General features: G+C 60.1%; 1 protein-coding gene across 4 annotated transcripts; it reads right to left on the bottom strand.

The window, feature by feature from the left end:
* Positions 1 to 32101: 32101 nt before the first annotated feature.
* Positions 32102 to 55837, bottom strand: CPZ (carboxypeptidase Z). Of its 4 annotated transcripts, none has more exons than XM_012744797.3 (11): positions 55741 to 55837; positions 50230 to 50262; positions 48382 to 48756; positions 45945 to 46154; positions 43150 to 43346; positions 42609 to 42770; positions 42076 to 42234; positions 38828 to 38963; positions 36580 to 36719; positions 33215 to 33314; positions 32102 to 32590 (listed from the first exon to the last, which is right to left on the bottom strand). In XM_012744797.3, exons 1-11 carry the CDS (start codon positions 55823 to 55825, stop codon positions 32223 to 32225), a joined length of 1965 nt encoding a protein of 654 aa, XP_012600251.2. In that variant the 5' UTR covers positions 55826 to 55837; the 3' UTR covers positions 32102 to 32222. The 4 variants fall into 4 exon arrangements, with proteins under 4 accessions (XP_012600251.2, XP_075849478.1, XP_020137506.2 ...); XM_075993363.1 differs by lacking the exon at positions 55741 to 55837 and adding an exon at positions 50605 to 50673 and having other exon boundaries at positions 45945 to 46157; positions 50134 to 50262; XM_020281917.2 differs by lacking the exon at positions 55741 to 55837 and adding an exon at positions 50605 to 50673 and having other exon boundaries at positions 45945 to 46157.
* Between the last annotated feature and the right edge of the window lie 13593 nt (positions 55838 to 69430).

Below are 69430 nucleotides of genomic sequence, written 5' to 3'. Positions count from 1 at the left end.
GCCTAATTATTTCAATGACTTTCTCTTCCCCATTCCCTCTATTTTTTCCTTTAGCAGGTCCAATCTGATGCCAGCAGAGCCTCTTACACTTTTCTCGATGTTTGTTGACTTCTCTTCTCTATTTTCTCTCTTTTGGTCAGCCTGGGTGATTTCTTTGTGTCTTTTTCACCTTTCACTAATTCTCTCTTTAGCTGCATCAACTCTGCTGGTTAATTTTTACATTTTTTACTTCTAGAATTTCATTTTGTTTTTTTTAAATCACATTAATCAATTTTGATAGTTCCTTCTCTTTGGCCAAACTTTCAACCTCATCTTTTAATTTTTTAAATATATAAAACGTATTTATTCTTTATCTGTTGCAGTCTTCATGGGTCTAATCGCACAGATCTTAAATTTTGTGGCTTCTCAACTATTAATTCTCAATCATAATTTTGTCTTGATTACAAGTAACTATGCAGAAATTATTTAAGGCCTGGGTTAAACGTGTTCTCTTGGACAGATGTCATTTCACTTCTGCCTGACACCCGGAATAACCAGCATCCTAGAACCACTCCAAGCCTAGCTTTCACCTGTACTCATTTTTGGATTGGGGGAACAGGCACATAAGTAGTGTGGCTCCTCCGGGCCTTCGTGTGGTTACCCATGTGGGGAGGAATTCTCAGTGGAGTTTTTTCTATTCTACTCAGAGCTCCCTCCCTCCTTCTGTCTTTCCCGTTGTCCCATTTCAGAAGTCTTTGCTGACATAGGGGTCTCTGTCCCACCCTATGAGCTGCCTGGGCCCTGATTTGTTTCCTGTCCCCCAGCTATATGGGCCCCTTGAAGCTTGGTTCTAGGACCTGCAGACAAGGACAAGTGACAAGTGTCCTCACAAACCCTGCCTTCTGCACTCCCCGGATTCAGTCTTTCTCACCACTTCTGAACATCAAGGATTTCTCTTTCTTTTCTGCCAACTCAGATATGCATCTTAAAGGATTTTACACAAAATACATAAAGTAAGTGTAGAATTCATATTTATTTCATCCAACATTTTAAGTTGTTCTGAGATGGATGTTTTCTCCAGACATCTACATTGCTATGTTGCCAGAACTGGGTCCTTGAATTTCAAAGAAAGGAAAATCCTTTTATTCATTCACCAGAAAGCATTCAGTGAGCACCTGCTGTATCTCGGGCACTGTGCCAGGTGTCATGCCACCCCCCAGCCCCCCCAGGCCAGTGGGGGGACGGGCAGAGCTACAACAGACCTGCGAGGGTAGCTGTGTGCTATTGGGGCTGGAGCTCTGGTTTCAATCCAAGGCCATGGAGGCAGGAGAAGGGAGTCGTGGGTTCGCCCACTCCAGGGATATACAGCAAGCTGGTCACAGTCGAGCCTTCATGGAATGGCACACAGAACTGCATGCGGAACTGCCAGCCCCACCTCAGCCCATGCAAAGGAGACTGTGGGTGGGGACTGTATTGGCTGCTCTGTCGGAGAGGATCTGTCTGCTGTCACAGGGAGGTCGCAGAAGGAAAGCACTGATATGCTGCGGGGGCAGGTGGGGGCAGGCGTGGTGGCGCAGGCACGGAACCTGAGTCACTTTCCAGTTCCAATCTTGGCACACTTACGGAGATTTACAGACCCTCGTTAAGTGCGGCAATAATTGGATGGGCCTGAAGTCATTACCAACAATTAAGAAGCTGCCATCGATCCCACGGCAAGTGGGCAGTTTAGGGCACTTGAGACAGGTCCTCATGGGAGGCTACTCCTCCTTCTCTGGGGACAGTTGGATGCCACACCTGCCACGGACACACCGTGCTGATGGGGGGCCTGGTGGGTCCTCGCCAGCCCTGGCCTGGGCGTGGCGGCACAGCGGGTGGCAGAGCACAGGCTCCGGATCAGAGGGGTTTGGGCGCAAACCCAGAGGTGACCTTGGGCAACAGCTCAGAGCCCCCACCTCCTCTCCTTCCGCGCAGGGTGCACCCCCGTCCCGGCCTGGCTGGGGAGGCCACAGAGGTAATGTCCGCCGGGAACACGGCGGCCACGCGGTGTGGCGCGGCTCCTGTTGAACTGAAACCCGTGCTGGCCCTGCAGCCCGGTGGTGCGCTACATCATGCCGCGTTATCAGTAAGAACGTGACCTGGAGCCTGGGCGGGCGGAAATGAGCCCGGGCAGAAGGGCTCCCTGTCCTCAGCCCAGGCAGCCCGTGCGGCAGCCTGACAGGGAAGATAAAGCTCCCGCCTCCTGCGCGGCCACCAGGGGCTCGGCTCCAGGCTTAGTTAAACTGTTTTTATCTTCCATAAATCCTCCTAAGTTACTTTAAGGCTCATCAGACCCTCTCAATTGCCATTTAAGTGTTTTTTCTGTACTAACTGCTTCTTGTTAAATAGTTTGACATTTATGCGTCTAGACTTCTGTTGTTCTGATATTGATTCGGCCCAGAAGGATAATGGAGGGGGCAGCTCTTGTTTGGCTGTCACTGGCAGCAGCCATATATCTCTGTGAGGCGGCCTGCCCTTTTGTGTCCCGGGCTGGAGCCCAAGCGAGGCCCATGCGCAATCCAGAAGGGTCGACCCTCCCAAATGATCCCTCTTTGAGACGAGGGAGGCGGTTGAGCAGAGGAGCTGTGGGTGCAGCCCCGAGGGAGGTTTCCTGGTCGCTGCTGAGCTGCTGCTCCCCGGAGCCACAGATGCCAGAGTCGCTGGTGGGGGGTAGTGAGCCCTCCGAGGGGAATTCAGCCAACTAGGCGGATTTGCAAACCTCTGGCCTTGCCAGGCCCTTTCATGCCTCTATACCTCGTCTGTGCTATTTTCCCAGACTAGATTTCCCTTCCTTCCTCCATCGTGCAAACTCCTACTCGTCCCTCAAGACCTCAAGACTCTCCCTTCCCAGGGGTCCTCCCCAGCTGCCCAGTGATGCATGTGGTGATGAAGACACTTGGAGCCTCAGAACTGTCCGTAGAGGCAGCCAGACCCCGCTTGCCAGTAGGCGGGCGGGAAGGGGTGTGCCACCTGCCCACGGCACCCAGCAAGTCTGAGGGGCAGCTAGGAGAGGGCCCCCGCGCTCCCAGCCCAGCCCCTTTTCCCCTGCGCTCTCTGCACACCCTGCCTGGCTTCCCGGCCGAGGCGGCGCTCCTGCTCCGAGCCCCTGCTGCAGACAGCGCCCGCCGGGGAGCTTGTGGGCAGAGAGTGAAATCTCCGATCAATACCCAGGAACCACGGAGCCACCTGGTGGGTCGTGGCTCCAGGAGGGCGAGGGAAGCCCAGGCGCCTGCCGCTGCCCACCCCCCCACACCGCCTTCCCACCTGCTGTTTAAAAACACAAAAGTGTACAGAGGAAAATTCCACCCTGGTTCCCAACTCCCAGCCTCAGCAAATGTTCACAGTGTATCGTTTTTATTTTGCATGTTTTGAAATGAAGGAAACTTCAGTCACAGACCAGGTTAGCGAGGCTGCTGCCCTGCTCGCTGTGCGGGGGCACGGCTTCTCCCGCGGCTTGCTTCGTGCCCACGCGTGCGGCACTTGCGAATAGTCTGCAGCACGGCCTCGTGTGTGTGCCAATGTGCACCGCATTTCGTCATACAGCACCTCTGTTCCGCCGCGCGTGATGGGCACGCAGGCTGCCCTGGCTCTGTGCTGCGACCAGCAGAGCCAGCACAGGCCCCGGCTGGAGTCTGGGTCTCGGTGTGGCCCCTCCGAGGACGTGCCGGGACTATGCACGGGGCCACGGCACCGGACAGGGCCACTCCCTCCCCAGGCCGCCTGGACACCTTTCTGTGCGTTTGTATGTTCCTTGGCTGTCTGGGGTTCCTTTCCTCTTTGTCCCCTTGTCCACTTTCTCCCGGGCGGTGGCCTTTCTCCGCACGGCAGCAACAATGTATACACTGCCTTCGGGACGTTAGCCTCCGTCCGCTCTATGTGCTACAGCCGCCGTCTCCTGTCTGTGGCTTGATTTTTATCTTGATTTGTGTGTCTTGTGTCCTGCAGACAATTTAACTTTTGATGTTATCAAATCTGTCACTCTTTCTTTATGAGCTATTCCATTTGTGTACTGAGAATCCCCGCCCCGAAGCTCCGCATTCACTTTCCTCTACAGTTTTGTTTCCACATTAAGAGTTTTGATCCCTCTAGAAGTTTCTTGTGAGACACGGATCTAATTTCTGCTGCGACAACTTCACATTGCCAGGGGAAATCTTGCTTTTCCATGATGCATTTTTCTTGTAATCTGCTGGATTTAATGTGCTAATTCTTCATGTAAGATGTGTGCACGCGTGTGCGCTCTGGCCCCGCTGTCTGCTCTGCACACACGGCGGGTGTGGTGGCGGGGCCGCCTGCCCCTCCGGCAGCAGCAGCTTTCTCTGCTCTCCGAGGCCTGAGCGAGGCAGAGACCTCTGCTCCTTGAAGATGCACTCAGCTCACCTTTAAAAATACCTAGGGCTATTTGTTCGTGGTTGTAGATTTTCTATTTCCCCTTAAAAAAAATTTTTATAACATATATTTTTTCCTGAAAAAGAATTCACTTCTTCTAATTCCCCATACATGTGCGTTTGTATGTTCCCTGGCTGTCTGGGGTTTCTGTCCTCTTTGTCCCAGGCCGTCTTCCGTGGTCTCCAGCAGCGCCATGGTCCCTGTTGCACCTGCACACACGCCCTCTCCCGCGCAAGCGTTGTTTCCTGGGCCCCTTTCTTTTGCACTTAAGAAGTCTTGATCAGAGTTTGTTTCTTTAATTAGTATTTTGAAAGAACCAGATTGAGAGTTTTGTTGCCATTTCTGCTACCTTTGTTTTCACTGTCTCGTTACTTCAGTCAGAGACAGGGCAGTGCAGTGGTTAACTACGTGGCCATGCCACCCTCCCCTGGGTGACTCGGGCCACCACGGCACCTGTCTAGCCCCTTCCACAAAGTGAGCACTGAAATGCATAAAGAATTGTAATACTCCCTCAATATTTAAAAAAAATTACTTAGCAAACTAAAGCTATAAGAGAATTTACTTAACTAATATCGAATATTTACCAAATCTATGCAAACAGTGTGCTTAAAGGTAAACTATCAGAAACATTCTTCTTAAACTCAGGAACAAGACAAGAATGTCTGCCCCAGGTCGACAGGACTATGAGGTCCCAGCCAGCTCGGTGAGGCAAGAACAAGAAATGAAGGCAACAACAATTGGGAAAAGAATCCAGTTGTTGTTTACATATGACATGATTGTTCTCTGTAGAAAACCTAAAATAATCTAGAGATAAATTGTTGGGATTAATAAGAAATGAATAAGGTTTCTAAACATTAGATCAATATATTTTTAAAAATAGATTATACTTTAAGCCAGGAGCAGTTAGAAAATCAATTTTTACAATATCAACAAGAAATATAAAACACCTAGCAATAAACCTTCAAAAAAGATAAGAAAGAGCTCTGCGGAGAAAGTTGTTAAAAGTTATTGACAGAAATTTTAGGAGACCTAGATAAATGGAGACCTATACCGTACTCATGGAGACAAAGACTCATGAGCTTAAAGATGTCATTCCTCCCACATCAGTCTACAGACTCGGTGCAATTCCAACTTCAGTGCGTGTGTGTTCAGGCAACTTAATGAGCTGACTCTCAGATGTTTATGGAGAAACAGAGACCCAGGAATGTCCGGACGCTCCTGGAGAACACCAGGGTGGGCACCTGCCCTGCCAGACACCAGAACACCTTGCAAAGTCGTAGCAAACCAAACCCCGACTCCTATGTTCATAGCCTGGAGGACTGTACATTCGTGCCCATAAACACCTGTGCACAAACGTTCGCTGCAGCTCTGGGTACAAGAGCCAAGGGATGGACACAGCCCAGACGCCCATCAACTGACGGGCAGATACACACGATGTGGTCCGTCCATACAGCAGAATACTCTTTGGCTGCAAAAGGGAATGAAGCACCAACATATGCTGCAACGTAGTGGATCTTGAGTCACTGTGCTCAGTGCGTGAAGCCAGACACAAAAGACCACGTTATAGGATTCCATGCATTGCAAGACGCAGAATGGGCAAAGCCATAGAGACAGAAAGTAGATTAGGGTTGCCAGGGGCTTGGGGAGAGTGACTGCTCATGGGTATGGGGTTTGTTTTGGGGGCGATTAGAATGTTCTGAAATGGACTATGGTGACAGCCGGGTTACCTGTGAGCTTACCAAGGCCGCTGAACTGCACACTTTACATGGGAGAATGCAGTACGTGTGAGTTATAGCTGCGTGTTTTGGAAAAAGGCCCTATTAGCGTAGAATTAGGCCAACAGACCAGAGCCGGGTCCGGAGGGCAGGTCCGTGGAGGACTTGCTCGCCAGGTCCAGGTGGAGCACTGAGCCCTGCGGGCAGTGCCTGCAGGAGTGAGCAAAGCAGGGGGTGGTGTCTGCCCTGCCGTCCAGCCAGAGGGCTGAGTCCTGGTGGTCATGCTCTCAAGCCGGCCCTGCCAGAATCAACCAGAAGTCGGCATGGGGAGTGGGGTCTGGAGGAGGAGGGGAAGGGTAGGAAGGATGTCCGGGCACCTGCACCATCTCAGCCAGCCCAGGGGTGGGAGAGTGAGGCCCATCAGGGAGGATGGCGGGGCCTGGAGCTGGTGCTTGGGGAGAGGCCCAGGGAGGGCGGCTGGAGAGAGGGCACGGTCATTGTGGCCCCACAGCACCCCCGGAGGGGGCTAGGCTTCAGGCTGGGGAGAGGGGAACACTGGAGACCAGAAGGTGGATGCCAACCCCAGGGCTCATCTGGGGGACCCTTGAGAATGTGTGCTGAGACCGCATTTCCTGAGACAGAATCCGGGAAGGAGAAGGCCCCTCCCCAGTGCGCCTGGGTCCTCTCCCTTCACCGCAGGGGTGGCAGGTCTGGGGGTCCTGGGCTTTCCTGAGCCTCGCCTTCTCGCAGCCCCCCGGAGCCCCCAGGCGGCGCTGGAGCACCTGCCTTCGGGGCTCACCAGCAATTAATCAGGAAACCACGCTGTGCGAAGACGCTCACCCCCACGGGGCGGCGGGAGGAGCCCAGGCGCTCTTCCTCTGCCTCCTCACCCTCCCTGCGGGCCCGGGGGCCAGGTCTCCTTGTTTAGAGCACCCCACGTGAAGATCCATCGCGCCTCCGGTTTCCTCTGCGGTGGTGGGAGGCACAGTGGGCTCAGGTAGGCGGCGGGAGGGGTGCGCCCCCCCAAGCTGTCTGCTAACTGCTATTTCTGGCAGGTCAGGAGCCCAGGGCACCTCGGGGCCAGACGGACTGACACTGCCTCCTACCATCTGGGGACCTCGGGCGGGCCTCGAGAGGTCTCTGTGCCTCAGTTTCCTCATCTCAGGTTCACCTGGGCCTTCCCCTGCCCCTCCGGGTGACCAGGCCTCCTCTGGAACCCGAGCGTGGCGCGGCGGGGCCTCCCTCCAGGGAGCATTCCCAGGCCCTCGCCCGGCCAACCCAGCCCCGAGACCCCTCTGCGGCTCCTCTGTGCACGCCGGGGGCCGGGTGCGGGGCTGCGGCGGCTCTGAATCTGGAACTCGCGACTTGCAGCCTGGACACGGAGGCATCACGTGAGTGCTAACGCCTGCAGAGCCCAGCCTCCCCCACGCGTGATGTCTCCATGAAAGGAGACATCCCCGGCTCCTGTGGAAGAGACTTGTCCTCACATTAAAGTCACAGCCTCCCAGGGACCCCCGACCCTCCAGACCGACCTCCTGCGGAGGGAGAGGCAGCCTGTGGGCGCGTCTGTGAGCGCTGCCCCGGCTGGGATGCCAAGAGCGCTGGGCCCGACCTGGACCAGCCTGTGCCAGGCGCCTCCTCCCACCGCCCTGCGCACCGCAGACCGCCACGCTGGCTCATGTCCCCCGCCCGCCCCGCATGCCCTGCCCAGCTCCAGGCAGCTGCACCATTTCCCAGCTGTGCTTACTTGGCAGACTCAGGTCCACGCTGAGCACTGGGGGTTGATGAGTCTGTCCCAAGCCCCCATAAGTCCTCCTCTGCACTCGCTGAGACAGGAGCAGCGCACTTCAGGACTCTCTGCTTGGAGGGACACATCCCCTCGATCAGGGCATCACTGCGGCCAGGTTTCATTTAGCACTTAGCAAGCAGCCGACCTGGCCCAAGGAGGTGAGCACAGGTGACATGAGCTCTCTGCCTTCTAGTCCTGTGTGCGAATGGACAGGCTGCTGCAAACTGGCCACAGCCCCATGAATCACGCTGTCTGAGGGGTGCCCAGTGAGGAAATAGCCATCAATTCCACACAGGAAGCTGGTGGAGCCTGGCCAGAGGTGGTGATGCTTGGGTGGGGCTTTGAAGGATGTGTAGGAGTTTATTAGAATACTGACCTAGGAATGAAACATGAGCAAAGGCAGGAAAACAAATCACTCCTTTGAGAAGCTTCCTGTGACTGCTGTCAACAAGTGACCAGGAACGTGTTCTCTGACAGTTCTGGAGGTCAGAGTTGTGACGTGACCCTCCCAGGGCTAAGGTGCAGGTGTCAGAAGGGCTGGTTCCTTCTGCAGGCTCCAGGGGGAGCCTTTCTGTGCCCCTGGGCTCAGCCCTCTGTACTTCCTAGTCTGCAGCCAAGTCTCTTCCTTCTCTACGAGGGCACTTGAGATTACATTTAGGGCGTCCTGGGTAACCCTGGGCGCCTCCCATCTCGTGATCCTTACTTACATCTGCAAAGCCCCTTTTTCCATAAAAGGCAATATTCCCACGTTTCAAGCGTTGGGACTGAATACTTAGATGACCTTATTCGAGAGCGGGTTAGGAGACCAGGCGGAGGGTGGCAGGAGTGGGTACCACGCCGCAGGGTTTGGAAACCACGGTTTGCGGCAAAGCGGTGATGTCAGAGAGTATTTGGAAAGTGGCTCCGCATGCACCGTGGACCTCGACCTAGACAGAGCCCGGCTGGAAGTGGAAGTCCCCGTGAAGCCTGAAGCAGCAGTCCCAGGTCAGGGTGACAGTGCCAGTCCTAAGGGGGACAGTGGCTCTCCCTGCAGATTGCTGCCCTGTGTCAAGGACACCTCTCTACCCTGCCCCCACTGGCTGAGCACTAACCACCCCCTGGCTGGGGCGGGCACGGGCCCTGTGACGCAGCCCTGGCCAGTCCAGCTCGCATCCCTCTCCGGGGTGGGGCCTGCGGCGTCTGACCCGTCCGCAGCCTCCGCACCAGAGCCCGCGGTTGGCACTTGAGACCGCAGCAGCGTCAGAAGGAGGAGCCCAGAGTCAGTCCCCCACGGCCCTCAGAGAGGCCGGCAGTGGGAAGCCCTTACCGCCCTGCAGCTCTGCCTGTCCTGGGCGATCCCTCACCCTCCAGGTGCTCCTCACCCTCCAGATGCTCCTCACCCTCCAGATGCTCCCTCACCCTCCAGATGCTCCTCACCCTCCAGGTGCTCCCTCACCCTCCAGATGCTCCACCCACCCTCCAGATGCTCCTCACCCTCCAGGTGCTCCTCACCCTCCAGGTGCTCCTCACCCTCCAGATGCTCCACCCACCCTCCAGATGCTCCTCACCCTCCAGGTGCTCCTCACCCTCCAGGTGCTCCCTCACCCTCCAGATGCTCCTCACCCTCCAGATGCTCCACCACCCTCCAGGTGCTCCTCACCCTCCAGGTGCTCCCTCACCCTCCAGGTGCTCCTCACCCTCCAGATGCTCCTCACCCTCCAGATGCTCCACCCACCCTCCAGGTGCTCCTCACCCTCCAGATGCTCCTCACCCTCCAGGTGCTCCTCACCCTCCAGATGCTCCTCACCCTCCAGGTGCTCCCTCACCCTCCAGATGCTCCACCCACCCTCCAGATGCTCCTCACCCTCCAGGTGCTCCTCACCCTCCAGGTGCTCCTCACCCTCCAGATGCTCCACCCACCCTCCAGATGCTCCTCACCCTCCAGGTGCTCCTCACCCTCCAGGTGCTCCCTCACCCTCCAGATGCTCCTCACCCTCCAGATGCTCCACCACCCTCCAGGTGCTCCTCACCCTCCAGGTGCTCCCTCACCCTCCAGGTGCTCCTCACCCTCCAGATGCTCCTCACCCTCCAGATGCTCCACCCACCCTCCAGGTGCTCCTCACCCTCTAGATGCTCCTCACCCTCCAGGTGCTCCCTCACCCTCCAGATGCTCCTCACCCTCCAGGTGCTCCTCACCCTCCAGATGCTCCTCACCCTCCAGGTGCTCCCTCACCCTCCAGGTGCTCCTCACCCTCCAGATGCTCCTCACCCTCCAGATGCTCCTCACCCTCCAGGTGCTCCCTCACCCTCCAGATGCTCCTCACCCTCCAGGTGCTCCTCACCCTCCAGATGCTCCTCACCCTCCAGGTGCTCCCTCACCCTCCAGGTGCTCCTCACCCTCCAGATGCTCCTCACCCTCCAGATGCTCCTCACCCTCCAGATGCTCCACCCACCCTCCAGGTGCTCCTCACCCTCCAGATGCTCCTCACCCTCCAGGTGCTCCTCACCCTCCAGATGCTCCTCACCCTCCAGATGCTCCACCCACCCTCCAGGTGCTCCTCACCCTCCAGATGCTCCTCACCCTCCAGGTGCTCCCTCACCCTCCAGATGCTCCTCACCCTCCAGATGCTCCTCACCCTCCAGGTGCTCCCTCACCCTCCAGATGCTCCTCACCCTCCAGGTGCTCCTCACCCTCCAGGTGCTCCCTCACCCTCCAGGTGCTCCTCACCCTCCAGATGCTCCTCACCCTCCAGATGCTCCTCACCCTCCAGGTGCTCCCTCACCCTCCAGATGCTCCTCACCCTCCAGGTGCTCCTCACCCTCCAGGTGCTCCTCACCCTCCAGGTGCTCCCTCACCCTCCAGGTGCTCCTCACCCTCCAGATGCTCCTCACCCTCCAGATGCTCCTCACCCTCCAGATGCTCCACCCACCCTCCAGGTGCTCCTCACCCTCCAGATGCTCCTCACCCTCCAGGTGCTCCCTCACCCTCCAGATGCTCCTCACCCTCCAGATGCTCCTCACCCTCCAGGTGCTCCCTCACCCTCCAGGTGCTCCTCACCCTCCAGATGCTCCTCACCCTCCAGATGCTCCCTCACCCTCCAGGTGCTCCTCACCCTCCAGATGCTCCACCACCCTCCAGGTGGCCACCCACCCTCCAGATGCTCCTCACCCTCCAGGTGCTCCACCCACCCTCCAGATGCTCCACCACCCTCCAGGTGCTCCACCCACCCTCCAGATGCTCCTCACCCTCCAGGTGCTCCACCCACCCTGCAGATGCTCCTCACCCTCCAGGTGCTCCTCACCCTCCAGGTGCTCCCTCACCCTCCAGATGCTCCCTCACCCTCCAGGTGCTCCCTCACTCTCCAGGTGCTCCTCACCCTCCAGATGCTCCTCACCCTCCAGATGCTCCTCACCCTCCAGGTGCTCCTCACCCTCCAGGTGCTCCTCACCCTCCAGATGCTCCCTCACCCTCCAGGTGCTCCCTCACTCTCCAGGTGCTCCTCACCCTCCAGATGCTCCTCACCCTCCAGATGCTCCCTCACCCTCCAGATACTCCCTCACCCTCCAGATGCTCCTCACCCTCCAGATGCTCCTCACCCTCCAGATGCTCCTCACCCTCCAGATGCTCCCTCACCCTCCAGATGCTCCCTCACCCTCCAGGTGCTCCCTCACTCTCCAGGTGCTCCTCACCCTCCAGATGCTCCTCACCCTCCAGATGCTCCCTCCCCCTCCAGATGCTCCCTCACCCTCCAGGTGCTCCCTCACCCTCCAGGTGCTCCCTCACCCTCCAGGTGCTCCCTCACCCTCCAGGTGCTCCTCACCCTCCAGGTGCTCCTCACCCTCCAGATGCTCCCTCACCCTCCAGATGCTCCCTCACCCTCCAGATGCTCCCTCACCCTCCAGGTGCTCCTCACCCTCCAGGTGCTCCTCACCCTCCAGATGCTCCTCACCCTCCAGGTGCTCCTCTCCCTCCAGATGCTCCCTCACCCTCCAGATGCTCCTCACCCTCCAGGTGCTCCTCACCCTCCAGGTGCTCCTCACCCTCCAGATGCTCCCTCACCCTCCAGGTGCTCCCTCACTCTCCAGGTGCTCCTCACCCTCCAGATGCTCCTCACCCTCCAGATGCTCCTCACCCTCCAGATGCTCCTCACCCTCCAGATGCTCCCTCACCCTCCAGATGCTCCCTCACCCTCCAGGTGCTCCCTCACTCTCCAGGTGCTCCCTCACCCTCCAGGTGCTCCCTCACCCTCCAGGTGCTCCTCACCCTCCAGGTGCTCCTGACCCTCCAGGTGCTCCTCACCCTCCAGATGCTCCCTCACCCTCCAGATGCTCCCTCACCCTCCAGGTGCTCCCTCACCCTCCAGGTGCTCCCTCACCCTCCAGATGCTCCTCACCCTCCAGGTGCTCCTCACCCTCCAGGTGCTCCCTCACCCTCCAGATGCTCCTCACCCTCCAGATGCTCCCTCACCCTCCAGGTGCTCCTGACCCTCCAGGTGCTCCTGACCCTCCAGGTGCTCCTCACCCTCCAGATGCTCCCTCACCCTCCAGATGCTCCCTCACCCTCCAGATGCTCCTCACCCTCCAGATGCTCCCTCACCCTCCAGATGCTCCCTCACCCTCCAGGTGCTCCTCACCCTCCAGGTGCTCCCTCACCCTCCAGATGCTCCTCACCCTCCAGATGCTCCCTCACCCTCCAGGTGCTCCTGACCCTCCAGGTGCTCCTGACCCTCCAGGTGCTCCTCACCCTCCAGATGCTCCTCACCCTCCAGATGCTCCCTCACCCTCCAGATGCTCCCTCACCCTCCAGATGCTCCTCACCCTCCAGATGTTCCCTCACCCTCCAGGTGCTCCTCACCCTCCAGATGCTCCCTCACTCTCCAGATGCTCCTCACCCTCCAGGTGCTCCCTCACCCTCCAGATGCTCCTCACCCTCCAGGTGCTCCCTCACCCTCCAGGTGCTCCTCACCCTCCAGATGCTCCTCACCCTCCAGGTGCTCCACCACCCTCCAGATGCTCCACCACCCTCCAGATGCTCCTCACCCTCCAGATACTCCCTCACCTTCCAGGTGCTCCACCCACCCTCCAGATGCTCCCTCACCCTCCAGGTGCTCCACCCACCCTCCAGATGCTCCCTCACCCTCCAGGTGCTCCACCCACCCTCCAGAAGCTCCCTCGCCCTCCAGGTGCTCCACCCACCTTCCAGATACTCCCTCACCCTTCAGGTGCTCCACCCACCTTCCAGATGCTCCTCACTCTCCAGGTGCTCCATCCACCCTCCAGATGCTCCCTCACCCTCCAGGAGCTCCTCATCCTCCAGATGCTCCCCCTTGCCTTACAGAAGCTCCCTCACCCCCACCCAGCTCTGGGCCCATCTCAGGCCACATCAAGTTTCCTTCTCTCCCCAGGAAGCTCAACCTCTGCACCTGCCCCAGAAACAGAGCAGGAAGATGGAGAGACATTGAGATTCTGCCATCAGCCCTGCCTAGCCCCTTCCGGCAGGGTAGACTCCCCTCCTTTCTGTGCCTCAGTTTCCCTGTCTACCAGACATGCCTCCCCATCTTGGGCACAAATGCTGTCAGCCTCTGCCCCGCACGGCTTGAGCGCCCACCCACCCTTATTTGCAGAGTCAGGACCCCCTTGGGCCTCTCCCTCCTGCTGGGACTGAACCTCAGGCCACTCCACCTCTGCTCCACTCAACCCTTTGTCCCTCACACCAAGTTGAGTCCCTGTCCCAGACAGCACCTTGTCCCGGAGAACTGCAGTTGGAGACTCTAGTGCCGTTTCCTGCCCAAACCCACCCTCCAAAGCCCCTCTGGGATGATTCGCCTGGGGTATTCTCCGCCTTCCCCACCCCTCCCAGGGAGTCGGGCTTGAAGCGCTGTGATCCTCCAATCTGGGTCACCTGGTGCCCCTCGTCTTCCTTTATCATGACAGGAGCCCCATTTTGCTTAGTGTGGAGATGTGCTCAACTAAGAGAAAACCAAAATCCACACGCTCCCAGACTCCGCTGCAGCTGGGGCCCGTGGGCACAGCCCAGCGTGGAAGGTAGAGTGGGGATGGCGGCGCTTCCCGGACGTGGCTCTCCCAATGGCTGGGGGCCCAGCAGGACACAGGTACCGCCTCCCCTGTTTTGGACAGACTTGTGTCTCCCAGATTCCCAGCCCCAATACCTCAGAGTGTGATCTTATTTGGAGGTGGCACCTAAGTTAAAATGAGGTCACTAGGGTGACCCTGCTCCGACATGACCGGTGTCCCCATGAGCAGGGAAATCTGGACAGAGACATGCAGGGGAGAGGCATGTGGGGTGAGGCAGGGGCCGGGTGGCGCTTCTGCAAGCCCAGGAGCACCGAGGACGCTGGCACTGGCAGGACCCAGAGAGAGGCAGGGACAGGTTCCCCTTCAGAGCTTCCAGAAGGAACCAGCCCCGCCCACACTTTGATCTTGGGCTTCTGACTTGAGGACTGTGAGATGATGCATTTTTGTTGTCCAAGCCCCCAGTCTAGGGTACTTCCATGGTGGCCCTGTCTCCCCCGCTGCCCGGACCACAGTGGCAGGCCACAAAGATGCCACCCTGGGAATACAGCCAGCAAGTCCACTCGGAGGGGGAGGGGAGGGAGCAGGAACCTCCCCCCTGCTGTGTCGGGGCGCCTACCTGGGTCTGTGGAAGACACACCTGCGTCCTCCGGGGAGGTTCCCCACACACCCTTCACGGGACGCCCAGCTCAGCAGGGCCGGGGTTAGGTGGCTGCCTGCCGAGACGCGCTCCTCTCTGCCGCTGCCCTGGAGGGAGGCGGGCCTCCCCGCAGCCGGTCCTTACCTGCGCGGCGTGGGCTGACCCCACCTTGCGTTCGCTGCCGAGTCGCTGGCCTCTCGGACAGAGATGGCACCTTTCCAGGACAGGTCGAGGGGACAGAGGGTGGCAGTCAGGAGGGGACGGGGAAGGGGTGGGTGGGCGCCGGCGGGGCTGAGCCTGCCCCTGCTGGGGGACAAGCCCTTCCTGGCTGGGCTCACTCTTCGTCTCAGCTTCCCTCACACACGCCGTCCAGAGTTCTGCAGAGTCCGGGGCTGAGGGAGCCCGCCGTGCCTCCCGCTTGCGGGGACCTTCCTGTGCCTGCTGAGATCTCACTCTGCCAGGAGACCCAGTGCTCGGGCAGGTCTGAGGGCAGAAGGAAGCCAAGCCGCAGGGCAGCGGCTGCAGGGAGGATGGCATTGCAGGCGGGGAACTCGCTCCCCAGCAGCCTGCTCGGGCTCCGTGAGGGCCGCGAGGTCCAGGTAGCCAGTAGGGGGTGGAGCCGGGGTGCTCTCCACTGCCCGCCCCCGGCTCCCCTCGGGGCCTGCAGGTGCTTCGGGCCATGGAGACCACGGAGACCATGGCCTTCTCAGCAAGGGCGACCCCAGGAGGCGCCAGGGAACCTGGGCTGCGGTCCCCGCACAGCAAGGGCACCGGGCTGGGGCGGCCCCTCTGCTGCCTGCCCACTCTGCGTCCACGCTTCCCCTCCCTGGCCTCCACCCGGCCAGACGTCCCCCCCGCCGGCTGCCCTGGAAAGAATTAGGCGCCCCCTCCCGCCTGCGTCTCCCTGGGAGGCTGGGTTTTATTGAAGTCTCTTTTCGCTGAGTTGCCCTCTCAGGCTTGGGCCCTCTGGGGCTGGGAACGCGGAGTCTGCTTCCCATTTTAGCAGCGGTGCGGCGGGGTGGGAGGCGGGGCGTTCTGGTCAGTGGTCCGGAGGAATTCGCACTGGGCCCTCACGGCTGGGCGGGCAGCCGCTTTGATGTACTTTGCCGGGCAAAAAGGCGGCTGCGCCAGGGCGGGGGCTGCACGTGGCGCCTCCTGCGCAGCCAGCAGAGTGACGTCCCGGCCACAAACACCCTCCTCCCGCCCCACCAGCCGCGCCCGGCGAGACCATGTGCTTCTGCAGACTGGCAGGGCGGGGCTGGCCCACGGCCGGTCACTCAGGTTCCAGCACGTTCTGGGGCCCAGCTGCAAGCTCCTCCCGTCCCCTCCCTCCTCTCTCAGCTCGCTGAGTTGGAGTCCGAGAGGGCACAGCTGGTGAGTCCAAGCCAGCGCTCAGACCCACGCTTGGGCAGGCCGGGCAGACGGTCACCTCTGCTCCAACCCAGCCTCCTCCTGCAGGAGAGGAGCCCTGGAGGTGCTGGATGGCCATGACCACTGTCGTATGTGACACCACGTGCAGTCATGCCACCAAGACCGGCTACCATGGTCCATGCACCCCGCTATGTTGATCTCCTGGGGCCTCCCTAAGTGATGTGCAAAAATGGGTTCCATGGTCAAATAAGTTGAGGGGCTATCAGATTGGAGTGAGCTGTTTCCTCATTGCAGGACTTCTCAGAACCTTTAACGTGATCATGTGCACTCAGAATCTCCAAGACAATTCCCCAAACGTAATGGTCCACAGGGCCCTTCTGTTCTGTGGGTACCTCAAAGGCCTTTCCCCACAGCACGCCCCTGAGGGATAGAGCCCAAGCTCCTCAGGCCAATCGGGCTAGGCCCATCATCCTCTGGGTTAAGCATCCCCTGCCTCTGCCTCTTCCTCCTGGCCTGGGCTCCCGGTCGACTGCAGGAGGGCCGAGTATTTCACAGGGAGGCAATGAGGCACCGTCCCCACTAGTGCCCTCTCCTGCCAGCCCCTGGGAGCTCCTACTGTGCCTTCAAGGTCCACTCTGTGCCTCCTCTTCTGGGAAGCCCTCCCTGAATACCCCACTCTGCCCCAGGCTGAGGGGCTACACCCTCTTTTGTCCAGCGACTCCGTTTCCTGCTGGCATCTGTCATAGCACTTTCACCCTCTCCTGCCTGTTTCCCCCAATTTAACTGTCACTGTGTCCTCAGCCACCAGCATGGTGTCCAGAGCCACCTCGAGTGCTCAGGAGCGGAGGAACAGAGGGATGTTAGGTGGAGGCCCCACCGCTGGGGACGTCCTTGAGCTCACGGGCTTTGACTGCCATGCGACCTGCTTGGACATTTCTGCGTAAGAGCACCGGGAGGAATTTATGATTTCAAGTACTTGCCTTATTTTGCTCATTTCTATTTTAAATCGGCCTCAGGGTCATGTGGGCACACAGACTTCTGTCTTGCTCTCCCCACAGAGACACTCCGGAACGTTCAAGGAGGATCTGCACAGAACCAGCGCCACCGTGAACACTGCCCGCAGCCCTTGCGCTAACCGAAGTCGGGGTCCAGAGGAAAGGCCGCGCCCAAGAAGGAGGCCGCCCTTCCTGCCTCTCGGAGGCTGCTGGACCTGCCCGCGTCACCCTGGCTGGCTTCGCGGACGAGGTACAGGACCCCACGGCTGAGTGGCTGGACCAAGGCCCTCAACCATTAAACAGGGCACTCCCTGCCCCCAGCGCTGTCCCGTCACAGCAGGGTCCCAGGCCGGCCACACTCGGGGAGGGGTGCGGGTCAACAAAACCCAGCAGGGCCGCACCGGTCAGGGTTCCCTCGAGCACCTTGCGACGTGGCGAGCTCCCCGAGACGGCTGGGGGCCACTTGTGCAGGACAAGGCACCAGGGACTGCGACCCTCGAGCCCCACAGCCCGCCCCGGCGGTCAGCCCTGCCCCTCCCCGGAACCGCGGCCGGCGGGGCTGGAGCCGCGGGCGAGGGGCTGACACTGATGAGCTCGGGCAGCCGCGAGCCGCTGCAGACAACCTCCGCGGCCTTTCCGAGTAATGAGTCCGCCGCGACCGCCGTCCCCAGACACAGCCCGGGAGCCCCGCTGGCCTGGGGGAGGCCCGAGGCCGGCCACTGTCAGCCTGTCTGGGCTGCAAATATTTGACCCCGGTTCCCCCTAGACCTTTTCTCACACCTAACGCGCAGACCTCTGACCTGGGCCTGGAGAACGCCGGGGCGCTGGGGGCCTGTTTATCTTACGTATTAATTCTGGCGACGCGGCTTGGCCCAGAGACCGACTGACCCCTGACTCTGGGCGCGGGAGCCGCTGCTGCTCCTGTTCCAACCCCTGTGTCTGTCCCTCTCTGGAGACGGCCTCACGGCCAGGGGCGGCCGCACCCAGCAGCACCAAACTCCCTGCCCTTCCGTCCGCCCCGTTTTCAAGGGCTGCAGCTTGGCGCTGAGCACCTGCCTGGGACTCTCTCCACGCCTCTGCCCTGGAGGTGAGGGACGGGCGGTGTCGTTGGGTTTAGCTCGGCGGAAAGGAAGCGAACAGCACAGGGCACAGACCCGCAACAGCCACGCCTGAGGACCACGCCGAACCCGCCGCGCAGGGCACACGGCTTGTCCTCCGCGGCGTTCGCAGCGCAGGGCCGAGCACCGCTTTCTCCTGCCGATTTCCCTCGGGCCCCAGAGCGAGCACACCCGGCTTTCCTCGTCATAAGGGGTGTGCTGCATTTTGCGGACGTGGTGGGTGGCTCACACGGCCATCCGTTTCCGTCTGTGGTTTGAATCCAGGCCCAAATTTCCAGCGCCCTCCATTGTGCGCCGCCCTCACCTCCGAGCTCGTCTGGTTTTTCCCGTCATGTTGTCCCTTTGCTCAAACGCCCTCATTTATTAGTGACACCCCATTTTATTGTAGTGCCTCTGGGAGCTTTGTGGGCCTTTTGGGATATGGAATCAGATTTTTTAAAAGCCCATGAATAAATTCTCCCTGGCGACTAGATCTCCATTATAAACTTGTATTAAATGAAAACTAAATCTAGCCATGGGCTCCTCACGTGTGGCACATGCATCCCATTGCATCGTGGCGGCTTCCGCTGCGCGGAGCCAGCCTGGGGCTGTGACAATTGTCCTGGCTAATTGGATACAACGCCCATCTGATAGATGGAAACTGAGGTTTAGAGAAATCAAGCTCCTTCTCTGGGTTGCCGAAAAGTCATCGAAAGAGTTGGAATTTGAGCCAGCACCGCCCAAGCCTGAAGCCTCCCCGCGCCCCCAGAACCCGGGCTCGAACCCCAGCCCTGCGGGAGTGGGCGCCGGTCCATGCTTGCGTCGCCGTGGACTGTCAGGGCTGGAGGGTCCAGCAGGCTCTGCTCCCTCCGTGGGGACACGGAGCCGGCAGAGGGGCAACGGCCCCTTCGAGATGCCCCCGAAAGGCTTCAGCTCAGGTTCCTGACTCAGAAACACGCGGACGCCTCCCACATCAACTGAGCCGACTCCATCGGTCACCTCTCTCCCGATTTGAACCACGATAAAAGTTCACCATAGAGAATTTGAAAACTACTAGCGATCCAGAGAAACAAAACGGACACTGCCCTGGGACCGCCCTTGCACCTCTCAGGGGCTCCTGGGCGCCGCTCCTCTCTGGTGCCCTCCTCGCCCTGCCGCCGCCGGCCCGCGAGAGGCGTCCCCGCACTGAGCCTCCTCCCGCCGGCCCCGCCAGCCCCTCGCTGCACCCCGGAGACGGCTGCCGCCCGCTAGTGGAGCCTTCAGCCGTCGGGCTTCTTTAAGTCGCTTTCTGTCGCTAGTTGCTAAACAATGCCCTGCCCTTCCTTGCAGCCGAGGTCGTGCGTCCTCTGAGCACTGCCCTTCGTGTCTGGCTTCTCAGGAGGCCGCAGCCGGGGAGGGCCGCAGCGCTGTGCCTGCCTTGCTCCTGCGGCACCTCAGGGCCCCGCACACGGGTGTCGCGCACACGGGTGTCGCGCACACGGGTGTCCCGCACACGGGTGTCCCGCACACGGGTGTCCCGCACACGGGTGTCCCGCACACCCCTGCCCCGTGAGCACCTCAGCGAACGCACACAGGGAGAGCTGGGCAGGGCGCAGCCGCAGGTTAGTCTCCCGTGCGGGAGAGGGTGCACCTGGGCGTGTGCTGGGCAGCAGTGGGTGGGCAGGGCCAGCCCGCCAGAACCGGCCCGTCCTCAAACCCGGCCACCCTTGTCCCCTAGCAAGACGGCCGCCTCTCAGCCACAGCCCATTTCCACATATAAATCAATTTGTCTCCACTGAGGGGAGAGAATTGCAAAGCAAACAAATTATGCCCGCCCCATTGAGCCGCAGGCACTCGGGGCCGGGGCTTAGAGCGTCGGAAGGGATTTCTTTTCCTCCACTTCTCTCAGAAAATGACCACCCCGGGGGGAGACACGGCGCTCTGCACGTCCTGAGGAGTAACCCCCAAGCCCGGGTCCCCCACTCCCGCCTCCGCAGAGCTACGTGGGGGTCTGGCCGCCATGTGTAGGGTCTGTGTTAGTTTCCCATGACTTCCGTAGCAAAGCCCCACAGGCTGCCCTAAACGACAGAAATGTATTTCCTCGCGGTTCTGGAGGCCGGAGTCAGAAATCAGGTGTTGTCAGGGCCCTGCTCCCGCCAGCTGTTCTGGGGCAGAAGCTTCTCCACCCCTGTGGTGGTTGGCGGCAGCCCTGGCTCATGGCGTCCTGGCTCCGGTCCTCGCCCCTGCTGCATGCTGCCAGGGTCTCGTGTGTGTCTGTGTGTCCTGTTAGGATGCCGTCACGTGGGATCAGGGCCCACCCTGAACCCAGGACGACCTCATCTGCAAAGAGCTGTTTCCAAGTGAGGCCACATTCACAGGTTCTTCAAGATGTCTTTGGGGGATGCAGTTCAAGAGAACTGTAGGGGCAAAGGCCATGGGGGTCCCCCAGATCTGGAAGGGGCAGGGAGGCTCCTCCCATAGAGCCTTAGGAGGGGCCTGGCCCTGTGACACCTCGATTTGGGACCTCTGTCCCCTGGACTGAGAGTGCTGGTGATTTAAGCCAGCCAGCCGGGGTCACGGCAGTGGCGGGCATCTAGCACAGCCCCCTGACCTGAAAGTCCCTTTGGAATTCTGTGGTTAAGTGTCTCTTTTCAGCATCCCAGACTTTATGATTCCAAGTGCCAGAGTCCAGGTTGGGGGGACTCACTGCCCACCCCACCCCGCCTCCGCTGCCACCCCAGTCCTGTGGGAGCCCCTGGGACCCTAGATGCCACAGAGGCCCCAGCTTGAGGCTTCTAAAGGCTGAGACACTGCTGTTCCCAAGCTGGCTGCCACCCGTGGAGTTGTGTAGGGACAAGGCCAGGGGGCAGGCAGCCCCTCCACATGCCTCAGCTGCATGGGGGCCTCCCTGCAGAGCCGGGTGCAGGCTGCCGCCACTGCCCTGGGGTCAGGACTCGGTCAGGCGGGATGTGCCACGGCCCCAACTCCAGGCCCTCCAGGTGGCACCTGCAAATGCACGTAAGATGCTGTGGCCCTGCCCATACCTTTCGTAGCAAATTCAGTGCAGAAAACTCCAGCACTCAGAGCCATCAGCATGGCCAGTGCGGGCAAGGCCACTCCCTAGGGGTCACTGTCTGTGGTGATCTCAGGATTCCAGGTATCTTTGTCTGCTCGGAGCTGCTATCATGAAGCACCACAGCCTGGGGGCTTGGGCAGCAGACGTTCGCTTCCGCATGGCTCTGGAGCTGCAAGCCGGCCACGGTTCTGGCAGGCTCGGGGACCCTGGCACGGCCTCTCCCCAGACTGCAGACAGCACCTCCGCTGAGCCCGAAGGTGGCCTTTCCCGAGAGTGTGGGTGCCAGCGCCTGTCTCTGCCAGGAGGGCGCAGACCCTGTGTGAGGTCGTGTTCATCCCCCGTCTCACCCTGATCGCCTCCCAGAGGCCCTGTCTCCAGACACCGTCCCCTGGGGGGCTTGGCACTTAGCACTTGGCACGTGTCCCCCACACACGTGGGGACACAGATACGGCCCCGGGAGGGCAAGGGACTGCGGCAGGGTCTGCAGCGCAGGCCAGACACCCCGCCCCTGCAGGGTGAGACGCGCCTCTGTCACCCCGCTCATCGCCACAGACAGGGTCATAATCACTGCCTTCCCCTGTGTGCGGCTCACCGCGGCCTTTGTGAGGTCAAAGTTCAGAACAGGCTCTGAGGAAGTAAGCGGGTTTGTGGCCCCGGCTCCCGGGTGGCTGTGGACGCCGCTCGAGAATCCCGCAGGGGTCCTCCTCGCTGAGAAGCGCTCATGGCACAGCACCACCTGCGCTTCTCACACCGGCGACACTTTAACACAAATGTCTACGCTTTACCGAGTGGCGTCGCCTGAGAACCGGGACCCCGCCGAGCCCTTCTCACATGTCACCTGCTCGCTTCTCCCAGCAACTAGATGCAGCAAGTACTTGAGAACTGGCTCCACAATTTGGAAGTTATTGGCCCTACAAAGTGCCTGCATAAGTAAGTGCTAAGGGCAGAAGGGGACAAGAGAAGGGGTTTTCCTCAGGGGGCTTGGGGTCTTTGTGCGCGTGTGCGTGTGTGCGCATATACGTGTTTGCGCACATGCGTGTGCATCTTTGTGCATGTGCGTGCATGTGTGCATGTACGTGTGTGTGCATGTATGTATTATGCATGTGCACATGCATAGGTTGCAGTATTTCCCTCTTCATTCCAGAAAGGGGTTCACCAGCTGCTGGTTTGGGGTTAACAGACAGGGAGACAAATGCCTGCATCAGACGTGGGTGACCACAAGAAAGTGACTTGCCCAAGGTGACAGGGAGGCCTGGGAGGCTGCAGGTCCACCTGGCAGGGGCGTGGGTGTGAAGAAGCCTCCACAGTTGAAACTGAGGGAGTCACGGATGCGGCGGCTGCAGTCCTGGAAGCGGATGTTCCTCCTGGCAGAGGCGGCACAGCAGGCTAGGAGGGATCCCTGGGCCCCCAGCACGGGAGACGTGAGAGACTAAGAGCAGCCAGAGGGCAGAGGGGGTTACCCAGGACCAAGGCAGAGACCAATGCCTGGCTCGAGGAGGGCAGGGCGGTGGGCATCAACGTGCAGGACCCAGCAGGATAGGACCAAGGAGCTCAGTGACTCGACGAGAAGCCACAGTATGGGCAGGAAGCTGGGTTGCAGGGGAGAAGCAGACGGGCTTGGGCCCTGAGCGTCCTGCATGCCCACGCTGGGCACGCCAGGAAGGCCAGTCCCTGCCTGCTGCGTGCCTCTCTGCCAGGGCTGCGTTCACAGCAACAGCCCTGGAGGATGAGGCGCTACCTCCCTCCTGGACAGCGCCAGCAGGCTCGCTCTGAAAGCAGGAGAACCCCAGCTCCATGTTGCCACGCAGCGATGCAAGCCCTAGGGACAGCGCTGGGTCACCTCACAGGACCGGGGCGGGGCGCCGGCTCTCGTGCTTGCTGTGCTGTGCGGGAGCAGCAGGGTTCCTTGTCTCTGGCCCAGGAGTCTCTTGTCTCCTGCCAGCAACCATGAAACAGTGACAGGCGACCTTGCCAGCTCATAAAAAGGAAAATCCCAGCCCCTGGCGAGCAGTCACAAAGGGGAGCAGTTGGTTCGGACTCTCGTCCCACGGAAGCCGGGACCGCCTTGGCCGTGGTGAGAACAGAGAGGAGACGGTGACAGGGGGATGGCACCACCTGCCTCGCAAGCTCCTGGAGGACAGTCCCCTGATACGCTGTGAGGCGGCAGGCACATGTGTCCCGTTTTCTCTTCCTCTCCTCTTCTCTTCCCTCCCATGTGACCCGAGGAGCAGGGCGGGGTCCGTGGGGAGGAGCAGCTCATCTGCCTGGGGTGTCGGCCAAGGCAGCGTGGAGGGGTGGAACCTGCACGGGGCCTGGAAGGGCAGGTCAGGGTCTCAGAGGATGCCCCGTTTCTACCCAATTCTTCAGGAGTCCTAGCCCAGCAGTGACAGGCCAGCACAGACACCTCCGAGCTCCCGGCCCCTGTGGCTGCCCATCCGCCCTTGTCCCAGGGAGCAAGAGGAGCCACCGTAGGCGTCAGCCGTGCAGCCAAGCTCCAGCCTCCAGGGCGACCCTCTGCCCCCACGACCCCGCGCTGCAGGCGGGTGGCAGGTCGCCGTGGGAGAGGCGTGCGCCCACGTGCTGGCGGGCGGCTCTGCCTGCGCACGGCGCCACGGCCCGCGGCCACCGCCCCAGCTCTGCCCCGCTGGGGGTCGGCCGGCCACCGACTCGGTCAAACGTCACGGCTTCAGCTGAGAGAGACAGACTGGGCAGAACAGGCCCTGAATCTCTTTATTGAATTGGGCGATATTGGATTTATGGAACTCAACTTTCTGATGACAAAAATTTATCTGTGTGGCCAAATAAAGATGATCGAAGCTCAGGGCCAACTCGAAAGGCAATTTTGGCCACTAATCCACCTCGAAGGCTGCTTATCGTGCCCTGGGATGCTGTCATCTGCAGGGTTGCGATAGAAAGTGCCTTTTGTGTTTTTCTTAAGCCAACATTAGTAAATTGTATATAAATTTAATCTCTGCTAAGAGGGAAAGATAATCCACAGCCAAAGGGCACAGCCACCATCACGGGGCAGCCGCGGCACTGATGTCCAATCAGACACAAACTAAGAGGGGAAAATAAGGTTCTCTCCACTAATCAATTACATTTGAGTAATTGATTGTACATTATTATTGATGAAAGCCCATAATATGTGAGTTAGAAGGGAATGGGTTTTCAAAAGATTAGATTTGTATACGAAAATGGAAGAGGAAAAATGACTCTCATAAAATCATCTGTAAGTGCTCTGGGTTGGTGCCTGGTGCACCCTGGGACAGGCCACGTTGCTCCTCCCGTCCCTGTGTACTGTCCACCTGGGGAGACGTGCCTGCCGTCCACCTGGTCTACCTGGGGAGCCATGCGTGCCGTCCACCTGGTCTACCTGGGGAGACATGCCTGGCGTCCACCTGGTCCACCTGGGGAGACATGCCTAGCGTCCACCTGGGGAGCCCGGGAGATGGACGTTCGACAGAGGGGGAAGTTGTAAGGCCACAGGATCTGCCCAGGTGGTCAAAAAGTTGCCATCGGGGCCGGGCGCAGTGACTCACGCCTGTAATCCTGGCACTCTGGGAGGCTGAGGCAGGTGGATTGCTCAAGGTCAGGAGTTTGAAACCAGCCTGAGCAAGAGCGAGACCCCGTCTCTACCATAAATAGAAAGAAATTAATTGGCCAACTAATATATATAGAAAAAATTAGCCGGGCATGGTGGCACATGCCTGTAGTCCCAGCTACTCGGGAGGCTGAGGCAGGAGGATTGCTTGAGCCCAGGAGTTTGAGGTTGCTGTGAGCTGGGCTGACGCCACGGCACTCTAGCCCAGGCAACAGAGTAAGACTCTACTCTGTCTCAAAAAAAAAAAAAAGTTGCCATCGGGAACAGGGAGAGAGGATGCAGCCCCCACAACCTCAGACGGCAATACCCATGCACGGTTCACTGAAAAAATGGGCGCGTTTGAGGAGGAGCTTTCTCACAGCGAGAAACGCAGGCCGCGATGACTTCTGCAGGGGTCGTCACCCCATCCCTGAAGGCACCAGCACTGATGGGCTGGCAGGAAGGTCCCTGTGCAGGGCTGAGCCCCGGCCCCCCTTGGTGTTGGTCTTGCTCAGCTCCGGCCCGTCCTGTCCCAGGACTCCGGGCCACAGTCGCCCCCAGCTCTCAGAGAACAGCTCTCCTCAGAGGCCCCTGCGGCTGCACAGGTTTGCTGTCCTGCCTGCTGCCCCCGTGCTGAAGGTCACCCCAGCCCGGCCTCTGCAGGGGCCGAGAACCCCCCCAGGCCTTCACTCCCTCCCCAACTCCGACTGAGGCCTCAGGAAATGCTTGACTCAGAATCGTGCTCACGGCTCCCCTCCCGTGACCCACTCCACTCCCCCGTGGGGCCAGCACCCCACCGGGACCCTGCCAGAGAGTCAGAGAGGCCAGCCTCCTGCCCACCCTCCAGAGCCGTCCTTGACGAGTCCCTATGACGGCCACACCCCCCAAACCAACGGCAGTCCTGGTCTTCATCCTTGTGCTCGTGCACCGTCCTTCGCTCATTACTCAGCGAGTGCCGGTGCTTGGCCAGGCTCTGTGGGGACCTGGGACGCGGAGGGACCCACATGGACACCGCCCCTCGCCCGAGCTCAGAAGCCAGCAGGGACCACAGGCAGCGTGAGGGGCGGCCCACGACCGACCTGGGCGCACAGGAAGCCCTGCGTCTACCCCAGCCCCCACTCCTGTAACCTCAGGTGGGGCCCCGCCAAGACTGTCACCTGGTCTGGCCTCTTCATCTCCGGAAGCCCCTTCCCAGTCTCTTCCGCAGAGCCTCCTCTCAAACGCTTTTCTTTAAATTGAGATAAAATTCACCATTTTAAAGTGTGCAGTGCGTTGGGTTTTAGTATATTCACAGAGTTGCACAACCATCACCACCATCTAATTCCAGAACATTCTCATCTGCCCCAGAAGAAACCCCCTACCCATCACAGGCGCCCACCCCTCCCCCAGCCCCAACCGCCGCCACGGCGGGAGATCTGCTCAGTCAGCCGCTTCGTCCTGGGTTGGCTGTGCCCACTCCCGTTTATGTTTACTATACTTGTACATCTCATTTATACATTTCCAGGAGCCATCTCTTATTTCTTGGTCTTTAATTTTATTGAAGAGTTAGATGAAGAGTTACATGAAGTTTTCTTTAAAAATATTTTAAATCTCTTCCGACTTTTGGTTACGTCTTCCTGTCTCTTTGTCACATCTGCTTTTCCCCCTTGTCCCTTGCTGGGAGTGCAGGGCTGTGTCTCTTTTGTCGGGTTTGCTTGCTCTGTATTTATCTTATCACCTACTGTCTCCGTCATTTCCATCTCTTTTTCTAACACATTCTTAAGGTGATAAATTAATTCCTTAGTTTTAGTCTTCCTTCTCCAAAAATGAAGGCTTTATGGCTTTCGTCCTGTGCCATAGAGGAGCCTTCCTTTCCACTGAGCTCGGGTCAGCGCTCGTTTTCAGTTTTCGTCTTCTTTTTACTCCAAGGACGTGGCGCCGAGTCTAGCTGTCTTCCCAAGCCCATCCTCCTCTTTCCCTACAGTGACAGAGCCCCCGGTCTACTGGACACACTCCCTCCGGGGGCTAACCTGCATCTCCCCGAGTTCCTGGACCTGGGCATGGCCACCTGACACCTCTGGCCAAGGAAGGTGAGCACGAGTGACCTGGGCCCCACCCTCCTGCCTGCCCTCGGGGATACAGGTGTGGCGGGGAGCCGCTGGGGACCACGGGGAGGACCCCCTCCCTGATCGTGGGGGGCTGGGCGCTCGGAGCAACCTGCTGCCTGCCCCCACGCAGCCCGGACGGTCACGTCGGAAGCGGATGCCCACCGTGGTAACCCGCCTTCCGCAGGTTCTCAGCCTGCGCCAGACCCGTTCCCAAGACGAAGGGACCGTCTAAGTGCAATTCTTACTTTCCACGGGGCAACGGGTTTGGGGGGAGAGGAGGGTGAAAATTTACTAGCTAATTTATTTCTCAATTTTCTAGGAAATGACTAAAGAAAATCTCTGCCTTTTACATTTTCTTAAGGCTTTGTCACTAAGTACATTATCAATTTTTATAAGTGCTCAATGGGTCTTTGAAAAAAGTATAATCTCTATCCAAAGTAACAATGTTTCTGCCTCTGCTAAATCAGGTCTGCTGGTTCTGTGGTTTAATTTCTCTAAAGCCGGATTGATTGATTGATCATCCACTGAATTGCCTCATTCTGAAAATGGTACCTTGTGATTCCTATTGGCATGCTGCTTTTATGGAGTTCGCCTTGTATTTTTAAATAACTGGGCTTTCTAGAGTTAGCTGCTAAATTGATTAGTGCATAACACTGATTATTTTGTCTTATTTGTAAATTGTTCTTTTAATTGTTCAAAATTAGCCGGGCCGGGCGTCATGATGTGCACCTGTAGTCCCAGGTACTCGGGAGGCTGAGGCAGGAGCATTGCTTGATCCCAAACCCCAGCTCTGTGTCCTCAGGTGGAACCCCAACTCCCAGCTCTGTGTCCTCAGGTGGAACCCCAACTCCCAGCTCTGTGTCCTCAGGTGGAACCCCAACTCCCGGATCTGTGTCCTCAGGTGGAACCCCAACTCCCGGCTCTGTGTCCTCAGGTGGAACCCCAACTCCCGGATCTGTGTCCTCAGGTGGAACCCCAACTCCCAGCTCTGTGTCCTCAGGTGGAACCCCAACTCCCGGATCTGTGTCCTCAGGTGGAACCCCAACTCCCGGATCTGTGTCCACAGGTGGAACCCCAACTCCCGGATCTGTGTCCACAGGTGGAACCCCAACTCCCGGCTCTGTGTCCTCAGGTGGAACCTCAACTCCCAGCTCTGTGTCCTCAGGTGGAACCCCAACTCCCGGATCTGTGTCCTCAGGTGGAACCCCAACTCCCGGATCTGTGTCCTCAGGTGGAACCCCAACTCCCAGCTCTGTGTCCTCAGGTGGAACCCCAACTCCCGGATCTGTGTCCTCAGGTGGAACCCCAACTCCCATCTCTGTGTCCTCAGGTGGAACCCCAACTCCCATCTCTGTGTCCTCAGGTGGAACCCCAACTCCCAGCTCTGTGTCCTCAGGTAGAACCCCAACTCCCATCTCTGTGTCCTCAGGTGGAACCCCAACTCCCATCTCTGTGTCCTCAGGTGGAACCCCAACTCCCATCTCTGTGTCCTCAGGTGGAACCCCAACTCCCATCTCTGTGTCCTCAGGTAGAACCCCAACTCCCAGCTCTGTGTCCTCAGGTGGAACCCCAACTCCCAGCCGTGACGGCAGCCGCGAGCCTGCTCCCCGCATCTGCGTGCTCCCTGTAAACCCATCCCCCCACCGCGGTGACCCCGCTGGAGGGGCGCTTCCATGCCCACACAGCCAGGGCTATGAAGTCAGCCCTGGGGATGCCCTTCTACTTCATGCTCCCGATTTCGCACCGAGTCACTGTTCCCCACCCTCTGACCTCCCCTCCGGTCTCGCAGTGAGCGCAAGGGCAGCCCTGCCTCCGGCTTCCTCTGTGCTGGGGCCCTAAGGCTGCGGTGTTCTGCTCAGATGAGTGTCTGGTGGTGTATTCCCTTAATCCTTGCAAATCTGGAAATACCTTTCTCTGTGACCATAAATTCTATCTGAAGAGGCAGTGAGAGAGTGGCTAAGAACACAGACCCATCCTGAAAACATGTGTTCCCGTTTCTGACCCTAGCTGTGTGACTGTGGACAAGTTACTTAACCTCTCTGTGCTTATAAGATGGGCCCGATTCTAATATGTCTCTCATTAATGAGAAGTAACACATAAAACAAGCTCAGACAACACTTTAAGCCAGGGGTCCTCAAACTCTTTAAACAGGGGGCCAGTTCACTGTACCTCAGACCGTTGGAGGGCTGGACTATACTTTAAAGAAAACTATCCTATCCACACTGCACATATCTTATTTTTAAGTAAAAAAACAAATGGGCAAAAACACCCGCACGTGGCCTGCGGGCCGTAGTTTGAGGACGCCTGCTTTAAGCCATGCCTGGATAGGGAAGACAGTCCGCGGGCATCAGCTATTGCCATCAATTTATTGTCATTGTTGTTCCTCTCCAGGTATAGGAGCGCCAGGCCAGAGCCTTTCCTCTGAATACTTTGTTGACGCCAATTCATCATCTTTTAGCGTTCGGTTACAAACGAGAAGCCCAGCGCCACTCTGGTGGGTTTTGCCTTATTCTCTTCTTATGGAAGCGGATAAAATGTCCGCTTTTCCTTTGGGGTCAGGAACCGTATCAGTCTGTATCAGTCTGTACTCGGCTGCGCGTCCCTGGCGCCCGTCCTGTCTGGCACTTGCGATTCCTTTCCACCTGCAGGCATGGCGCTTCCTCAGCTCACAAAAAAGTTTTTTCTATTGCTTGTTCTTCCTTCTTGCCCTATTATTCGCACTTGGGGCTGCTCCACCTGCCCTCGGAACCTCTCTTCCCTCACGATCCCCTGCGCACGGCGTCTTTGCCCTGCGGGGATTCCTCCGCCGGTCTCCCCCAGCCTCATCCGGACCCAGAGACGCGATCTCTCCTCGTCGGGCTCGTAAATGGGTTTGGGTTTACAGATCATGAATTTAAGTTCCGGAGACTGCTCTCACTGCTCTCGAGCGTATCTGTTTGCCTCGGCTCTGTGTCAAGGGACGCCCGCCGGGTCCCGAGCGGCAGCCCTGGGTGTGCTGGGCCTGCACCTCCCCGGCCGGCGCCTCTGCGGGCGGTGGCTCCTCCCTGCTCTCGCCCGGTCTTCTCAGCGGCCGGGGACAGAGGAGGTGAATACTCCGGCCTTGTATCCCCCCGGGCTTCTAGCCCAGAACAAAAGAACTTTCGGAAAGCAAGACCCCGAGCAGCTTTCAGCCACCCTGTTGCGAGTGGGGCTGCTGGCGTGGTCCCGAGGCCGCCACGCATGTGCTGTGCACGCAGCAAGCCCGGTCACGCCGCGCTCCGGTTCCGCCAGAGCCCCGGCTGGACACCAGGGCTCTCCACGAGGAGAAAGGTCATGCTGGCCTGGAATTAGAAGCATCAGCACAAGCGCTCTGGATTTTCCCTTTAAAAAGAAGCCCATTGGCCGGGCACGGTGGCTCGCGCCTGTGATCCTAGCAACTCTGGGAGGCCGAGGCAGGTGGATCACTCAAGGTCAGGAGTTTGAAACCAGCCTGAGCAAGAGGGAGACCCCGTCTCTACTAAAACTAGAAAGAAATTAATTGACCAACTAAAAAAAAAATATATATATATATATATATATATATACAAAAAATTAGCCGGGCATGGTGGCGCATGCCTGTAGTCCCAGCTACTCGGGAGGCTGAGGCAGGAGGATCACTTGAGCCCAGGAGATTGAGGTTGCTGTGAGCTAGGCTGACGCCACGGCACTCACTCTAGCCTGGGCAACAGAGTGAGACTCTGTCTCTAAATAAATAAATAAATAATAAAATTTATTAAGGAAGGAAGGAAGGAAGGAAGGAAGGAAGGAAGGAAGGAAGGAAGGAAGGAAGGAAGGAAGGAAAGAAAGAAAGAAAGAAAGAAAGAAAGAAAGAAAGAAAGAAAGAAAGAAAGAAAGAAAGAAAGAAAGAAAGAAAGAAAGAAAGAAAGGAATTTCTAGCTCTGTCCCTGGTGAGCACCCTGGAGGCAGCGAGCGTCCCTGGTGCCACTTCCCGCAGTGATGGGAACCTGGGTGACACGAGGGAGGTGCTCTAAAAGGCAAGGTGCTTTTGCGGGCATGGCCATTGCACCAGGAACACGAGTGAACTGCAGCGAATTCAGGCACATACAGGAAGACACGGGTTTCAGAGGGAAACGAGGCGGGTACGCCCGTGCCCCGCCTGGCACGCTGCGAGCCCGCGCTGAGCCTCCCCACGAGCATCGCCACCCAGCCCCCTGCTCCTGTGCGCCTGGCTGAGCCCAGAGCCTCCCGTGTTGGGGCCCAGGCTGCCAGCGATGATGGGACGAGGCCGATGGCGCTGGTGGGGACTGTGCTGTCATTCTGCCGAGGTCAAGGCCCTCACAGCAGATCCCGTCTCCGTGTGGGGCGACCTGCCCAGGCCTGGACATCCAGGGCCCAAAGGCAAGGCCGGGAGCCCGCAGGGAGCCCACTGCATTGCAGACGATGCCGGTTAGGGGCTGAGCCGTGTCCCCCAAAAACTCATAGGTCGAAGTCCGAACCCCCATAGGGTCTTCTTAGAGGTGATCACATTGAAAGGAGGCCCTTTGGGTGGCCACTACCCAATATAAGATGAGGATATTTGGGCAAGGGACACGGAAGGGAGACGACGTGAAGGGTCCGGGATGAGATGGCTGTCTGCAGCCAGGGAGCGAGGCCGAGGAGGGCCCCTGCCCCACCCAGATCTCGGACTTCTGCCTCCACACTGGGAGGCAACCAGCCTGCCTTGTCTCAGGGCCCGGTCCGGGGCGCCGTGCTGCGCGGCCCTCGCTGACTGACACCCCTTCCTTGCCAGCGTTCTCTGACCGGCTGCACAGCTCTGCCTGGCAGATCCCAGGACCAACCGACCCTCGTGAGGGTGAGAGAGGAGGACCAGGACGGGTCCCTGTGGGGAGAGTCCCTGCACCCAAGCTCGTGGCATCAAAAGTGGGGGGGGGGCAAGAAAGACCGATCCCCTGGAGTCAGGGCCTTGGAAGCCTGTGAGCCTCTGAGTGTGACCCCTCCGACCCCAAGTTCTCGACAGCTCTCCTGCCCTCCAGGCCTGGACCGTGCCTTGGGGTCATCAGCTGCCTCCCTCTTCCCATAGAGGTGGCCCTGCACTCCTGGACAGACAGCTGTGCTGCAAGACCCAGAGCGCAGGCTGCGGTGGCTTGTGCCCCTGCCCCCAGCCTTGCTGTCCCCATCTGTAAAGTCGGTGCAAGGTCTGGGAAAGGCCAGTTGGTCCGGCGGGCCCAGCACAGGTGGGCTGGAGGCCCAGCCCTGCACCCGGCTGTCTGGGGCAGCAGGACCCGTGCCCAGGGCTGTCCCATGGGCCAGGCCAAGGCTGTCTCCGGGAAACAGGTTGGGTTCCTTCCCGTCCTGGCAGGTACTGCACGCAGAGCCTTCCTCACAGTAGAAGGTGAATAAAAACACTTTAATAAAACTGCAACGGCTTCATGGGGTGTCTGTGGCAGCCCAGGTAGGGACGCAGGTGGCCGGGGCTCCGCGCCGGGGAGGAGCGCGGCGGGCTAGTACCTGAGCAGCCAGCGCGGCCTGTGCGGGCTGAGCGAGGAGAAGTAGGACCACCACCAGGGCTTGCTCCCGCCGGCCGAGGGCGGCCTGCGCGCCCCCAGGGGCTCAAGGTCAGGCTCGGCGGGTGCCCCCCGAGGGTTGGCACCTCCCGGCGGGGCGTGGGTCCCGGGCCCAGTCCTCCGCAGCCCCTGAAGGAACTTCTTGGGCCCCATCCCCAGAGGCTGCAGAATGAAGTCCACTCGGCCAGCCCTCTTCATCCGGGCGGGGATGGTGACTTTCTTGATGACCTTGGAGTAGCCAGGGGCTTGAGCAATGACGATGTGGGACCCTGGGGGCAGCAGCCTCCAGTAGTCGCCATCCGGAGCTATGGACAGGTGGGATGAGGGTGACTCGCACCAGGGCTGCAGACCCAGCTCTGAACGAGGGTGGGAGTGACTGGGGCGGGACGCACGAGGGCAGGCAGACCCCAAACTGCACTCGCCCCTGCATGGGCCTGGAATGTCCTTCTCTCCTCTTTTCTCGGTCAGACTCCTATTCATCCCTCAAAGCCCAGCCTGTCTTCTCTGAAGCCTTCAGTGACCATCACTACCCCCGATACCCAAGTTCCTCTCTGTTCTAGGCCGGGTCTCCACCAGTCACACAACACAGTGTGCTGTGGAGTCCCCAAGGGCAGCCGGGGCCCACGCAGGGCTGGACGCACCGTGGGGTGTGAGCGCACAGGCTCCTGAGTGGGGCGGCCCTCCCCAGCCATCCCCGAGAAGGGGCATCTCCCTGGGAATCCAGAACAAGCCCGACTGCCAATCAGCAGCCACGACCCCAGTGACCTGGTCTGTGGACAGGGGTTGCGGCTGACGCAGACCCCGGGCTCCCACCCACTGCCGACCAGGCCGGCCTGGGAAGAGTGACGCCGACCTGTCAGGCACTGGGCCACCGAGAGGCGTCCCCTTGGCAAGCACAGGCCCCAGGTGAGGGCGAGGAAGGAGCTCACCTGTGGTGATGTCGTGACGGATGCCTTTGACCAAGATGCGGGCGTTTTTGACGGGCTTGCCGAACTTGTCCGTCACCACACCCTTGATGCCGCGGTGCACCTGGGGGGGCGGGGGGGGCGCGGGGGGTGAGTGCCGGGCGCGGAGCAGCCCAGGCTCGCACTGGCGTTTGGAGGGCTCTGCGGCTCTGCCAGGCTCCGGCTGACTCCACGTCGGAGTCAGGAGTCAGCTGGCGCGGAGGACCCTTTATTCCGCCACCGCCCTCTGACTTGTCTGCGCCCCTCCTGCCCCCCGGCCGCGCCAGCTGCCGTCTGTGCTGAGGCTCGGGAGGGCGGCGCCGGCAGGACAGACGCCCGTGACAGCAGCGCGGTTTCCCTCCTGCACGTGGCGGCCGACCACGCCTTGGTGTCATCGGCAGGCGAGAATCCTCACTCGGAGGAGAGAGCAGCCAGAGCTGGACACGCCGGCCAGCCGGCGGGGACCGGCCCTGCACACGCAGCCGAGGCTCACGCTTTCCAGAGGGAAAGCACCGCCCGCAGCTGCCGGGCCACGTTTCCTCTAAAACCACCCTGTGGGCCAGCCAAGGGGCCTTCTCCGTCCAACAGCGACAGCCGGGGCTGAAGGTCACGACGAGTAAGAAGGGGACACCGGGGTTGCCCCCGCAGCCCTGGCCGTCGGGCCCTGATGCCTCGCACTGCACACCGGACAAACCGTCTCCTTCTTGTGCCTCAGTCTCCCCAGCTGTGAAACGTGTCGGTGGCAAAGCCACAGGACCATGTGTGCTGCCAGACCCACTGTGCGCCGTGCACTGCTCTGCGGTTTAGCCAATGTGTGAACTCCCCTGATCCCACTGCTGCTGTCCCCTCACTGTGACCCACGAGGAAATGAGGGCAGCTGGTTTGGCCGATGACACATGGCCAGCGAGCCGCAGAGCTGGAGCCGGACCCAGACCCGAGAGTGCCCACGGCTCGTCAGCACCCACTGTGGCGCCACCCGCAGCCCCGCCAGGCAGAGGTTGAAGCTCGTCTCTCCCGCCCTGGCCAGTCCAGCGCGGGCTCGGGAAGCCAGAGCCAGCACCTCGCATCGCATCACGCGGTCTCAGCCCCCACATGGTGGAGGGCGTGTGACTGGCCACCACCACTGCCCTGTGGGCCTGGGCCCACCGCCTGGGTGCTCTTGCCACAGGCTGCTGCTTAACAGAGCCGCGCACCTGGGACAGTCCCTGCCAGACTCCTGTCTGGGGGCGCATAAGGTAACATTCCCCTGTGTCAGGGGAGATGGGGAGAAACAGGAGGGACAGAGGACACCCCCAAGGGCTGGCTCCCGAGCCCCTCCACCGAGAACCCCCTTTGCCAGCTTCCCCACCTGGCCAACTCCTCTCCCTTCAGGTCACAGCGCACACGCCTCTTCCTCCGGGAAGCCCTCCCTGATGACCAGCCATGCCGGAGGCTTCCTCCACGGCCCCACCGTCCTGAGCGTCCTCCCTCCCAGCCCCGACCTCACGGTGGTGTCACTTCTGCCTCCCTGCCCCGCCTGAGAGCTTGCTCACCCGACGCCAGCCTGCACGGATAGATTCTCTTCCGCCCTTGCTCTTGGGGCGCAGAGCCACCTCCATGCAGGGAGGGAGAGATGGCTGCGCCGCCCCCGCTCAGGGCGACGTAGACACCCACCCGAGGGCTGGTCAGGATAATTTGAAAGAAGCCTCAATTGGCCACGACAGACCCGATCCTTATCAGGAGGCAGCGCCCGCTGTCCTGGGGGCCGTCCGTCTCGGGAGCCGGCCAAGCCTGCTGCCCGGCTGCGCAGCGTGGCACAGGCTAGTAAATCTTCACGTCCCAAGACTTCACGTGCAATATCACAGAGCAATCCCAGCTCCACGCAAGGCTCCTTAAAACTCATTTTCGCCAGACAGCCGTAAAATGAAACGAGCGCGGAGGTCTGGCCTGGAGCCGTATTGAGTGACGAGACTCGCCCAAGTATCGAGAGGTCGCTGGCTGGCACGGCCATCAAAAAGAAGCTCAAACACACTAATAGCGTTCAATTATTACCTGGGGCTGTGTTTTTTTCCTATGGCCGCAGCCGCTGCTGTCCCAGGAAGGCTCTGCCCGGTTCTTACCTGGAGGAAGGCTCCTGATCTTTCTAGAAAGGAGGGGGCTCACGGGCAGAACTGGGGTCTGGGGATGGGCAGATCTGGCTCAAGCTCTGGGCAATCGCTGGGTGGCACTGGACAGGCCATGTCACTCTCTGACCCTCTGCCTCCTCCGCTGGCAGTCTCACAGCCACCGCGCACCTCGAATGTGAGCCCGGGTGTGGCCCAGGGACCCCAGACCAGCACTGTCCTTCCCCTAACCTATCTACAAAATGGGCAGTCCTGTCTGTACCCAGGACTGGTGTCAGAAGTAGATGCCATGTATGGGTGGGTGCCACCTGCAAGTGCTGAGCCCTTCCTCGCCCTCCTGCTGCCTTTGGGCAATCCTGTGCAACTGGCATGATTCTTGAAAATACTTGGAGAGAAATAGCAGAAGCTTCTTCTAAACCCGGGTTCTCTTCTAATGGCCTCCCGAGCGCCTCCCCGGTCCAAGCACCTCTGTGAGCCCTACTGGGGGAGGGCAGGGCCCGCACTCACACTGAGTTCTGGGGAGACCTTGGCTCCCCGGTCCAGTGAGGGATATTTTAGACACACTCTCAGTTGTCCCCACTCACTGTCTACCCACCTATTTCTGGGCGACCTCAGCCCCGAGACAGTGGTCACCCCTCAGTCAGGCTGCCTGCCCCTCCCTGGGCCACTGACAGCCCCTTTCTGCCTGTGCCCTGCCCTCCAAGTCCAAGGGACAGACATGCCCCAAAGCCCTGCCTGGAGTACACAGCCCCCTGCAGCCCCAGCCCTCACCCCAGCGCCTCCCCGAGAGCAGTGCCCACCCCATCCCACGGCCCACTGCCCCCACAGCCCCAGGATTGCAAAGACCCATGAGTCCTAGCACGCCCCACCCCTGCTCCAGTCCTCCTGCCCGGCTGCCTGGTTTCCCCACCCTTCTTTAAGACGAAGCCCCCACGGCCTCCGAGGCTGGCTTAGGTGGCTCCCCTGGGCAGCCCCAGCCCCTGCACTCCCTTGTTTAATCGTGCCCCTTTTAGGCCATGAGACCCTTGCTCGTGGGGACTCTGACGTATGGCCCTGGGATACCCAGCACGCTGTTGGTTTGAGTCATGCATGGACGGTTAACTCACAAACGCGTGAAGGTTAAACGCGTGTTCACGTAGGGCAGCGAGGCCCACCACGCACAGCCCGAATGCAGAGGCCGAGGGGCCACGCGGCGGCTGAGTCTGCCCCCCCAGGCCCCCAGAGCAGCGAGGCCGCCCAGGAACTCACCATCTCCATGAAGTGCAGCAGCGGCTCCTTGTTGTGCTGCCAGAGCGGGTACAGGGCCTCCTCAGGGGGGAACTTCACGCAGCCCAGCTCCACTGTGATCTCGAAGCAGTTCGTGTGCAGGTAATTGAAGTCGGACATGCCTGCGGCACAGGGGCAGCCACGCCGTCAGGGGCGCGGCCGGCCACGTGACCATGGGCAGCGTGCACGGGCCGGTGCGTGCAGGCATTCACCAACAGCGGCCACTCTTCTGTGCGGGGGCTGCACACGAGGTGGCTGTTGTCAGCCCACCCTACAGGTGAGCAGGTGGAGGCTCAGGCATTTAAGGGCCTTACCCAAGGTCACACAGTGGGGAGGGCAGAGCTGGACTTTGCACCGGGCGGTTTGGTGGCAAACCACCCCACAGGCTTAGCCACACACTCTGCTGTCTCCAAGTAGAGAACAAACCGATTTCTAGTGGAGAAATGGGCAGCAGGTGGCGGGCAGCTCCCTGGAACTGGCCTGGAGGTCCCCAGGAGTTTGGTCTCACAATGATGACAATGTCCATTTACCCGGATGCTGTCCTGACAACATCCAGGGAGGGTCGTCTTACTACCAACATCTTCCAGGACTCGGGGCCTGGCCAGGCTGGACAACCAGCCAGGGAGGCAGCAGAGAAAGATGTCACGGCATGTTAGGCCAATTGAGGCCCCACCAGCTCCTGCCGCTGCTCCATTTGCTGCTGGAGTTTCTTGTCCAGCAGAAGCCATGACTGTCTCTGAGGTAGGCGCTGACAGGGGTGCGTGGCACTGACAGGGCAGCCTGCGTCAGGGCCATAGGGAGCCCCAGTGCCCATGGCCACTGTTGACTGTCACTGTGCCGGTCTCAGTGCAGCCACAGTCCCTCCATCTGGCTCTGGGCCTGGCCACCAGCCCCATACTTTCCCTGGGCCCATGCCCACTGCAGGAGGGAGCCTGGCCTCTCCCAGCTCAGCCCATGGGGGCCCTTTGCAGATCCCAGTAATAGGGCCACAGAGGACCATGTTTCTGGGTGACCTCAGCCCCAAGACAGTGGTCACCCCTCAGTCAGGCTGCCTGCCCCTCCCTAGGCCACTGACAGCCCCTTTCTGCCTGTGCCCTCCCCTCCAAGTCCAAGGGACAGACGTGCCCTTGGATCGGTGTGCCTGGGCTCTGGGAGGGGGAAGCTGCCCTGTCCAAGGGAAAAGACTACGTGTGCCAGTCACGGGAGGAATGTGTGTAGAGCAGGCCGTGGACGTGGCTTCAGAGCACAGGAAGAGGGCCACCGTCTCTGCCTGCGCAGGGAGAGGGGGTTGGAACGTGAGTCCCGGCTCTGCCATCTATGGCCATGGACCTAGAGCAAGTCCTTCCCTTGTCTGAGCCCGTGCCCTCTGCAGGACCACGCAGATGGTCTGAGCAGGGTGGAGTAGGGGCGGCAGGCCGTGCAGCACAGCTCAGCTGTGCTCCTCAGGGCACACGCCAGCGTGCTAACCACACCCCGCCGCTGCCACGCCTTCACCCAGGGTAGCTTCAGCAAATAAAAGCACAGACGCCCAGTTAAAGCTGAGCTGCAGACAAATATAACATTTTAGTGTAAGTATACCCCATGCATATTCTTATAAGTGTATCCCATCATTGGGACATACAGCACTAAAAAATTCTTCATTGTCTCTCTGCAATTCCAGTTTAACTCAGGCTCCAGTATTTCATCGCAACATATTTAGCCCCTAAAAGGCACAAAAGGATGGGTCACGGGTAGAATCGTGAAATGCCAGCGGTCCTAACGCTGCAGAGAAGGCAACTGGGAAAAGTGGGCTCTTCCACATGAGGTGCACTTCCCCCCAAGGCCGCAGGTAGACTCAAGCTGCCTCCGCCCACCAGGAGGCCTTTGGGGGTCTCCAATATTCGAGAGCTAGTTCCCATGAATAGGGTGTCCTGTGAAGCAGCCCCATCCCCGCCATGGCCCCTGCCTCCCTCCCAGGGCCATAGCCCCGTCCTATGGCCCTCCCCTCCCCACCCCCCATGGCCACAGCCCTCCCCTACGGCCCGCCCCAGCCTTGACCCAACCCAGATTCAGCCCTGCCCATAGCCCAGCCTCACCTCCACCCGTCCCTGGTCCCACCTCTGCACTCTGCCCTGCCCATGGCCTCGTCCCACCCCACCCCATGGCCATAGCCCTTCCCCCAAGGACCCACTCCAAGCCTCCCCACCCACAGTCCTGGACCCCCCCCAGCCCCTGCCCCGCAGGGCCGCACCTCCTGTGAAGCTGTACCAGTCCGCCCCGTTGATGATGCTGCCCCTCTTCAGGAAGTTGCCCCCACACCTGTGCTCCGACTTGTCCATCATCATGGGGTGGACGTCGGCGTAGGCTCTGGACAGCAGCTTGAACATCTGGAAAGGCGAACAAGAAAGGGGTTTCCTGCGAGGCCAAGACCAGAGGGGGATCCTGCAGGAGCGCCAGGGCTGGGACCAGCGCAGGGAGGGGAGGAGGAGAAGGGGTGGTGTCCGAGCAGCGGGCAGGGACTGTGCAAAGGCCAGGGGTGGCCACAGGCCACTGCCAGAGCTCAGGTGAGTGCGGGGCTGCACACCTGGCCCGGGAGCGTGGGCTTTCTCGCAGAGGATGCACACTGGCGTGGGCAGGGTGTGTGGAGGTCAGCTTTGCAGTTCCTGAAACTCCTGCGGGGGGTGGGGGGATTGTCGCAGGGGTGGGCCACGTCTTCGTGGAGTTCGTGGCCCAAGCAAACCTTGTCTATGAATGATCATTTCTTCGTTCCCCTCCCGCTGGGGCTAACCAGCACCATCAGCTGCCGGGCCGCTCCTGGCCCACCACAAAGCTGGGCGGACTCTCTCGGGGTCTGCTTCTGACCCAGCCGCCTCCCTGCTCCACCAAGGCCTCCCTGCCCCACCGTCCCTCCTCTCCATCCTCTCTCTGGGCCTCCCTCCTGTCACTGACCAGTTCCCTAAGGGAAGGCATGGAGGGCAGCCAACCGCAGCCCAAACCCTGGAGAAGCTCTGGGAGGCTGGCTCGAGGCCTCGAGAGACACACGGATGCCCCCCAGTAAGCTGAGCCAGGTGGGCCGGCTGCCGGGCACTGAGCAGGCCAGGAACACAGGTGAGGACCACAGAGAAACCCAGCCCACCAGGCTCCCTTGGGAGCCCTTGGCAAACTGTAGCTACGCTAATTCCCTGGGTGGGTGGCGGGCAGGACGGCGCTGGAACCACGCTCAGAACAGGATTTTGGCAAAAGGGAAGATGCAGAGGTGGGAGCGGCCACGTGGCTGGCATGGAGGGCCTCAGATGCTGTCCCGGGCACTGCCTGTCATCCCTGGGGCGTCCTGAACCTCTGGGAAAGGGTTGGGAAAGGGGTACCTTGGGCCACACCAGCCAGCCCTCTCCTCACACGCCCCTCAGCCCGAGTCTCTCCTGGGACTTTGGTTTCCACAGAGACTGCGGCTGGCTGCAGGGCTGCAGGGTAATCGATTGGTGATTGATGGCTGCTGGGAGCAGGCTGACTTTTTCTGACTCTGGTGGGACTCATTGAGGTGAACTTCCCCCCTAGAGACACCTTGCAGCATCTGTCTCTGAGCAGAGAGACGCTGAGCTCCGTGACGGGGCTCCGGCGCACCTGCCTCGCCCGGACATTGCCCGCTCTCCGAGAGCACAGGCAGGCGGGGCCCGGGCCGAGAGTGGGGGCACCCAGCCAGCCCGCTGGCACTCGCTGAGTGCTGAGCACAACCTGGCACCCTCACACCCTTGGTATGTGCTGGTTGCAGGAGTCAGCGAATGAGTCAGTTAGTGAAGGAATGAGTGAGCAAGAGGATGAGTGAGCAAGTGGATGATGAATGAGTGGATGAATGAATGAGTGAACAAGTGAGGGAATGAGTGAATGAATGAGTGAGTGAATGATGCATGAGTAAGTGGATGAGTGAGCAAGTGATCAATGAATGTGTGAGTGAATAAGTAAATGAGTGAGTGAATGATGCATGAGTGAGTGAATAAGCAAATGATTGGATGAATGAGTGAAAGAAAGAGTGGGGAAATGACTGAATGTGATGCAGGACAAATGGGCCAGTGACCCGGTGTTGCTGTCACAGCCCCCTCGGGCCCAGGGTCAGGGAGGGCGCTCACCTGGTCTCATCAGAGCCACCTGCCCAGCTCCTGCTGCGCAGCCAGCCGCTACCCTACCGGGCTCCCCTGGGTGCCCGCACACAGGTCTGGCTGAGCCTCCAGGTTCCTTCCTGGCCCTCAGCTGGAAGTCTCCAGCTCATCTGTGGGCTCCATTTGGGAGGTCACTACCCCAGGAAAGCCCTCCTGAAGCCCTGGCCGGGTTAGGTTGGGGGCTCACCCTGCACACGCACACCACACTTGCACACGCACACACGCATGCACACACTCAGCCATCCACGCACACCCAGCCTCCATATCCCACCATAGACTAAGGACCCCAGAGCAGGGACCAGTCCCACCTGCATTCACAGTGCCAGCTCCAGGACAGGGAAGGGGCTGGGTGACGCAGGGTTGATGACCGGCCATGCCGCTTGGCCAGGGGCCTCAGAGAGAAGGCGGTGTGAGTGCTGCTAGTGGGGAGCAGGCCTGGCACTTTGCCCACCTGGCCTTTCCCCTAACTCTTGCATGGAAACTGCTGCAGAGGCAGGGACAGCCTGGCCTAGCCCTAACCCTAACCCTAACCCCTGTCTGATCCACCAGGAGGCCTGGGGAGTGACTCTAGGCCAGTCCAAGTGGAGGGGCAGGAGGGAGGGCAGACTGGGCCTGGGGCGGGGTCGCCAGGGACAGCTCCCAGAGGTGAGAGCCAGCACCCTTGGCTGTGGACTGTGCACCTCGGATTGCACCCCTCCGTCACCTCCACAACATGGGAAGTGCCAGCTCCCAGGCCCTTCCCAGAGGACCAGCCTGCATGAGCTTCCGTCCTGCGTGGCCCATGAAGGGACAGTCAGGGCTGCGGCGTGGGCAGTGCGTGGTTCTGGGGAGAGTGGGGTAGGGTCCTGCACCACCATGCGCTGCACCGCCTGCTGGTCTAGGGACAGCAAAAGAAACTGAGGCCTGGAGAGGAGCCGGCAGGCACCCTCTGACTCCCAAGGAGCCCAGCGCCTGACAAGCCTCCTCCAGGGAGGGAGGGACATGCCATGCATGCTGCAGCACTGCCCCCTGCCGGTGGTGTGGGCACCTCCCCATGAGAACTCCCGGACCTGCCAGGTGGAGCGGCTCTTGGAGGCAGAGCGGGCAATGCACTATGGTCCCCAGAGCTCCTGGTGGGGACGCCCATGAAAGGTGGGTGCATTTGGCCCCTGGAAGCTCAAGGAGAGGGGCTGCTCCCCGGGCCAGAGGCTTCAGGAGGGGGCTTCCCTGGGAGCTGGGCCCAGAGGGGCCGGTTCTGACCCACACTGAGCATGGAGGCTCCTCGGGGCCAGGCCACTCCTTTGGCTTCAGGGCACCCGCTCCCGGGCTGCACACGCCCCTCCCTGCACACACCACAGCCTCTCACCTTCTCGTCAGGCGTGGGAGAAAACATCTTTTCCTCCTGGGGGTGCTTGGAGAAGTCGAAGGGGTAGGACACCACGAGGTCGCCCCCATGGAGGCTGGCAGAGAGCACAAAGGGTATGGTCCGCATCCACTTCATTATCGCCTTGGTCTCGGGGGCCACCTGCCCCAGACAGAGGAGGCGCCCTCAGGGCTGGGCACACCCGCTGACCACTCCGCCACTCAATGGGCTTCCCCCGCCCTCTGTGCTCGGGCCGGCGCACCCGACAGAGTGTGCGGACGCTGTTAAAGGTCTCCGCCAGAAAGCGCCGTCCGGCCAGGACAAGGTGGCTTCAGCAGGGCTCACCGGTCACTGAGCACCTGCCGGGGACTCGCGTTTTCAAAGTTGTTCCCTGAATCCCAACAACAACCCTGTGAGGAGCTGTCCCCATTTCACAGACAGGCGACTGAGGCTCGGAGGGAAAGGCAGGACCTGAGGGTCCCAGAATGACCTGGGACGATGCTCGGGGGGACAGGGTGGGCAGCGGCGGCTCCTACCTTACCCCACCAGTAGTGCTGCGGGATGGGGATGTGGTCACTGCGCACGCCGCGGGTCTCGGCCAGCCGGTAGTACTCCGACGTCAGGTCGGGGAAGTTGCGGTTCAGGTCCAGGTTCTGCGCGTTCTGCCTCCCGCTTGTCCACCCGTTGTAGCTGGCACCCTGGAACACAGGCCAGTCCCAAGAGAGGGTCAGCACACTCCACCCTGAGTCCCTGCAGATGGAGGCCTGGGGCCGGGCTGAGGGTCGGAGCCCAGACGTCGGGCTCGCTCTGGCTGTGTGACTAGCCGGCAGCCCCAGCCTCCTCTCCCACAGCTGCCCTTTCCATCACAAGTTTTCTCTATCATACGCGTCACCTTTGTAATACACCTAGAGTCATCAGCGCCTCCTGTCCCTTCCACGCCCCGCCGAAGCAGGACCTTGCTGAATCCCCCCACCCCACGTAAAATGACCGGCCCATAGCGCTACTCGTAAAAACTGCCAGTATATGAACAGACGAGGAGGCATCAGGCACACAAGACCCAGATATTGGGGTGCTCACTTCGGCAGCCGCCACCTCATAGCCATCGGGGTTCATGGAGGGCAGCAGGTGGATGCGGGTGGTGTTGACCAGGCGCTGAATGCGGGGGTTGCCCAGCAGGTACTCAGAGCACAGGTACTGGGCCAGGTAAATGAGCATCTCTCGCCCTGCCACTTCGTTGCCGTGGATGTTGCCGATAAGCTTCACCTCAGGCTCCACTAGGAGGAAATACAGGGTCTCGAAGCCTTGTCACAAAGCCCTGGGGTCCCCAGAGGCTCGAACCCCTGCCCCCAGCCAGGCTGCCCAAATGTGCTAGGACCAGTCCATACTTGTTTTGACTCAAGAATCTCTGTGTATAATGAGGTCTCATCAAAGTCATCACTTTTGTTGAGCTCAATTTTTATGTTTAGCCATAATTATTAGCATGACACATCAAAAGTACTAATAATAATATAGGTTAATCATTAATCCATGTGAATTTCATTGATAGCCACTCTTCATGTTCATGTAACAAGACAAGGTGCACATTGGTGCCTCGCTAGGAAAGAAGATGGTCTTCAAATGGTCGGATAAGGATGAATGGATAGCTGATGAGGATGGATGGATGGATGGATGGATGGATGGATGGATGGATAGATGGATGGATGGATGGATGGATGGATGGATGGATGGATGGATGAGGATGGGTGGATGATGAATGGATGAATGGATGGATGGTGAGGATGGATGGATGGATGGATGGATGGATGGATGGATGGATAATGATGGGTGGATGATGAATAGATGAATGGATGAATGGGTGGATAGATGGGTGGATGATGAATAGATGAATGGATGGATGGATGTGTGGATGATGAATGGATAGATGGATGGATGGATGAATAGATGATGGATGGGTGGATGAGTGGATGGATGGGTGGGTGGATGGATGGATGGATGAGTGGATGGATGGATGAATAGAAGAATAGATGAAGGGATAATGGATGGATGAATAGATGGATGGATGGGTAGATGGATAGATGGATTATGTATGGGTAGATGGGAGATGGGTAAGTGGGTGGATGGATGAGTGGATGGATGGGTGGATGGATGAATGGATGGGTGCATGCCAGATGGGTGAGTGGGAGGATGGATGGATGGTGAGTGGATAGATAGATGAATGGATGGATGATGGATGAAAAGATAAATGGATGGAGAGATGGATGGATGAATGGATAGATGCATGGATGGATGGATCAATGAAGGGATGGGTTGATGGATACATGGATGAATAATGGCTGAGTGAATAAATGGGTGGATGGATGCAGGAATGGATGTATGAAGGGATGAATGAATATAATGTGGGAAGAAGAGTGGATGGACTCTTAGCCTTACTAGCTAGTGACCATGGGAAAGTCACTACTCCCCTCTGAACCTCATGTTGCTCTCCTAGAAAATGGCATCTCACTTCCCAGCTGTGTCCAACAGGGACCTTCAGGGGCCAGAATGTATGTTACTTGGATTCCACATCCCAGGTGTGGAATGTGGCTTTGCACACCAGTCACCTCCCTGGCCCCTCTGCACAGGGGTCACCCCTCATCTTCAAATTCCAATGCCACAGGAAGAGCTCCTGCCTTCCACCCAGAGCACACCACAGCTGGAGCGGGGAGCAGAATGGGCCTTGGGGGCCAAGGTGCAGCCAGACAACCTCTGGCTCCAGTGGGAGATGGGCCTTTGGGTTCATGGCGTCCACGCCGCCCAGGCCAATAGGGTGAAACTGGCTGAGATGGCCATCCCAGAAAAGGGACCCAAGCTGAGTAACCAAGAGGAGGTGAATTTTTCAGTAACTCATGAGGATCAAGGGTTGAATGGAGACTCCTTTTCTAGATTGATCCTGTTTGACTAGTGTGCTCATGTGGACAGGTAGGCTGGGGGCCCGGGCTGAGGCAGGACTCCCAGAGGCCTTGCACTTGCCCTGTGTGCTGAATGCTGTCGGTGCCCAGGGCAGGAGACCTGCGTGGCTGTCCCCCTTCCCCACAAGGAGGGGCTGGATCTTCATTAGAACACCCTAGGGTCTCAGACACCACCCGCCCGAGTGGCCCACTGCAACTTAGGGTAGGCAGCAAACTGGAGCTGCGGTAAAAGTGATTCCTAGTTGGCTCTGCAAGAAGGTAGCTCCAAAGGAGCAGTAGCATCTAGCATTTTCCACGCTGCCCCCTCTCATCTCAAAGCAGGATCTCTAAGCCTGTGTGGATGGGAAGGGACTCAGGTTTACAAGTGGAACAGTCACTGTATTCATATCACTCTGTGGTATCACGTTCCAGAGCACTTAGGAAGAGCAGGTCAAGTGCCCGGGACTGTGGGCTGTGCAGAGCTGCCTGTCATCCAACCTCTAGGACAAGGTTGTGAAGCAGTGAAAGTGCACAGCGCAAGGTCCCATGTGCCTCCACGCACAGAGGGCCTGGCGCTCCCACGGCTTTGGAAGGGGCTCGTCTGCTTCTCCGTGACACCCGGACCGTGCCTGGCCCCGGCCTTGCAGCCTCCCTGCAAGCCACACCCTGCACCACCTTCTGCTTTACTTTCCCGGTTAGTGTCACGTCCGTTCAATCCCCGCCAGGTCAGTGTCTCCATTGCTACTAGTCTAGTTGCCCCCAGATTTTCAAGTAAAATGGATATTCTGGGGAAATCCTTTCTACATACGGCGGTTCCATATGCCCTACGTGGGACGTGGCCGTGCACCACCGGCACCTCTGCCTGGACCAGTGCCCCAAACGCCCCCAACTAGTGCACCCCAAGGCCAAGCGGGGCCGGGGTCGGGCCCCAGGCGCGGGGCTCACTCAGCTCGTGCTGGCCTGGGCGGCCCGAGAACTCGATGACCAGCAGCTCCTTGCCGTCGAAGCTGCGCCCAATGCTGTAGGTCTTGGCCACGTGGGCGCAGCGCGCGGCCGTCCTCTTCAGCACGCGCACCATCTGGGCGTAGGAGTGGTGCGCGAAGCGGATGAAGGTCGGTGGCAGCCCCGAGGGCAGCGCCTCCTCAGCCTCCAGACCTGCTGGGGGACAGTAGGGAGCCAGGTCAGTGTCCGGTGCCCGCGGCCACCCACCATGGCTGCCCTGCCCCCCCCCACTGCCTGGGGACGCCTGACCACACGTGGCAGCCTCCTGCCCCACCGCTCAGCAGCGACGTGGTGGAGGGCCCCGCGTGTCTCCCTGGGTGGCTCTCTGCCCACCTGTGTTCATGTTTTCAATTAAAGTTCCCTTTGTAATATTTAGAACAATGTCTGCAGCCAACAGCAGCACCGGAGGGCTGCATAAAGCACCACATAGTCCTAACGCTACTGTGAATAAAAGTGATATGTAGTCAGCTGGGAAATCCCTACACTACAGAGCAGTGGAATACAAAGGAAAAGACATGTCTGCAGAGTCCTCGCCCCACAGGTGTGCTCTGTGACTTTCTGTGTCTTGTTTTCCGTGACCATCGAGCGTAATCACCATGGTCTGCTTTGTTTCCGTGGCGCCGTGTTTACGTGGCACCGTGGTGTAAGCAGTGGCCACGCCAACACGCATCCGGCGAGCACGAGCTACCACGTGCTGCTGTGGGTGCCGTGACAGTGACAGCATTAACAACACACAGAGAGCGCCTGCCCGAACCTAGCCCTGCCTACACCGCAGGAAGAAAGGAGGGGCGGGAGGGAGGGGTCCTGACACGCCTGCTGTCCACCCCGTTCCCCTCCCTAGAGCGGAAGCGCGCAGCCCCAGCCCCCCGGGGTCCGCAGGCCCACAGAAGCCGGAGGTCTCTGCAGGCCGGCCCTGGGGCCACAGAGAGTTAATGCTTTTCCCCACGTGTCTGACTCGCCTGTGGTTTTGATTCTGCTCAGAACGGTTCTCGAAGGGAAAGAAAGCAGATGGAACTGGCCATTTGGTGGCGGAGACTCCTGAAATAATCTCTCTCAGTAACCTCCTCGGGCTTTCCCAGGGCAGTGGGCTTGGCACTGGGAGCCGCCAGGCTTCCTCCCCCAGCCCTGGCCCCCCTCCCCGGCCACCTCCAGCGCCCTGTCGCGCCCGCCGCAGCGGGGCTGAGGGCCGTTCCCAGCAGGCAGCTCGCTGCAGCCGCTCAGAAGCCGGGGTAGACGGCCCCTCTCGGACCAGGAGCGCAGGGTCAGCCCTGCGTCCCGCATGGCCCAGCCCAGACTCTGCCCCAGAGGCAGGTCCGTCCCCCACCCCATCCTCAATGACCCAGTAGAGAGCCATGTATACAGTAGGGGCTCAACAGCTGTTTGCTGGACAGAGCAGTCAGTCCATCAGTGACCGGCTTGGCTCCCTGGGGCTTCTGCTTCCTCCTCCGAGACAGGAGGTGAAGGACTAACACCTGCCTGTCGTGAGCCGAGTGGGGACGGCACCTGCCCTGGGGACTGAACACCGCGGCACGGCTCACACTGGCACATGAGGCTGCTCGAACTTAAGTTTAAAGTCATTTAAATGAAGTAAAGGAGCACGTCAGGCCTCAGCCACAACGGCCACGTGTCAAGCGCTCAGTGGCCGCTCTCTCGGATGGCACGTGGCACCTCCCCTGCGTGGACGTTCCGCTGCCAGTGCTGCTGTGGGCCACACTGGGCTGTGCTGGCCCCTTCGTGCTGGAGGGGTGGACGACAGACTCAGGGGTGACAAGACACACAGGGAGGGCCCTGCAGGCCGCCCTGCACCGGGCCCTCCGTGACCCCCCTGCAACCTCTCCGCATGGCAGACACGAGGGCCCACTGCCGCCAGGCGGCTGCTCCACCCCACTGGTCTGTCCACACCACACACCAGAGCCGTCTCCCCAAGTCCCACAGCCCAAGGAGTCCAAAGGCCAAAATTCCCGTGGGACCCTCGAGGCCCAGACACAGGCAATTCTGAGGCTTTGCCCGCCCAGACCAGGTGCACAGCGGGCACTGCAGTGCTCTGGAGGGTGCACAGGGACCGGGCCACCGGCCAGCCAGCTCACGCCCACATCTGGCCCGAGAGCACCTCCATCCCCTCCGGCCACATCTGCCCCCTGACCGTGGCGTCTCTGGCTCAGGCCTCCTCATCGGAGCCCGGGCGAGGCACAGCCTGGGCGGGGGGCGACCCTCCCTCTGCACTGACCCTCCCTGACCCCTGCCTGGCACCCTGCTGGGTGCACCTGCGCCATCGCGGCCCCTGGGAAAGCGCCAGCTGCTCCCTTCATGTGGCTCTGGCCTCGCTGACCACCGGACACCTGACTGCCCCACTGCCGACAGTCCCCACAGCCTTCCTTACCCCGAAGCTTCTCCAGCGGGTCGTAGCAGACTTCCTCCTCGCGCGCAAAGTAGCGGCGGCAGTCGAGGAAGTAGGGCCAGGCCATGTCGATGGCATCGAAGGCAGGCTGGCAGGCCGCGCGCAGGCTCTCACAGACGTGCCGGCAGGGCCTGAGCGCCCGGCCGCCCTCGCACCGCGGGGCCAGCACGGCGCAGCCCAGCAGCCGCAGGTCGGGGTTGCACTGGCCCTCCAGGAGGTGGTGCAGGACACTCAGCAGGATGTACTCGGAGCTGGCCTCCACGGCCTCGCGCGACCGGTGCTCCAGCGGGGTGGGGAAGGTGGTGTGGTTGTAGGCGCCGTCGCTGCAGGTCCTGAGCTGCAGGCCCACGCAGGAGGCTGGGGAGGCGGGTGGGCACGTCACTCCCTCCCGTGACGGCCCACATCCCGCGTCAGACACTTACCAGGGGCCTGCTCTGCCCTCTCTGACCCCACCCACGGCCGGGGCCTGCAGGGACGGGGCCGCCCGCCACCTGGCAGGGGAGGGCAGGACAAGGGCGGCTCTGGAGGAGGCTGGGGCCTGCGGGACAACCAGAGAAGGGTCCTGAGGCTGACGGGGCTCAACTCCCCACTCGAGAGCAGGCCGGGGCAGACTGCTCGGAGCTTCGGGGACGAAGTGGGGACAGAAAAGCAGACAGCAGTCATGTGGAGGGTCCCCCATGTCGGGGCCCAGGAGAGAGGCCAGCAGACTGCCTTAGGCAGAGACAGGTGCAAACTGCCCTGAAGACACAGCCCCAGGGCAAAGAGGTCCCCAAAGATGCACGCTGCCTGGGCCGACTCGTGTTGCTGGGGAGAGGGCCGACCCCGAGTTGGTGAGCTGGGGCCCAGGGCCTTGGCGAGAAGGCGAGACGCGGACAGCGAGTTTGGCCCGTCTGCTCTGCGTCTTGCAAGGACGCGTGAAGCCCAGGCGGGAGGCGGGGGCTTCACTCTCGCTGGGCAGCTTCGCGCTCGATCATCGTGGCTGTTTCTCCAGCCCAGAGTGGAGTCCAGCCTGGGGTGGACGGGCTCCCGTCTGCACGCAGGGCCCCGCAGACCCCGTGCTGCAAGACGCTGTCTCTGCAGCCGCGGCTCCGCGCGCTCGCCCCTGGCGCCTCCTCCCGTCCTCGGCCGGGCTTTGTGGAGCAGCATCTCACGGCACCAGACGTGACACTGAGCCACGTCTGTGACACTGTGCTGGGAAAAGTTTTTCCTAAGTTTTTAAAAAGTCTGATCCTTCCACTAGAATATGCCAGAGGCCCCAATCTGGCCCGAGGTGACTTGAAGGAATGTTTGCTTCTTTTAGAAAACCGGCTTTGTCCTGAGCACTTCAAATACACGGGATCCCACATAATTCTCAAAATCACCCCAGGAGGTCAGTACACCCCTCCTCTTCCTCATTCCACAAAGTAGGAAATGGGGGTCCAGAGGGGGAAGGGACTTGCCCAAGGCCCAGGCTCACGGGTGCCCGCACGGAGCTGCTGGTGCAGAAACGCAGGCAGACAGGCCACGCAGCCTGGGCTGACGGTCCAGGGCTGCCCCATCGAGTGGGGCCTGGGACCTGGGAGTCACCTCTGGGGGCCGGGCGGGCAGGGCAGGGCGGGCAGGGCAGGGCGGGCAGGGCAGGGCGGGCAGCGTGCGCCCGCCCAAGGGCAGGGCTGGCCAGTCACTGTGTCTAATTTCGAGCTGTGTGAGGAGGGGTGCGGGTTTGATTAACGGGCCGTGTTAGTCATTACCCACTTGGAAACACGGGTTCAGCTCTCTAAACTGTTTTGATATCTGGAGGGGCCGGAGCACGGCCACAAAACAAAACCGGGGGAGGTCCAGGTACTGTACCGCTCTGTGCAGCTGCGGGCCTTTGGCATTCACCTGGAAAGAGACACACCATCGTTAGGAACACGGCCACTGCGCTCACGCATCCCATAACTATGCCCGTTGCCGACCAAGTGCTCGCAGGTCCCAGCCGGGGCCACCTCTGGCGAGGTCACCCATTTAGTTTTCACAGCAGCCTCTGGGGTAGACACGGCGTCGCCCTGATTCTCAGGGGAGTCTCGGGTCTCAGGCAGGCCACGTGACCTGCCGAGGACCTGCAGGCGGACGGCAGCGAGGCTCAGGGCCTCCGCCTGGCTCAAGGCGGGCTGACCAGCGGTGCCGGTGCCGGCAAACCCTCTCCAGGGTGCAAAGCCCCACCTCATGGTGCCGGCCAGTTACCTCGGCCTGAGTATTAATACTCCCATCGCGGCCAGTGTCAAGCCTCCAGCAGTTTAACAACTAATTCTCACGGAATTCTGGAATATTTAACAGTCGGTCCCCAGGGCCCCATCCTGCCTCCACCACGCCCGATTCCGACCCCACGGTATTCAAAACCCCGCCAAGAGTCAGCCGAGCGCGGGCTCCCTGCCCTTGAGAACACGCTGCAAGAGGGAGTCTCACCATTTATTGAGTTGGGGACCCTCTTCCAAGAAAAAAAGGATCAACACACAAAACTATCCTTGCAATTGTGCGGTTTCCAGGGCCCTCCCCAAAGGCCAGACACCTGGACCCAACAGCAAGACCCTGTGAAGGCCAAATAAAACCAACCTAAACCAACTCCCACTGCTGAGTTTGCTGTAGAAGCAGGTGCCAGTGCTCTGTGGGAAGGGTGGACTCCCAGTGAGGAACTCAGCGCCAGTGTCAGCTCAGCTGGCTCTGGAAGGGGCCTTGAGGGCGGCCAAGAGTGGCGGAAGCCAAGCGGCAGGTGTGGAACTGCGGGCGGGGAGCAGCCAGGAGCAGGTGGGCGAGAGGCTGGAGACAGAGGAAAAGCTCTGCTCCTGAAATCCCACCCAAACCCGGGACTGAGCCTTGGGCTGGGAAGGGTGGGCTGCGTTTAGGGGTTCACCTTAAAACTGGGGGGTCGTGAGAGCTTTCGTGGGCAAGCACCCGACAGCAGCTCCCCACACGGAGACGACGGGGGGTGTGGACCTGGTCCCACCGTGCGGGCCGGGCGCTCCCCCTCCCGAGACGCTGCCAGCGCTCGGCTTCCCCACTGTGGACCAGGCAACCACAGACCCCACACCCACGCCGACCAGCGCACAGAGCTCTCGTGTCACGGTGACATTCAGGGTCCCCTCCCGCCACCAGGAGCTCATTAGCAACACCGGTTTCCATCCTCGTAACTGACGACAAAAGAGCCATGTCAACTCATTTAGGGTGCACAACAGGGAGAGTGCAGACGGCCTGGGAAGACGCCCGCTGCCCTTGCACCCACTGTCCCTCCCGGTCCAAACCACGTGGTTGGAGAACACTGGCCATGTCCTCGGGGCACTGGGGGCAGGGAGGATGCCCAGCATCAGACCTGGAAGTTCTGGGCTCCAACCCCACTGTCACAGCAAGGAGATCTGGACGAGGGGCTCTTTTGTGTCCCGTCCCTCACTGTATATGGGGCTCATTGTGATCCCTCTGTGGGGATGTTGTGAAGCTTCTATGGGGTGGGCGCGCCCAGTGCCCAGCACAGGGTCTGACCTGGGGAGATGTTCCATTACAACAGCACTCGCCACTGCTGTTCCTGTTTTATAAAAACCCGGGACACCGAGCAGAAGTCCTTGATGCTCTAACTGGCTGGTGCCACTCGGGGAAGGCAACGGGCGAGAGTGTCATTTTCCTGGAGTGTCTGGGCAATGGGACAGCAGCCCTGACCCGACAAGGCTGCGTGCGCCCCCACCGTGCCCGCAGACGCCCGCAGCACAGGTGGGGCTCGAGTCGGCAACGGGTGGCTTGAGTCCCCCGCACATAATGACCGCTCGCTCTTGGACCTGCAGGCATGGGACCCGAGGGGCACCCTCGAGGAACCCCATGGGACTCACAGGCCATCACAGTCCTGAGTGTTCCCAGGTGTGTGCTCCCACCACTCTGCAGAATGAAGGAGCCACGACATCGTGAACCAAGACTTTAGGGAAAAAAGAAAAGAAAGAAACTGGCCTGGGATCCTGCACCGTTCTCTGCCCGTCTGCACAGCTAAAGACCGCACGCTGGGCAGAGCAGATGAAAGGCTTACATCCACGCAAGTCCCGTGAACACCTGTCCTGTGCAGCATCCGTGTGGGCATGTGCCCCACCGGCCCTGCTCGAGCCTCTGCATCCAAAGTCGGCCGTTGGCAGGGCTTGCGCTGGCCCCAGGACTCACCGTCTCACCCTGAGTCAGCTCCGCGGCCAACGCTCACCACAGGGACAGTCTTAACCGAGTGCCCCTGGCTGCCTCGCTGTCCACACATCCCGGGGCTCCGATGGCGTAACAGCTGTGTGCCTGGCACGGAGCTGAGTGTGGGGAAACCTGGGACTCGTTCAGATTCTTGGCAGATGTCAGTGAACAGGAGGACTAACTCTAACCTGACCCTGGGCCTCTGCTGGCCTCAGGGAAGTGCATGGTGAGGTTTCCCTCCCTGTGCCAGCCCCTCCAAGGCCACCAAGTGCCCAGGTCCATGAGCACCTGGACCACCAGGCAGGGGCTGGACAAGCAGATATTTCTTGGCTCCTGTGGCTTCATATCTCCCTAATTTACTTGCAGTTGAGAAAACTGAGGTTCAGAGATTGAACATCTTGTGCCTCAGTTTCCTCATCTGTGAACTGGGGATAATAGTCATGCTTACCCCCAGGGCAGCTGAAGGATCAACGAGGTCATGTGGGAGCAGCACCTGGTGTGCAGTGGGCACACTGTGGCTGGGGGTGCGCAGCGAGCAGGAGGACTGCCCTGTGACCCTCCCACCAGGCCGGGCTGCTCGATCGGGGGGTGATCAAGGTGGCGAGGGGCCAGCACCGCCAACTGGGTCACCCCTGCTTCTGGGGCGGCCCCAGGTATAAGGAAGAGAGGGCGCAGGTCAGTTTGCCAGGGCTGCAAACCAACGTGGTTGCAAAGAACCCCAGGTGGGCAGGGTAAGGCAACAGAAGGTCACTCCCTCGCAGTCGGAGGCCAGAGCGCTCCATCCAGGTGTGTCAGGGCTGTGCTCCCGAGAGCCCCAGGGAGGCTCTTTCCTGCCTCTTCCGTGGCTCGTGGCCGCACCCCTCGCCTCTGCCTCTGCAGTCACACCCCCTTCCTCCCTGCCTGTCTGCCCAAGTCCTAGTCCCCCTTTTCTAAGGATACCAGCCATTGGACCCAGGGCCCACCTGGCCCAGTAAGACCTCATGGTCAACAGATTTCCTCTGCACAGGCCCATTTCCAAGCGAGGTCACGCTTTCAGGCAGCAGAGGGTACAGCTTCAACATGGCTTCTCTCAGGGACACAGCTCAACCCGTGACAACGAGCCCCACGTGTGCTGCTCTGGCCACAACAGTCAGGATGGGATGGAGGCGGGGCCCAGAGTGTTTGTGCAACTGCCCCGAGACCACACAGCCAGTTCTAGAATGAGGTTGGGCCTTACCCAGCTGGCTTGGCCTCTCCGGGCCCCTGACTTTCACCCACAAAAGGGACAGACCAGCCGACCCAAAGCCCAGTGCCTGCCCTCCCAGCCCCCACCTGCTGTTCAGGCACAGAGTGCGGAAGCCAGGGCAGCACGGATGGCCTGTCCATCCTCAGTGCAGCCACGCACCCCACCCACAGGACACGTCGAGACAGCCCCGGACACTTGGCCTCCCCTCTCCGTGGAAACACAGAGGGGCGGAAGCCTGCACATCTGGAAGGGTCTCAGACCACACTGGCCCACGTGGTGGACAGGTGGCGACTGAGTGCTTGAAACGCAGCGAGTGCACACCGAAGTGCGGGTCGGCGTGAAACGCCACATTCCAGATTTAGTACTAAAACAAGAACGTAAAATGTTCCATTAGTAATTTTTGTATTAATGACAAAATATGGGAATAACATTTTGGGCATATTATGTTAAATAAAATTTGTTATTAAAATTAATTTCACCTGTTTCTTATTATCTCTTTAGTGTGGCTACTAGAAAACGTGCAATTATGTGTGTGGCTGGCGCTGGTCTGAAACCTGCTTTTTAGCCGTTTGGTGCCTCACAACCACCAGGTGGCAGCATTTCTTCAACCAAGGGATGGAGGTTGCGCTGAATCCCTCCCTCCTGTTCCTCCTGGTCAGGGCCTTCTCTAGCTCATGAGAAACCTGGACGAGGTCAGAGAGGTCAGGCCATCTGCCCATGGTCACACAGCACAGTAGACAAGTCAGGATTTGAACCCAGGACCCAGCCCCTAGCAGCATGAAAGTCACCTTAGCCCCTGCAAAGACGGGATGAGGCAGAGGGGACAGAAATGCCCAGGCCTGCTCGGAACTCTGACGTGTGACAGGGCATGGCAGCCCTTGGATAAGGAGCCTGGCTCTGCCCACCTCGGCCTGGCTCTGCAGAGGCACTTGACTTCCATGCTTGTCTGCAAGGAGGAATTTATTCTGGAAACGCTGATGACACGCGGGCTCGGCGCAGCCAGAGACAGAGATCACCCTGCCCATCCTCCCGGTGAGGAAGGGGCGGCCAGCAATGCCGGCGTCCAGAGGAGGAGGCCGCACCTCTCCCTGGGAAAAGGCATGTCAAGGAAGGCTTCCTGGAGGAGGGGGCTGGGGTCTCTGACAAGCCTATGATTGCAGACACGTTCAGGGATCTCAGGGTTTTCCGCGGGGTGGGGGTGGGGGTCCAGCCCTGACACTGTGCATGTTCTAGCAGCATCCCGCGTGCACCTGTGCACACACCCTGCCTGGCCGGGGCAGAAGGGGGGGCAGAGGCAGGGGGAGGTGGGCAGAAGCAGGGGGAGGCCCAAGGAGGACGGAAAGTCCAGCTGAGAGAGAGGAGGGAAAAGACACACGCTGGCACCAGAGAAGGGCGTTTGCTCCCAGGGGGACCCCTGAGCCCGAGCGGACCCCAGCCCGCCAGGAGCACAGCAGGCGGCTCCCAGGACCAGCCCTGAGAAAAGCTGGCGGATGCACCCCCACACCCAGGCGCAACGTAGGGGCTGTGCCTCTGCCACCTGTGCCCACCCCACTCTCAGACGACCCCTCAGCAGGTCACATACACAGGCACCTCCCCCGCAGCGTCCCCCCTCCCTGCCCTGACCCCTCCAGGAGCACCCACACCCCTATCAGCCCCCTGGGTGCTTTTGGGGACACCACGGTCCACACAACAGCCCCCAGCTGGGAGGGAGGGGTCAGCAGTCCTGGAAGGACCTGGGGTGCCCCTGCTGCTGTGCCCCCACCCCAAGGGGCCTCGCCCCCTGGCCCGGGCAGGCGGCCCACTGCTGCCCGCTGCGCTCAGTCCTGGGGTCCCGTCCAGATGCCACCCCTGGTCCCAGGTCACATGGCGCCCGCTTTGGGGACGTTCTCGAGGGCATGGGCGCGTGACCAGCGGGAGGAAGGTCCCGGCGCGGCGGGCGGCCTTACCGGCGGGGTCCGGGGCCAGCGCGCACCCCCGGGCGGCGGCGGCCAGGGCGGCGAGCAGGAGCAGCAGCAGCGCCCGGGCCGGCATGGTGGGCGCGGGCGCAGTGATGTGGCACTCGGGCGGCCGGGGCGCTGCTCCTCCGCTCCCGCCCCGTGCGCAGGGGGGGCGCGGGAGTCGGGTTACAGGGGCAGCGCCAGAAACCCGAGCCGAGCGGAGGCAGATAAACGCGGCGGCTGCTCGGGCTCCAGCCCCTCCAGGGCGCTGCCGGCTCCTGGGCTCAGTTTCCCCACCCCCTCCCCCCGCCTGCGGGCACCCGGGAGCTGTCTCAAAATTCCTGCTGCTCCTGCCCAAAACCCTGATCCCAGGACAGGAGGTCTGGAGTGAAGGCGGGGGCCTCCCCGCTATGGACCTCCCCAGGTGAGGGTCCCCTTCCAAACCCTTGAGGCTTGTGGCGGGCCTGGGTGCACAGGGAGGGGCTGCGTGGGGACCACTGCTAGGTACCTGGGAAGCCTTGGCTACTCCCCACCTGTGAGCTGGTGGCTGCCCACTGGGGGACATGTCAGGGGACTGAAGTGGTGGCTTAAAGGCCCTTCTCCTTGCCCCTTCCCTGGACAGGAATCGGGCAAGGTTGTGGGGGATCTGGAGGGGCACACCCTCCTCCGCTGCACCTGGGGGAGCAGGAGGGCCCTTCCGCCCTGCCCCCACCTCCCTGCAGCACAGGGCCCTCTGGGCAGGAGATCCCCAGGACCCTGGGAACAGGGAGACCAGACCTCAGCCCCCAGGTGAGGAGAAGCCTCCTCGGCTCCAGCCGCCCATGTTCCCAGAGCCCCTCTCTCCCTTCCTGGGGAAGGAGATGGCCATCTGGGCACTGGCCACTCCTTACAGCCCTGCAAGCCAGTGCAGCCAGCGTGCCTGTCCGTGTGCACATGCCCTGAACCCTGGACAGAGCCGCCGGACCCTGGGGTCCAGCTCAGCTGTGTTCCCTGCTGGACGGATTGGCCCCGCCACCTTTAGGCTCCTTGACCGGCTGTCCTGGGTGGCTGGGAGTGCAGAGGTCAGTGCAGGGACGCGGAGCCAGATGCCACTCGGGGCGCAGTGATGGGTTGGATTGAACTGGCAAGGCTCATTTGTGTGTTCTAACATTTTTAACTGCTTCCTGACCATATCTCCATAGTTATCATTATTCCTAAGAATAAGTTTTTATTTGATTGCACTTTGTGATTTACAAACACTTTTAAATATCTCCTTTTGGGAGAGGCATTGGCAAATCATCCAAACAATGCCCAGTTATTCAGAAAAGCATTTGTGAAACCAGCCCCACCAGGCTGTAAACCGTGAGGAACGCAGACAGGCCACAAGGCGACAACCGCTGTGTGTCTATGTCCTTGGAGAATCGGCTCTGGAGGAAAGGATTTGAGGTCCGCACTCTCCCTGCGCGGCTGTCCTTGGTGTGGGGTGCCAGGACGCAGGCCTTGGTGCCTCCGAGATCCTGGGGTGAGACCCTGTCACCGTCTTCCCATACTCCCACGTGGTGGGGCCTGAGAGCCTGCAGCCCACCCGGTTCTGCAGGGAATGGCCCTGGGGCCTGAGGAGCAAAGAAAACAGCAGTGGCAGAGGCTGAGGACAGAGCCGTGCCCCCTCATTCATTCATTCACTCGCTCACTCGCATCTGCCCTCCTCACGCAGGGCACCAGGCTCCCCTTGAGCTATGACAGATGAGCACAAAATTCCTGCAGCTGTCCCGTGGGAACATTCAGCGACTTCAACCGTGGGTGCCCCACCCAGGACTCGCGCCGCAGGATTTCCAGGCTGAGACGGTGCCCACTGCCACTCAGGGAAGTCCCAGCTTCTCCCAGCTCCCCCAGGGCTGAGCAGAGGGGCTGCAGTTGGGTGGCGAGGCCCCTCCCATCCTGGGCACGCCTCCCTGGACACCTGGCTGTCTGCTGCTTCAGTCCCTGGACATGGCATGACCAGGATCAGAGGCCCAGCAGTGGCCTCTGGGGAAGGACACAGCCTCTCTGCTCTGACAGCCCTGCACCAGGACAGGCTCTGAGCACACGGCCAGTCCCCACAGCCTCCCCATCGAGGTGCCGACCCCTCAGCAAACCACGGGAGGGAGCTGGGATGCAGGCCCCACGTGAGCTCCGCCACAACAGCCACGTGGGCAGAAGTGGAGTCCAGCGGCTGGGCCTCCTGGCTTCTCAGAGCCGGGCACGTCCCGGAGATGCCCACCCCCACCTGCCCTGACCACAGACTGTCAGCAGTGAGCTCTGGGAGCCCCCAACCAGACTCGCCGTGGAATTGATCTTGCAAAACAAAGGACAATGTTAATAACTATGCTGCAACCACAGGCGTCAAGCTGGCTGCCCGGCAGACCTCGGGCAGGCGTGGCCACCTTGCCCATAAAGACAGCTGTCACTCACAGCACGCCCACGTGCATCCTGCACTATGCGGCGCTTCCCACCTCATCCCCCCATCCCGGAGCATCACGACTCCAGAAAGGGGGTAAGCAACCTGAGGCGCAGAGAGGAAAAGCCACTGTCCTGAGGCTACCCAGCAGCCAGGTGCCGAGCCCAGAGCCCAAAGCATCCACAGCCTGTGGCTTTCCTCACCTCTGCTGCCACCCACACTCCTCCCTGCACCGCAACCTCTGTCCAAACCAAGCCGCAGGTTTTGGGGGGCTCCAAAGTGGTGTTTCCATGGCAGGGCCTGTGCCCCAGCCCCCCGGCTCCTCCGAAGGGCCTCGGCGCGTCTGCTGCAGCAGAAGTCGTCCTCCATGTGGGGAGACCGGGAATGCTGTCTCTTCAGCAGCTGTTCGCTGTGGCGGCCAGGACTTGGCGCAACTGCTGGCAGAGCAGGGTTCACGCATGTGTCAGCCACCGCCTGGTGCAGGGCAGGCACTTGCTCAGGGCACCCCAGCGGGTGCTCGCCGCGATGGAGGGCGCGAGCTCCACCCACAGGTGATTCAGCAATGGCCACGGTGACAGCGTTCATGCATGCACACTCCCTGGTGCTCACCACCTGAGTGGCTCTGTGCAAGCTCTTGGCGCCTCCAGCTCCTCGTCCATAAAATGGGATGACAGTGCCAACCTCTGGGCTTGCGATGCCAGCGGGGGAGTACCAGCATGCAGGAAGTGCTCCGTGAATGGCAGCTTACTGCCACCGTCACCACTGCCTTCCCACCGTCCTCACTCAGCTTAATTCAACCTGAGGCACCTCCCGTGCACCTGCCGTGCAACCATTGCTAGGAGAGCCACCCAGGGAACTGATCCCACTGCCATCTCCTTTATGGGCCAAGACACCAGCCCAGAGGAGTTCAGAGATGTCCCCAGGGCCACCAGCACATACCCGCCAGAGGGACGGCTCAAGCCAGCATCTGGGTCTGAGCCCCGTGATGCTCTGAAACCAGCTGAGACCTGGGCAGGGAGGGGCTAGGCTCAGGGTGGGAGGGCCGCAGGGGCGGGGCAGGCCTTCACCTGTGAGGGGTCCTTCTGCTCTTGGCACTGCAGGTGAAACAGCTGGGGTGGGGTCCCAGGTCACAACAAGACTTCTAAGAGCTGCCACAGTGCACAGCGGCAGCCATTCTTCCTCCTAGTTCCTGGCTGGCCAAGGGGCCAGAGGTCATGGCTATGAGTCAGGGCCCCACAAGGCCAAGGCTTTCCCTACCAGCCAATGACCCCACAGGGAGTGAAATTCTGTCCCAGGATGTCCCACCCTCGCTCAGAGGACCATGGCCCCAAGACTTAGAGAACTTGATTGGGTCACTCATTAGCTTGGAGACCACCCGCTGAGCACCCACTAATGTAGCAGGTGCTGGGGTGCGGCAACAGGTCAGACTGACCCCTCCCCTGCGGGAGGACAGGGGGGTGAGTGTGAGGATAGGGAGAAGCTGAGGGGCGGGGTCCCAGGTGGGGCACCTACACCAAGAACGGGGGCAGGGTACAAATCAAAGGCAGGCATGGCCCAGCACTGCTCAGCCCTGGGGGATAGTCAGGGAAGGGCTTTGCCACTGGCTGAGGACTGGAAAATCACCCCTGCACACTATCACCCCCACCTCCAGGAAGCCCACCATCAAGCATGGATAAAGGCTGGTCACAGCAGCCACAGGCAAGCCAGAGGAGGTCTGAGGAAGGGATCTGAGAAGCGAAGGGTTTCTTCCAGCCCCGGGGGAGCTGAGCCAAGCAGGGAAGCCACACGTGTGCGAGTGCCTCTCCCCTGGCAAGCCAAGGTGCACATATGATAACGTCCCCGGGCACACATCAGAAACACACGGCTGAGGCGGAGTATCTAGAGCCACCAGAAGTCGAGTGTCACCCACCAGGGCTCTGACTGGACAGGCCCTGCAGAGAGAGCGCGAGGTCTCTGTGCCCGCAGCATCTGGGTCTATGTCCGTCTCCCCCCACCGACAGGCTGCAGCTCCCGGGCTGAGCTCTGCACCGCGCCCTCCTGCTCTGGGTGCTGCATGCCCAGGGACTGCGTCCACACCACTGATTAAATAGAGCCCTTGGGACAAACAAGAGACAGAAAGGAACATCATCATCTGTTTCCTGTACCTCCTGTAGCCACACAAACAGACGCAGGGTGAGTCAGGTGTTTCTCACCCGTATTTCCGCCTTCAAGGCGCCCACAGAAGAATCTAACAATGCACCCCCATTGGGAAAACAATTCCCACAGGATCTCTGAAGTGTTTGTAGCAACTGCAAAACTAGCAGAATAGTGCATAAGCTTCTAAGGGGCTTCTAAGGGAGAGCCACTCCGGGACATCTGCTTCTTGCGGGTTAAGCCACCAACTGCCTTCGAAGCTCATCCACGTCCTGGGTGTAAGTTCTGACTCAGGTCATGCTTGTGGCGTGAGAGGTGCCTGTCGGGCAAGTCCTCAGGGACTCAATCCCAGTCTGCGTCCCTCCATGCAGGCCTCAGACTTCGTTCCTGGCTTACTCCTCTTGCACGCATGTGTGCACTCGCACACACACATCAGGACCTTGCACACATGCATGAAAATAAAAGTCAGACCCATGATTCATCAGAACGTTGCGGCTGAGCACGCCAGTCTTACTCACCATTCTTTCACAATTTCAAAACTAAATGCTTGTGCTGGATCCACATGCAGGAGCTCTGGGAACTCCAGCATTTACCCCTGCACGCGTGTGCACATGCACATACACACGTGTACATGTACACGCAGAGGCACAGGCACAGGTACATGCAATCAGGACAGGCAGATAAATGGCTACCTCACGGGAGAAGGGTGCTGCAGTCCCCTGTCCACACTTGTGCCCATGCCATTTCCTAAGGACCAGAGGCCTCTGCCGGTTTTACGTGAGGAAGGAGGGTGCCCGTGATCTACAAGAAACCCAGCTCCATGTCCCTAAGCCAGGTGGGACTGGTGGCCAAGAGAGCAGGTCCTGAGTGCTGTTTCCCAGGAGCTGGCGGAGGGAGTGTGGCAGGGAGGAGAGAGCCCACTGTAGCCGGTACAGGAGCTCCTGCAGCCCCCCAGCCCGTGGGCAACAGTGTCCCCTCCCGACGACCTAGAAGACAGACAGCCGTCTTGAACAGGGGCCTCGAGGGGCATCAGAAAGCAACCCCAGGAGCCCTTCCACAAACAAAACCGGGCGCCTGGTGCCATGGCCGTGCTGGGCCCCTCCCCTCGTGTGGGAAGCCTGGGCCCCTCAAGGCTCCCCCCAGGAGCCACTTCTGTCGGGGTGACCTGTCTGTAGCCCGAGACACAGGAGCAGAGCACACCCAGAGGGCCAGACCACTGCGGGGACCTGGCCATGGAAAAAGTCACCTTAGAACTTTGTAGGCAAAACCACAGGCTCCCACGGCCCTCAGCACAGCACCATGGCAAGGGTTGCAGCAGGCCCTTTAGCAGAATCTTCCCCAGTTACCTGCAACTCCAGTGCCTTTGGCCTGACAGGAGCTCAGCCCAAGGTCTCCAGGGAAGGGGACTAGAGAAGGAGCAAAGAGAACACTCTCTTAGCTGTGGCATTATCTAGGGGCCCGACCTGTCCCTCTACCTAGAATCCCCTGAACCCATGCCCAGGAGATACAGACCCTAAGGCCTGGGTTGGTCCCCGACTGCCAGCTGATTTTGAAAGATCCAGGTGCTGGTTCCGACAGACCCCATACCTGCCTGCGCCCAGACAGGTGTGGGGCCAGTGCCATCTCCAGCCCAGGGCCCTTGACAGGAGCTGAGTTGAGGCCACCCGCACCCCAGGTATGGAGGACAGGGCCCACAGGGGTGGCTGTCCCCCAGACCTCCAGCTGGGAAACCTCAGAGGCCTGCCCCGCTGAGGCCAAGCCTGCCCTCCCAAGGTTCCCACGCAGGGGCCTGACTGCCAGGACCCACCTGGTCATCACATGTGGACAAAACCGCCCACACAGGAGCCAATGAAGACTCTGGTCTTCCTGGGGCATGCTGGTGTCGCCTCTTCTGCTGGAGAAGGCAGCACTGTTACATGCTGCAGGGACAGGGGACAGTGGTCAGGGAGACAAGGAGGAGGGAGGGTACAACTGTCCTTTCCCGCTCTGAGCCTCTTGCCACCCCTCTCCCTCGCCCTTCTTTCCCCTCCATGCAGAGGAGCCGAGGCAGGCTGCTGACGGAGGAGCGGGCTGGGTGGGACCCAGCGAGGGGCAACCACCTGGGCCCGCCCCGGGGGAGAGCAGAGCTGCCTGGAGGCCTGTGCACCTGGAGGACTTAGAGCCCAGGTCACGGCAAGGGCACCGGGCAGCAGTGCACAGGAGCGACCAGGCGTGTTCAGCTCAACACCCACACACACTGGGAGGGGGACAGGGGCTGCGCCCACTTTAGGGCCTGGGTGGAGCCCCTCCTGGTGGCACACACCTCACAGCTCCCTGCGCACTGTGGGCACACGCCCCGGAGGCAAATGCAGACACTGAGAAGCTCCGGCCACTGCGTGTGCAGACATGCTGGGGAGCAACCGACAGCCCCTCTGTAGGGGCACCCGCAAGGTGGGGACACAGAGGCAGAGTGATGGTGATGGTGCCCACCGGCTTTTTCAAGCCAGCTGCCGCAGAAGGAAAGGAGCAGTGGCGGGGCTGGGGGTCCATGCAGGCCGACTCCCTGGGGTGCAGGTCAGTGAGCTGCAGGAGCACCTGCACGGTGACGATGTCGACAGGCCGGCAGTGGCCTTGCCACCCTCAGCACCTGGAGTGAGGTGAGGCAGAGCACGCGGCTATGAAGGCAGAGAAGGTGGTCTCGGGTGGCGCAGTGAGCAGGACAGGAAGGCGCTGCTGTAGCCGAGCCACGAGCAGGAGAGCGCTGCAAACACGGGAAGCCCACAGCCAGCCACCAGTTGTGCTCAGTGCCGCGTTGGGAGCCAGGAAGGTGACCCGAGGCCAACAGCCTGGCACATGGCCGGGCAAGGCAAAGGGCATGTCGAGTGCCACCAGCAGCAAGTGGTCCAGTGACAGGATCACCAGGAAGATGCCTGAGCCGTGGGCGCAGCCCAGCAGCACCAGCGAGTTGGGCACCAGCGCCACAGCCCGCCAGCAGCACCTCACTTGGCCCACGGCGCTGGTGGCTCACCAGGCATCTGGCAGCTGGAGGCTACGGGAGCCGTGCACATCTGGGCTCTCGCGAAGGCCGGGGAAAGCGTGGAGATTCAGAGCCAGCGGGCAGGGCACAGAGCAATGCAAGGAAGGCGGCAAGATCGGGGTCCAGGGGCAGGTGGAACGCTCTGCCCTGAGGAGCTGAGCTGGCCGCACCAGGGGCAGCTGCGGTCTCGGCGCTGTCCAGGGTGCTGAATGCTGTCGCTGTCCCCACAGCACAGTCCACAGCTGAGCAAGGCGGGAGGGTGTGGGCGTGGGGGCAATGGAGGTCTGTTTGCTGCAGCCTTGTATTCCCTCCCATCTCGCAGCCTGGTGGGAAAGAGCTTGACCTGGTCCAGGGCGGTCCCTGCCATGGTCATGCCTGCTCCTCTCGAGCCTCCCAGCAGTGCGCAGTTGAGATTCCAGCCAGCGGCCGGGTCCTCCTTGGATGCATCACCCGCACCCTGCACCTTGCCCTGTCGCTGGCACCAACTGGGGCCCTCAGTGGTTTGTGGGAGGTGAGGGAGGGAGGTGGCAGGAGCTGTGCCGGCAGGTGGTGGGGGAGGGCATGCGGGGTAGCTGGAGAGAAAGAAAGAGCCTACTGCAGGGCTGGGGCTGCACCAACATTTGCTGAACCAAAAGAGCTGACAACAAGTATGAGAAGATTGAGGGAGTGTCCCCTGCAGGACCCACAGCCAAGGCCAGGCCTCATTGTCCCCGGTTCAAGGGAGCACATTTATTGGGCCCCACCAGTGGGAGCCCTCGTGGGCACCAGGATGCATGGAGAGAGGGCTGGCGCTGCGTGAATATGCTTACTCACTACAGAGTCACCGCTGCTGGTCCTGAGTGGCCCCGGCCAAGGCAAAGCGCTGCTTTCTGTCCTCCCCCAGCAGAACCAAGCTGTGTCTAAAGTCCCCACATCCATTCCTGTGAAGGCAGCGGCCTACCTCGGGGCTGCCTGCCCATAGACACCTGGATGGGAGGCCACCCGCAGACGCACAGCAAGGTGGTGGCAGTCCCAGTGCAAACAGACCCAGAGGCCCTCACTGTTTCCATGATCCACTGCGGGGAGGGGGCCTCTCCGTGCCCCCCCAGGCTGCGCTCACCCAGTGTCACAAGCGGCCTTCACTGCAGTAGAGCTGGGGCTCACCCTCTGGGCAGAGACATGGATTATTAGTCTCACCATAAAAAAAAATTGGTTGAAGATGTGAAGATTGGGGGCTGGCTGTGTGGGGCTTCCCGGGAAGCCCCCAACCCGAGTTCAGTCTTCTAACTATTCTAAAAAATTTTAAATAAACAGTCCATTGGTTTATTCATTTATTTATTCACTCAGGAAATGTCTGATGCAGGTCTGAGGATGGGTGGATAAAGCCAGGGCCCTGCCTTCAAGAAGTCACAGGCAGGCCGGGCGCTGTGGCTCACGCCTGTAATCCTAGCTCTTGGGAGGCCGAGGCGGGCGGATTGCTCAAGGTCAGGAGTTCAAAACCAGCCTGAGCAAGAGCGAGACCCCGTCTCTACTATAAATAGAAAGAAATTAATTGGCCAACTGATATATATATAAAAAAATTAGCCGGGCATGGTGGCGCATGCCTGTAGTCCCAGCTACTCGGGAGGCTGAGGCAGTAGGATTGCTGAGCCCCGGAGTTTGAGGTTGCTGTAAGCTAGGCTGACGCCACGGCACTCACTCTAGCCTGGGCAACAAAGAGAGACTCTGTCTCAAAAAAAAAAAAAAAAAAAAAAAAAAAAGAAGTCACAGGCTGTATTCCTTAACCTAATCAAATAAAAAAAAAAAAAAAAGAAGTCACAGGCTGGGGTCCCGCTGGGCCTCACGACCCAAGCACTTGAGACGTGCCCCCCACAGAGCCCGGAGCGAGCACTCCAGCTGGTCCAGGCCAGGCCCGCTGCCCGGCACAGGCAGTGCCACCTGCAGCAAAGCCGAGCCCAGGCGTCGCAGGTAGTGGTGGCTCACAGGTCTGACCACCAATCACTCATGATGGTGGCAACGGCTTACAGGGGTTTTCCACGCATGACCTCATCCATCTTTCCCCCAGCCTAGAGTCTTGGCTTCCGCCTGCCCCGGCCCCGCCAACCACACCGACTCGGCCGTGGCTTCCGCACAACACCCAGGTGCAGATGCAGGAGGAATACCTCAGGCTTCTCTTACAGTGTGGGCATTCACGTGCGTAACCCCATCTGATGAGCAGTGCAGACAATAAGGTGAGTTTTCTCCTCATTTCCACTAGAGAAACTTGATCCCAGCAACCAGAGGGCTGGCCCGAGGCCAAAAGCTGGGAGGAGCTGGAGCTGCAACCCAAGCGGACCCCAGGCTCTGGACACCACACTCGGGTACCCCCTGAAACACAAGCAGCCACTGGGTGACCCTGCCCACTGCCCACACTGATGGCCAGACTGTGGGGCTTTCTATTTGCTGAATTGCAGCCAGCCAAATATCCTTTGTGTGTCGCAGACTCACTCATTAATTCTGTTTCAGCCACTGTTGACCGTCTCCCACGTGGTTTTGGAATCCGTTGCCTGACAGACACAGGAGCTGCCCCCGGCAGGAGAACTGTCCCCGGGGCCTCCCGAGCTGTCCCACAGAAGGCGCCAGGGAGAGAAGGTGGATGGCTGAAACCTGCAGCTAGGCAGGTGGGACAGACCCAGTTACACTTCAGGGTGCAGACTCAGGGCCTGCACCTCGAGGTGGTGGGTGAGAGTGGCCAGCAGCCAGCACCTGGAGCCCAAACCTGGCTTGGACACTTGGTCACTACACGATTGTGGATGAGACACTTCCTCCCTCTGAGCCTCAGTTTCCTCTTCTGCAAGATGGCAAGAGCCCTCTTCTTCCTAGGATTGTTGGCGGGGGAGGAGAGACAAGGGGATAAGACAAGTTGGAAGCGTCCAAAGCTAGGCATGCAGCAGGTGCTTACTGAGTGCTGGTGCCCGTGCCCTTCCCACACCCACAAGCCTAAGGGGAGAGGTCGCACTAGCTGACCGAGGATGGTGTGGCTGTTTATGGGGGGGGCTCCCATATGGAAGGAGGGTTGGACAGTGGCAGTGTGGGCCACCGTCAGCCCAGTGGGGGGGGCAGCCCGGCACCACCCCCGCCATAGCATTGCCCATGTTGGCCATGAAGTGAGGAGGCAAAGGCAGGGGGAGGCAGAGCACCTCCAGAGCGGTGTGAGAGGATGGGGCCCGGTTAGCAGGTACTGCCAGGGGAGGGGCCCTGGGCAGCTGCCTGGACGAGGTGATGAAAGAATGGGGCCAGCAGAGTGGGGGTGTCAGCAGCTGCAGGGTGCCCAGGGAGCTGGTTGAACAGAAGGGAAAGGAGAGGAGGCAGCCAGAGGAGGTGACAGGGCCGAACGCGTCCCCTGCCTGCCCTGCTCCCTGTGCAGGTCCTGACTCTCGCCCTGTAATGAGGAACAGGGGAGCCCGAGGCAGGGACAGTGACCCACGACCCTATGAGAGGACCCATGGCACCCCCTACAAAGCCTGGCTTCAGCCCCCGGCAATTATTCTTCATCCTGGTCACCTCGTGGTGGAAAAGCAAGCCACTTCTGCACCAAGCCAGGAAGCCAATCCCGGGCCCAGGTTGCAGCGTCCGAGCCTGGCCTAGTGAGTGCCCACCGAGTGCGCCCTGGGCTGGCGCCCGGGGGTCCTCTGCAGATGCTGGTCTGCAGCCGCGCCGAGGATGGGCACTGTGGCCCCCGGGGAGGGGCAGAGACAGAGCCCGGGCGCAGAGACGGGGCCCTGAGAGGCGGAGACGGGGCCCCCAGCCCCACCTAGAGCATCGGGGCGGGCCCGAGCGTGGCGGGCACTGCAAGGCAGTGGTGGGAGCCTGCGGAAGAGCACCCGGCCAAGGGGCAGTGACCAGCACAGGCAGAGCTGACTCCCACAGCGGTCGGGGCGGCTTCAAACCCCCCTCTGCTGCATAGAGGGTGTGTTGGAGGGGTGCAGGGGACCCCCAGCCAGGCAGGAGCTTCCCCACTTGTCCAGGTTAGAAGACTTGGCCCAAGCGCAGCCCTGGCAGGGAAGGAAGGTCATCACCCCCATTTCACAGATGAGAACGCTGAGGCCACAGCACCCCTCCCTCCCCGCCGTGCTTCCTTCGACCGCACTGGCTTTGGGTGGGGGAAAGAAACTGCTCTTTCCACACCCCAGGAACGGTTGCTCTCTCAGACCTGCTTTCCGCTCCTCACAGAGCCTGCTGGCCGGGCCTCCCACCGGGTGGAGGAGGAAGCCCAGGGGCTTCCCGCGCCAGATGCCCCCTCCGGCCTCCCTTTGTGCCTTCCTGACAGCCCACGTGGGAAGGGACTCTGGGGATATTTTGTAAGGGGAGAAAAATGCACAACTGAAAACTGGCAAGGTGAATCACAAAAAAAAGAAACACAGACACGGCATACAGACGGCTGAACCGTGTGAAAGGCGGTTCCAATTCCCTAGTAATCAAAGATACGCAGGGGAAGGAAAGACGGGGCATTTCACCGTCAGTTGGTAAAATCGATTACCCGCGGGGCCAGGGAACCGGGCACAGCACGCGCTGCCGCGGGAGGGGTGGTCCGCGCACAGATACCGGAGAGGTGCTCCTCTGGCACACAGAACGTTAAGGCCACTCTACAAACATTTATTGGGTGCCCACATGTGTGACCATTTTGCACCAAGGAAACGACCGCATGAGCCGAGCAGCGCAGCCGCACAGGCGTCAGCTGGTTTATACGACACACGCCAGGAGGCTGTCGATTCCACGCCCAGGAGACATACAACCTTGCCGGGAGATCCACGGCCCGGGCCCGAGTCTACGGGTACAGGACTCCGTCCAGGCTTATCCAGTTACTGAAAAGGCGAAAGCACGCGAGACCTCGCAGGTGTCATGACAGGCTCTCACTGCGGCCTGCGTCGCCTGTGCACGGCGGGTGCGGCTGCGCAGCGAGCGTGTCCAGACAAAACTCTGAGTGATGCTCGCCAAGAGACCGGCACTGCTCTCTCTGGGCGTGGGAGTTGGCCTGATTCTTTTTTCTTTTTCTAATTTTCTGTATATTTGTTTTTACTACTTTGCGATGTGCCTAAACCATTTAAAAAATTTCAAAAGCTATTTTCAAAACAATTCCCTGCATCAGTGGTCTGCAACCTTTGGGACCAGTTTCATGGAACGTGAGTTTTCCAGGGGTGGGGACAGAAGGGTGGCAGGAGGTACGGAGCTCTGGCGGTGACACGTGGCCCTGTGTTCCTAATAGGCCACGGACAGGTGCTGGGCCTCGGCCCGCAGGTTGGGGACTGCAGGTCTGTAGGGTCACCCCTAGAGAACTAATGGAAAAATACACATCAGCTCTTTAAGGTATTTTCAGTCTTGGTGAACAGCTTGAAGTTCACCAGGCTGGGTGACAGGGCTGGAGTGTGCCAACCTCCCCTTGCCAAGGGACAGGGGCAGGGGGCAGTCCCAGGTAGTGGCACCCGACAGCCTCCTCCTGGGAGCAGCCTGCCTTGAGGAGGGCACCAGGCACAAGAGCAGTTCTAGGAATGACAGGAGACCCCGAACAGTGTGGGGGTTGGGGCACCAAAATTTCACACAGGCAAAAATCCACATATAATTTTTGACACCCCCCCCCCAAAACTTAACTACTAACAACCTACTAGTGACCAGAAGCCTTGCCGGTAGCATAAACAGTGGATGAGCACGTACGTGTTAGATGTATCACATGCTGTGTTCTTACGACACAGTCAGCCGGAGAAAAGACAGTATCACCAAGAAGATAATCTTACATACAGAAACCTCTAAAGAATCTCCCCAAAATCCTCCTGGAGCTACCTAACACACTGAGCAGGATGCGGGATGTGAATCAAGACACGGAAGTCAGCGGTTTCTTACGCACTAGCCATGGGCAACACGCAATGGAATTAAGAAAATAATTCCATCAATAGCATCAAAAGCATAAAATACTTAATAAAGTCAACCAAAGAAGTGCAAGACATATCCCCTGCAAACTATGAAACACTGTCGAAAGAAATTAAAGGAGACATAAATAGAGAGACGTCTGTTCACCGATTAGACCTGACACCAGGATGAACACGCTTCCTGCTGATCTGCGGGTTCAATGCAGCCCATCAAAAGCTCAACCATGTATTTCACAGAAATGAACAGCAAAC

The sequence above is a fragment of the Microcebus murinus genome, chromosome 16 (assembly GCF_040939455.1).
Source record: "Microcebus murinus isolate Inina chromosome 16, M.murinus_Inina_mat1.0, whole genome shotgun sequence".
NCBI classification, from domain to species: domain Eukaryota; kingdom Metazoa; phylum Chordata; class Mammalia; order Primates; family Cheirogaleidae; genus Microcebus; species Microcebus murinus.
Note: the sequence above shows the minus strand (reverse complement) of the source record. Positions and strands in the feature narration are given on the sequence as shown.

Excerpts from the sequence above, each read along its gene's own strand:
- CPZ (XM_012744797.3), bottom strand. The coding sequence starts at position 55,825 with ATGCCGGCCCGGGCGCTGCTGCTGCTCCTGCTCGCCGCCCTGGCCGCC. Across the intron at positions 42,235-42,608 it reads AGCACTACTGGTGGGGTAAG|GTGGCCCCCGAGACCAAGGC; the intron begins GTAGGAGCCGCC and ends TGTCTGGGGCAG. Across the intron at positions 33,315-36,579 it reads TGCTGCACTTCATGGAGATG|GTGCACCGCGGCATCAAGGG; the intron begins GTGAGTTCCTGG and ends CCGCCCCCCCAG.